Below are 50,476 nucleotides of genomic sequence, written 5' to 3'. Positions count from 1 at the left end.
AGTTCATTACTGAATGGTGAGAGTTCTTAATGCACTAAAAGTGTCAGTCATCATAACATTATTTGAAATGTCAGAGCTAGAACCACATGTGCTTAATAATTAGAGGCTCATTTCAAATTTACCCTGTCTCTCTAAAATACAGTGATCCCTTGCTATATCGCGCTTCGACTTTCGCAGCTTCATTCCATCGCGGATTTTAAATGTAAGCATATCTAAATATATATCACGGATTTTTCGCTGGTTCGCGGATTTTTGCGGACAATGGGCCTTTTAATTTACGGTACATGCTTCCTCAGTTTGTTTGCCCAGTTGATTTCATACAAGGAACGCTATTGGCAGATGGCTTAGAAGCTACCTAATCAGAGCATGTATTACGAATTAACTAAAACTTCTCAATGATATACGATATGCTTCCCGTGCGGTGCTTGATTGTTTGCTTTTCTCTGTCTCTCTCACTCTCTCTGACATTCTCTGCGCCTGACGGAGGGGGTGTGAGCAGAGGGGCTGTTTGCACAGAGTCTGTTTGCCTGGAGGATACGGACACTCCTCTAAAAAATGCAGCTTTATCGCGGTGCTTCGGCATACTTAAAAGCCCAAAAGCACGTATTGATTTTTTGATTGTTTGCTTTTCTCTCGCTCTCTCTCTCTGACATTCTCTGCTCCTGACACGCATTCCTTTGAAGAGAAGATATATTTGCATTCTTTTAATTGTGAGAAAGAACTGTCATCACTGTCTTGTCATGGAGCACAGTTTAAACTTTTGACTAAAGGGTGTCATTTCATGTCTAGAGGGCTCTAATAATGTTAACAGTGTGGGAGAGTTTATAAGGGCTTAAAATATATAAAAATAACCATACAAACATATGGTTTCTACTTCGTGGATTTTCATCTATCGCGGGGGGTTCTGGAATGCAACCCCCGCGATCAAGGAGGGATTACTGTACTTGAAAATGTAGTTACTATTCAGCTTCAGTCATGCCATATCACAGTTTATTTGAGAAATTCCAGTCTGGCTTCTGCTCTGGTCATAGTACAGAAATGGCACTAACACATGTTGAAAAACGATGTTCTGATATCCTCTGATGAAGAAATTTTCACTGAAATTATATTCTTAGGTTTAAGCACAGCGTTTGACTCCATTGACCCTTCTATTTTAGAACAAAGGCTGGAAGATTACACTGGGCACACAAGCACAGTTCTTTCCTGGCTTAGTTCTTATTTATCAAATTGATTCCAGTACATAGACAAATATGATGACAGTACCCCATCATTATACTCAGAAGTTAAATATGGTGTGCTGCAAATGTCAGTACTGGAACCTTTACAATTTTAAATTTACATACCTCCATTGGAAACTATCATTAGAAAAGATTACATAAATTTTCACTCTTATGATGATGATACCTGATTATACCTTTCTTATAGACCAAATTATGTTTTTCTGATGCTATCCTTAATTAGTTTTTGCAGTGAGTTGAAGGAGTGGATGGATAAGGACTACGTGTCTCTGAATACAGAAAAAAAAATTTATTAATTGGGAGAAGAATGTTGACTGCAACAGCATTCTGTCACTTTATAGCTCCCTTGTAATCAACCATTCATTTTACTTAATCACCATGGAGTTTAGACATTATATTTGATACTCATTACAAAACTGTCCAGAATCTGTTCTTTCCATTTTAAAGATGGCAGAAAATTAAGACTTTTTCCAAATATGGAGGATACTGAGAAAAATATCACACGCTTATTTCTATTAGGATTTACTACTGCAATGCATTATTCGTTGGTAGTTCAAAACATTATTTAGGCATTGTGGACTATGGCCGGCCAGTCATCCCGGCCAATACCCCCAGGCAACCAGGTGAAGCTCTCCCTGCAGCATGGAGGTGCCCCAAATGCCAGCAGGGAATTCTGGACATTGGAGTTTTTATTCACAGACCTGCTGGATACCACAGGGGCCCCTAGAGGACGCTGCGGGGAGGCCCAGAGAATCATATGTGCCCTATAACCCGGAAGTATGTCTTAGTCACAGCGACAGGGGAAATGACGTACCTCCGGGATGAAGAAGAGGACTTTTTATCTGACCCGGAAGTGATAGGACGTCACGGGGACTGAAGGATTGAAACACTTACGGGTCAGGGAATATAAAAAGATGATGGGAAATCCCAGACGTCGAGCTGAGCTGGGTGGAAGGGTCTGATCTGCCTTCTTATACAACAGATGGCCCTTCAGTTTCAGCTTTTACTTTAGTCTAGCATACCCTGACTAGAGCTGCTGATTACCTGTGCATACTGTTTCCCTGTTTGTTGGTCATTTGTGCTAAAATATAAGAAATGCAACATTTATAAACCATTACTAAACCTCCTCTATTCTGTTTTTCTTCTCAGTATCTGGATGTGGCACTTAGATCCACTTTTTTACTGCCAATCTGCTGGATAAGTCAACTTGGATTAAGAAACAATGAAATCATTTGATGGGAAGATGCTTTCATCAAACTGAATAGCCAGAAGAGGCTCTACTGCAGAATGCCCAGGAGATGGTGGGCGACTAGATAACAGAGGTCTCCAGGACTGCAACTGTGTCTGACTTTGTCTTTGGGCAGATATTGTTGGTTTAAAAAAATGTAATTAAAACTACTTTTAACCATGCACCCCCAATTACTGTTAATATGTTTAACTAGTTTAGAACTTTACATAATGTCTAATGACAATAAGAGGTGTTTCTAGAGTATACCATTTTTATATACAGTATGCAGACAGGTGCAAATATATTCAAATGTGTTATGAAAATGGACCTAAAAGAAAATACAGTGCTCTGTTCGATTTCTTCAGTCTGCGAATGACTGAAGAAATCTAACAGAGCACTGTCTTTTCTTTTAGGTCCATTTTCATGTACTCAAGTTTCAGCCTCACTAGGTCACATGTTTTGGGTCTGCGCCCTCTTCCCATTTGGGAGCCTCGTGAACCCGACACAGTTGATAATGTAACTGAATGAGCTGGTAGATGAGGAGAAATCACACTTGGAGCAAGGGGATGGTGTAAAAGTGTCCTGTGCTTTCATTAACAAAAAAAAAATCAAAACAAATGTGCATTGTACAAAAGAAGTCCATAAATAAATAATCCTAAAAAGCAGGCGACAATTGGAGGTTAAAACCCATGATTAAATCCTTTAAAATGAGTTTAAAACCAGTGGGCTGGAAGCTGCCCCTTTTATAAAAACTCAGTGCCTTCTTCCTTTTAGTTGGTGGCTCCCCTGCTTATCCCATCTGGGCCTTGCAGCAGGGGAGTCACCCTATTAGCAGTTACAGCTGACCTTTAATTGGTCCGGTAGCCTTCTGTCCCTTGGATATGTATGGGCTCCCTTACCGGACCAAGACTTGGATCCCCATCAACCAGGACGCTCATGCTGGGGCTCTCCCTCCCAAGCCTCCTTGAACCCTGCTGCCTTCTGCTGAGAGTCGTCCATAATTCTAGTCACTCCTGCTCCTCTGAAATGCTTAGCAGGAGTGACCCAATCCATCCTCCCCAAGTGTTGGCCATACACTCCTCCATGACTCTCCTCCCAGCTGCCTGCATTTGCTCCAGCAAGCCTGCTCTCTCTCTCTCTCACTTGCTCGCTCCTGCACAGTCTTTTATGGCCTCCTGCCTTTTTCTCTTCTTAACCTCAGTCATTGTTTTTTCTCCCGTGCCAGCCCGTACTTATACGGCTCTGTGGGTGTAGCATCTCAATCATGCACCGCATGATTCTTTAGGGTAACTGTTTGATTACACCACACCCCTTTTTTAGTGTTTTATGACTTCAAAATCAAATGTATAATGTCAGAGAGGCACACCTCATTCCATCTGATAACTATTGATCTGTAAAGGTTTATCTGATTGTATCACAGTCTTTGTTTTCAGTTGATGCTCTAAAACTAGTACTTTAACTTGACAGAAGTGTATAAGAAGATCAGTCACAATGACCAGTTTGGAAGATTCTAGGGCAGTCTACCAGAATACATGTCTGTGTACTTAGACACTATCCAGTAATATTTGTAATTGTGTTATTTCTGTTACTGTATACCGTACTTGCGCGTGTACATTTTTTCCTGAAAATTAGCATTAGAAAATCATGTGCGCATCATACACGAAGAAATGTAATTCTGTAATGTTTACTTCTTTTGCTTGGGCTCGCTCGCGCACTTGCGCTCTCTCTCTCTCTCTCACTTGCTTGTTCGTGCACTCGTGCTCTCTCTCTCTTTCTCTCGCTTGCTTGCTCGCACACTCACGCTCTCTCTCGCTCGCTTGCTCGCACACTCGCGCTCTCTCTCTCTCTGTCGCTTGCTTGCTTGCTTGCGCACTCGCGCTCTCTCTTTCGCTTGCTTGCTCACGCACTTGCGCTCTCTCTCTCACTTTTGCACTCACGCTCTCTCTTTCACTCACCTACTCGTGCTCTCTCTCTCTTGCGCACTTTCTCGCTCGCACTCTCTCTCTAAACGCTTTCTATACAATCAACGGGCGTCGTACACAGGGCAAAACGATTTTCGCAATTTTATTTGTAAAAATTAGGGGGCGCGTCTTACACAAGGGTGCGTGGTACACAAGTATATATGGTATAATTTGAGTTTTCTAATTAATAGATTATTAATTATTGTAAAAGCTTCATCTTTTATTTTACTATCATGAGTAATAATGCTGAAAAGATATAATCCTATTTTATTGCACACACTAGAAACTCTGCCTCTGAGGTTCACTGTCTGTATATTCCTAATTGGTGATTATGTCTTTATAGTTAGGCTTTGAATTAAATGTTACACTTGTTACATTAGGCTGCCTAGCATCTGAGATTTTATTCTGAAACACATATTAAGAATGTGTTAAGAATGAATTAGGAAATGTAATTTGGGCACTGGAGTCATAGTAAGAAAAATACAAGTTGAATGAAAGTAAAGAGGCATAACCCAAAAACAAATAAATAACAACAACAAAACGCAGAGTGGTGGCTCTGAGGCTAAGGATCTGCGCTGGTATCCTGAAGGTTGCTGGTTTGAATCCTCATCACTGCCAAAAGAGATCCTATTCTTCTGGGACCTTGAGCAAGGCCCTTAACCTTCAATTGCTCCAGTGGCGCTGTACAATGGCAGACCCTGCGCTCTGACCCCAAGGGGTATACGAGAAATTGTATAAGGCAAAATAAAGAACAAAAAAAAAAAAAACCTAAAAAATTCAATGAATGAAACAAAAAGCACACCACCGACAAAATACATGATGAAACAACTCAGATAGATTTTTTTTTGAACATCACCAAAATACATAACCCACTCTAATTAACATTGCAAAGCAAACATAAATGGTAGATAGACAAAGGTAGAATTATTTGGAGTAAGTGGTTTAATAGCACACAGCACATGAAAGACATAACTTGTGATGAAAGGCAAACAAAAATAGGAAGTGTATTTGAGATATAGCCCATAAACATGGATGAGAGTCTATCAGAAAGGGCCCAGTTACTGTACAGTATGTAGCTGAAATGAATATTCTTGACATCTTTTATTTGCCAGTTTGTTGAAATAATGCGGAAACCTAGCTTAGTAGCTAACCAATCATACCAAGATAATAGAATGCCCTTTCATTGGTAGATTATATGTTTGGAAAATGGGGAGGTTCCGAGGTTCTGAAAAATATCACATGCTGAGCCAGTTTTGCTTTTTGTAAATAACAGGTGATAAGTAATTAAGTATTTTGGAACAATTGATTTGTTCTCATCAAAATTTGTAAATAATATTACAGGAATATAGTATAGAAAGTGTTTTTATATTGTAATATGATATGTAAGCTGTGAGGACACTTGACTGCCTTGACACCTAATTTTCACCTCTCTGATAATCATGCCAACACTCCTCCAATACTTTTCTCCTTTCCTGTTACTATATCAATGTCCATCTTGACTCTGTCCTTTCATTTTAAGGATGCTCTGCAATTTTTCATCATCCCTTTCAGAACTCCTGTTAGTAGCTGGTTGATATACTGTATATATGTTTTCTACTTTGTACAAAGTGTCTTGTCCATTCCCAATCTTCTTTTATATCCACAGTTATACTTTTATCATATGTGTTTGTATGTCAACAAATGTAGAGTGGCTACAATGGACAGACTAAGTGTTTGTCTTCTTCTACAGCCAGGAGGTCTGCAGTCTGGAAAAGCCCTGATGATGTCACTTCCGGCTCCAGTCCCGATGTCATCACTTCCGATTCCGGGCCCATTGACCATAGACATAGAATTACTAGGCGACGCATGACCAGCAGCATCGTACGTCAACGTCGTCACCATATTTTGTGAGTGGCACTGCTGTGGAGTGAAAAAATGGATAAAGATGCCTCACACATGCGCTGCTTGGATTTGTACAAAACGCTGTAATCCCGGGGGATTACATTTCATAGGTAAGGCTGAACAATTGTTTTGGTTATATTTGGCCATTAGAAAATCCCATTTTATAATCTTAACTTTAGCTATGCCAGGATATGCTTGCAAAGCTATTCATTCATGTGCTTAAGTGAGTCTCCAAACAACGTTTTGGCTAAATATATTTAGTCACTAACTAGGAAGCAGTGGGAGGTAGCCCTTAGATGGGAATTTGAGAAAGCTGCCCTGTGATGTGTGCCATGCTAGTTTGGTAACAGATGCTGTACTGGCATCAAATGATCAAAGCTACCTCTTGCTCACATTAAAAAACAAAGGTGGTTTGATGATTACTTCTGAGGGTACCGTCAAGGTGGTCAAAGTAGCTGAGCGTGTTATCTGAAGGTCGACATTAGGGCAAGCTGTCAGTGTATCTTTGATCAATCAGTTTGTTCGGGCTGAGATTGGTTCAGATGATGTGTTTTTTCTCAAGGAGCACATCGAGGAAACACAGTTTGAAACTGACAACCATCATTTTATGCTCATGTCTTTAATTGTCTCTGTCTTCCACAAATAAAGGCTGTACTTTATTGCCAGACTGAATACTCTCAAATTACAGAGTGGCAACACACGGAAAAAGATATGTAATACAGTTCTGTTTCAAGGATTTTAGAGAGAGAGAGAGATTGAGAGAGGAATAAGTGAAATGTTTTCAGAAATTATTAAGCCAATTTGTATACAATAAAATTGTTTATTTTTGTCATCGAGTGTATCATTTCACTGTTAAAAGAAAGAAAAGACTGCCGGTTGCAGTCTTACTATTTTGACTTTCAGACATTGGTCAAGTTTTCATTTCAATAATTATTATTAATAATAATAATAATACATTTTATTTAATAGGCACCGTTTGTAGCACTCAAGGTCAACTTACAATAAAAATAAACAACATTAGTTAAATTAAAACAAGAGAATAATAAATCAAAAGCAATAATTAGCAAACAAACAAAGATAACTGGCAGTAACAGTGCAAAATTCACAATTGATATGCCAGTTTCAAAAGATAAGTTTTGAGGGCAGTTTTAAAATGTATTATTGAATCGAGCTGACGTATATGAGCGGGAAGAGAATTCCCGAGTTGAGGAGCACTATGAGAGAATGCTCGAGCTCCCATAGCACTGTTTCTAATGTGTGGTACAGAAAGTAAAGCTGCAGATGAGGATCTGAGTGAGCGAGAAGGAGTGTAAGTCTGCAGGAGATCAGCGAGGTTGTGGAGAGCTTTAAATGTTCAGAGTGGTATTTAGTATTGTATTCAGTAGTGAAAAGGGAGCCAGTGAAGTTGAGAGAGAATAGGTGTAATATGTTCAGTGGATTTAGAACAGGTTATTATCCTGTCAGCAGAATTTTGAAGAAGTTGTAAGCCATAGATAGGTTTTTGTGGGATGCCAGATAGAAAAGCATTACATTGATCTATACGTGAGGTGACTACAGTGAGGCATTAACCAATACTTCAGTACTGTGTTGCGTAAGAACAGGATGAAGTCTAGAAATGTTTCGGAGATCGAAGAAGGCAGACTGAGAAATGTTACTTATATAGGAGGAATTATTTAATAATAATAATAATAATATTATTATTATTATTATTATTTAATAATTGCCATTATTAGTGTATAAATGGATATAAATAATTGCATTTAAATGATTTGCTAAAATCTGTTGTATGTAAATTGTACTGTTTTAAATGTTATTGTTTTTTCTTCAGAAAACCCAGTTTCCACATCTACCTGTATTAGTTTAAATGGCACTTTTGCCACTCGCAATAGGGCGGACACGCTGACATATCATGTTGACTGGGCAGCACAGTGAATGCAGCGTCTACCTATATATGTCTATGCCATTGACAACATCACTTCCAGTACCGGCCCTGATGACATCACTTCCTCTGATGGCCTTTAATGCTACTATGTTTTAGCTTTGAAGTCAGTTTTGTTCTGGACTGTACACATCTGTACAATAATTATTCCTATTTTGCAGCTAGGAAATAATATATGGGTGGCTGCCCCAAACCTTTCTGTGGCTTTTTGGTTGATTTTGTGACAGTGGCATAGTTGGCAGGATAACTGACTTCCTGAAGTACCAGGACTGGTGAGAATATCCAGTAACTGGTTTGCAAAGAAATGAGATAAAGAGTCAGCATACTCTGCCACCCCCTGGTCTGGTGTGGAATTACTCTCGCTCAGGCCCTTTAGCTGCCGCCCATGTGCACGTGTGTGACAATAGATAATATCTGGTAATAGTATGTCTTATAAATCTTTTTTTTTCAATTTCAGTATATCAGTTTGGATAAAAAAGTTGCATGTAATACTACTGCAAAGTTAAAATTAACACTGTTGCAGTTACTAATGCAACAGAAATGTGAAAGGTATTTATTTTCCTGTTGAATTTTAACTAAGTAATACTTTACTGATCTTTATTCTAGCAGTCTTTGCCTTTTTCCTGAGGTTAATCACTTTGTTTACAAGGCTGTTAAAGTTTTCACTAATTAGACAAATGTTATTAGCAGTACCAAATGCTTGGTCATGCTGTAGTACATGAAATATTTATTTAACGCTTCAGGGTAAAAATAAGGTCCCTGATACTTAGATGGGCCATTTTTGAGTATGGTCGTGTTCAGTATTTTTTAAATTGTTGACTATTGTTTATATTTTTCATTACAAATTCTTAATCAGTCAGTTATTTTTGGTAGAAAGTTTTGTCTTTTGTTTTTAATGACAAAAGCATGAACTCAAACAGTTCAGAATACCTATCAGCACTGTTTAGCCTACATAAACGCTTGAAACCTGATTTATCTCCTGTTGTTCTAATTGTTCTAAATATGAATAAAGTACTGCAATTTTTTTTCTGTTTCCGCTTAAGGATGGCTTCTTTCACCTGCATGGAGAGCTCCTTTGACCGCATGTTGTCTGTTCAGAGCAAAATCTTCCACATGCAAACACCACACCTCAAATCAACTCCAGGCCTTTTATCTGCTTAATTGATAAGACATAACGACGGACTTGAACACACCTGCCCATGAAATAACCTTTGAGTCAATTGTCCAATTACTTTTGAGTGCCTGAAATGAAGGGATTGTGTTAAAAAAATGCTTTAGTTGCCTCACATTTTTATGCAATCGTTTTGTTCAACCCACTGAATTAAAGCTGAACGTCTGCACTTCAACTGCATCTGATTTGTTTCATTTAAAATTCATTTTGGTAATGTACAGAACCAAAACTAGAAAAAAGTTATCTCTGTCCAAATATTTATGGACCTAACTGTACAAATAAATCCATTAAAGGAATCTTTTCACTTTTTCAAAGTCTCGCTCTGTTATTTTTAAATACTTACTCCTTCAAAGTTTCTCCAGTTCCTCCTGTGACATTTTCAAACTATTAGAGAGTAAGTGTGCTCTGCAGTGGACCCTCACCAAGTGTTGGTACCTGCCTCATCTCTCATACTGTGAGGATGGACTCCAGCTGCACATAATAATATAAGTGGATTAGCTTGGTTTGAAAGTAAAGAGTGGACATGCAGGGCTATCAGAAAGTATCCAGACCTCTTCACTTTTTCACATTTTGTAATGTTGCAGCCTTATGCTAAAATTGTGTAAATTATATTTTTGTCATCAAACAATACTTAATACCCCAAAATGATGAAGCAAAACAAAAACGTGATTAATTTTTACATATTAGTTTAGAAATATCACATTAACACAAATATTCAGACCCTTTGCTATGACACCTAAAACTCGACTCCATCTTATTCTATTGATTATCACTGAGATGTTTCTACACCTTGTTTGGAGTCCCTCTAAGGTCAATTTAATTGATTGGATGTGATTTGGTAAGACACACACCTGTCTATATAAGGTCCCACAGTTGACAGATGTGTGTCAGAGCAAAAACCAAGATATGAAGTTGAAGGATTATGTCAAAACACCGATATGGGGAAGGCTACAAAAAATTCTGACGCATTGAAGGTTACAAACAGAACAGTGACCTTTGTAAATTTTTAAATGAAATAAGTCTGGAACAATCATGACTCACTCTGTGCTGGTTGCCTGACCAAACTGAGCAATCAGAAGAAAGGGGTCTTGGAAAGAGAGGTGAACAAGAACCTGATGGTCACTCTGTCTGAGCAAACCTGTGTGGGGATTGGAAAAACTTCCAGAAGGACAATCACTACTGCAACACTCCACTAATCTGGCCTTTATGGCGGAGTGGCCAAATGACACATGAAAGTCCACTTAGAGTTTGCTTTCAATATTAAAATCTACGGAGTCTGATATAAAATGTGCTCTCTACCATGTTGTTTAACATATCTAGATGTAAACTCCAGGGAATAGAAGATGAAACTCTAATCTCTTTCTCATATTCATCTTTTGATCTCAAACACAAATGTCTTCAGTGCACAGCAAAAAGTTAATTCATTGGCTTTGCAGTTCCAATACTTTTGGTGAGGACCAAATGAGCAGCAATCATTATACCCGTGCATAGGATACACCACAGTTCAGCTTCATTTTTTTCTAGGTAGCCCTAATGCTGCAAAGGTCATCCTAGTCAAGGCTATGGCTGGGGTGTGAGTGCAAGTCAATGCTTTTACAGTTCTTTTCCCTTGTGGGGCATTTTGATATAGTTTGGACATTTTTTAACTTTAAAGGTTTTTCTTTCCTCTTTCCTGGGCAGGCCAAAACCTACCAGTAAAGTCTGGGGTCAGACTGCTTGAGTTGAGGCCTATTTCTGGACAGGTTAGGAAAGACCCTGATGTGGTTAATGGGTCTTTTTCAAGGCTTCACACCCATTATTAATTTATTTATTTGGTGCATACAGTCAGTCAGCTCTCATTTGTGAGAACACCGAAAAGAACTCAAAAGTCAAACAATTGGACTGGTTTCCTCCTTATTACACTTTACTGCCTTTCCATAACTGTGACCAGAATAAACTAGCAGCAAATCTATAAAAGTATGAATTTCTTACCCTGACTACATAAACCTAAGGACAGTCTTTATATTCTTAATTTATTTAAAAAAATCCAATGAAATGATCTACAGCAATCTTTGCAAGGATCTTCCTTTGAGAAAATGTGTCTTGTGGAAGTTCTTAAACTTCCTTACTTGGTCTAGGGGACAAAAGAAAGCACCTGGTCGCAATGCTTAACACCAGACTTACATATGCCCAGCCTGTTTTGTAGGAAACACGAAAGTGCAGTTAATTGGGAATGGCAAGGGGAAGGCTTTCTATGTTGTGTGATTTTCAGCTGAAACAAACATGTTAAAATGCATTACACGTGTGTTTGTCTACAGCTGTATTAATTTCAACAACATCCTTCCACCAGTGCTAATGTAGAAAATGTGCATATGAAAAAAAAGACCTACAAGTTGGCCACTGTTTTGTCTTGGTAAAGTAATATATTGCTTTTCTTTCCCCGTTTGTATTATTAATAATTAGCCTTTGTCAGAATGCCTCATGTCTCCCAGACGTCCCACTGTTTATAAGGTACTAGCAAAATAACAGCGCTTCGCAGCAGCGAAGTACTGCCTTAAAATTTTTATTAAGAAAAAAAGTAAACATTTTTAAACTGAAGGAAAATATACAAATAATTATTTGTTAAGAATCTCTTTGTATACCATGTTGTCAGTTCGGCCCTCTGGTTGTAATACGACCAAGCTGTGCGCTGAGCTTACTCTTGAGCATGCAACGTACAGGTGGCCATGTGAAAAGCAATCTTGCCTCATTTTAATGCCAACCTTTTGTAGGGTTTGTCCGTTAGACTTATTAATTGTCATTGCGAAGCAAGAGCCTTACTGGAAATTGAAGGCGTTTGAATTGAAATGGGAGATCAGAGGGTATAACGGGGATGCAAGGAATAAAAACTCTTTCCCCTGAGCCACTGCCAGTAAAAATAGTTGCCTCAATTAGGTTCTTTTGCAGACACGTGACCTGAAGTCTCGTGCCGTTACAAAGTTTCTTTGGCTGTAAGTTTCTCAGTAACATTATTGGTGCCCCAACCTTTAAAATTAGATTATGCTCAGGAGTGCCTGGAGGATTCAGTGTGGAGAAACTCTACCGGATAGTGCACCACGTCTTCCACTTCTACAACTGAATCCACAGACTGATATGTTTTCAGTTGTGAAGGTAGTTCTTGAAGTAAAATGTGGTTTATAGTCGTAGTCATGTCATTTCTTGGTGTCAGGATAGCTCTCTCCCTCAACCATGATATTTTCGTGGGGATTTCGTAGATTGGGGAAAACATATTGAAGAAGGCTTTGTAAGGTATTCACGAGGAGACAGAGATTTGTAGGAATATTTATTTTACAATTTTCTTGAATGAAGGTGCCATCACCTATATTCATCAGAAGAGCAGAGAACTCCCCGGGATTTTTGTTGCCTTTCAAATGAACCCTTATGTTTATTCTTAAGGTAACAACATTGATTTGTGGCCATAGGTATGAAGACTTTGTCAGCGCGTGTTCCTCTGGGCACGACTGGTAGGGTTTGCCGGAGGTCTCCAGCCAGCAACACTGTCAAGCCTCCCATAAGTTTGTTGGTGTTTCGGATGTCTTGGAGGGTCCTGTCTAAAGCCTCAACACCTCCTCTGTGTGCCATAGTGCATTCATCCCAGACAATAAGCTGACAATGTCGCAGCACTTCAGCCATGTTGCTCTGCTTTGATATGTTACACATGGGGGATTCAGTATGGCTGAGGTTCAGAGGCAGCTTGAAAGCTGAATGAGCAGTTCTGCCACCCTCAAGAAGAGTTGCAGCAATGCCAGAAGAAGCCACAGCTATGGCAATGTTACCTTCCACTCAGATTTTCGCAAGGAGAAGGTTTATGAGGAATGTCTTACCAGTTCCTCCTGGAGCATCAAGGAAAAACCAGTGGCCGAGACAACACTCCTCATGACTTGCTTATAAACTGACTATTGGTCACTATTTAGCAACAGCTCGTTATTTGTGACTATATTGGCCAATTGCGAGGTGTTGTAAGATGTTTCTTTCAAGTACTCGGGATTTGACGTAAGTTCTGCCAGTTCTCTGAAAGGTGAAGGCAAACAGTAATGATTAAGAGATTGACCTCCAATAGCAATTACGTAGTTTTCAAGCAACTGTAGACACTTGTTATAGATCAAATTTAACCACTTGTGGACTTCTGTTCGTATATATAATCTCTTTCAGTCTGTCTCCTAACATCTTCTGCTATGCTGTCTTTATGTTTTTCCATAGGTTTAAGGGGTTTTCCATTTGGCAGAACACCAGCATGACAGCAAAGAGTTCACTGATCTTTTGAGGTGACCGAGACAGAGCAGCTTCCTGTTGAGTCTCGTCCCAGTTGATATCGTCGTGTAAAAAACCAAGTGCCCTGCGGGCTGACTTATAGGTTTAATGTAGGACACCATCAACTGTTCTGAGAGATTTGAAAGACATGGGACCTGTGATTTTGTTGAGCAGCAGTTGAAGATGGTAGCATTCAGAGTTATTCGGGTGCACAGTGTAGACCCATCCCAGCACATTATCTTTTTTCACTCCTGAATGTCCTGGTACAGGGTTGCCCTGTTTCCTCCGACGAAACATGTTGTTTGCCCACACATAATATGATGGAATTTCATTATAATGAAGTTGTTTTGCAAAATCATCGTGGTTGCAAAGGTCAAAGAACGCTAAAAGGGTCATCTGTGGTGGATTGTGTACTTTATCGGCAACATTGCCTTCTGTGAAATAAATTCTTTGTCCGTTCTCAAGATGCACAGCAAGATGAACGACCGGAGGGTAACGTTCGTGAATGGGAAAACAGAAAATGCGCCAGGCTGCTTCAGAGCTACTAATGTAATGACCAGCTTCATATCCAGATACTTCGTCATTTTGATTTTGTATTGTAAATACTGCCTGGTCACTTCCCTTGTTAACATACTTGCAGATGTATTTGATCGATTTTACTGAATTGCAAAATTCGACATTGGTGTGAGCATTGAAGAAATGGGACAGCACAGGACTATAAGGGACCTCCCATCTGTTGTTGATATCTACTCCTTTGATGTTAATTGTATGACCTCCATCACCAGGTGCGCGCCGGCGGTACTGAGGGTAACCATCTTCTCCGGTCTGAGTTTCTGAGATGAACGGACGCTGGTACTTCTTACTGCATATTCTGTTGATCATGCAGGGTGAGTTGATATTATGAGGTCCACATGGGCCGTGAATCATGGTGGATTTTACTATTTTGTGGAGGGCAGGGTCAGTCTGTGGATCAGGAATTTCTGCACGGATGACTTGATCGATGACAGCTGGTTTAATCCTATCCTTTAGCCACAACAGAATGTGTGCATGGGGAATACCTCGCTTTTGCCACTCTATGGTGTACATGTAGCAATTTGTACAGCTGAAAATGTTACTCTTCGTGAGCAAGTCTATCATTTTGCGAATCTTGAGATGAAATACACAACTGATAAGGTTGTGGCGATCGTGAGGTTTTTGACGTGGAAGGAGAACTTCAGTGATGTCAGTCCATTTAGGATTGCAAGTAAATGTGATGAATAAGTCATGGTGGCCACAATGACGTACGTATGTCATTGCATCTTGTGTACGCTCATGCATATAGCAAGGTCCTCCAGTGAACGACGATGGTAATATCACAGCTTGACCAAGTTCTCTTAAGTTAGTGTCGTTTTTGTCAATAGCATCTTTCAAATGAACGTAATTTTCAGCTCGTAGTTTTTTCTGATTTAGTCTGATATAATTTAGTCTTTGGATTCAATTTTTGCTTACATATCAACTAAAAACTGATTTAATAAAGTTCGGAAGAAAAGAATAGTATTATCATGATGTTGTCTGATCATAAGCCGGTATGAATAGAAGTTTGCTGCAGAGACGGTTTTGTTCATAGGTAACTTACTGGCAGCATGAACTTGAGGTATAGACACAGAATAGCCGTCTTCACCATAGCAGAACATGAGGGGATATTGAAGTGCATCATAGGATCTGTGGGTTTCCTTAATGCGTTGCAGTTTATTGTCTCTGGTTTTCAAGACAATATCCCTATTGTTGAACGTTTGCCCAACGATGACAACACTAACTTGACGTACTATAGGTTTATTAAACCTGCCTTTGTGTGCATGTAATGTTTTTGTCGGCGTGAATGACAACTTTGAAGTCTTTGTCTTCATCTGAAATACTGTCCATTGCGGAGTGGAAGTCCTGGATGTAAGTGTTACAATCATGCAGAATTTTTTGCAATTGTTGCACCAGGGGTATGTTAACTCCAGAAACATTAGCTCAGCGCATTTGTGCTTCCTTTTCATCGTCCCCGACGAAATAAATTTGCAAAAATTTGTGTTCCTCAGTCGGCATAGGTAAAAGACTGCCAATCAAGTGATACACTTGTCCCTGAACTTTAAATGAAGGCATAAAATTTCCCTCAACGATTTGGTTAGCACCAAATGATGTCATTTGAAATGCGCTGTTGTACTTTCGAATGTTGTTCAAGAAATGCTCACTTTGAGGATGTTTGCCATTTAACAGGCCCTCAAGAAGGTCAGGAAGCTTACATAAAGGACTGAGAGAGATTTTACCACCGTTACAGCACAAATCAGGAGACTCGCATTTCCACCTATGAGCTTGACAATAGTCACAGTGAACATCCACGGATCCAATGTGTACTGTTTTGTCAGATTCATAATGTATGTTTGGGTCGTACGCAAATCCACAATCGGCTTTTTTGAGCCAAACCTGTTGGTTTCGTATTAGCCGCTTTTCATTATTGGGATCGTACCTAGAATCAGAAGCTGTATTAACTTGTTTATTTGCCTCCAAATATTTAGCGACAGCGTCTCTATGAACTTGTGGATTTCTCTGCGAGTATTTAGCGGCAGCGTCTCTATGAACTTGTGGATTTCCCTGCGAGTATTTAGCGACAGCGTCTCTATGAACTTGTGGATTTGCTTGCGAGTATTTAGTGACAGCGTCTCTATGAACTTGCATATTTGCCTGCGAGTATTTAGCAAAAGCGTCTTTATGAACTTGTGAATTTTTCTGCGAGTATTTGGTGGCAGCTGCATGAAGTTGTTTCCATCTAGCTGCATCAGGAAATGTATCACGACGTCTGACATGCCTCCTTTTTACTGTTTTCTCACAGCTTGGATTGCTGCTGTCATAATCGGTTTGAGTTGGACTTGTGTTGAAGTGACATTCGGCATCTGTCAAGCGATGTAAGCATACAACCAGCTTCATCGATAACTTCGCATCCAGCTTTTGAGAGTTGAAACATTCATAAAGATCAAAGTGTCCACTACTCAAATCGTCACCTGTGAATCTAAGATGTTTAAGGTGCATTGACGGTTCTCCAAAGGTGTAAAATATTTGGCCATTTCGGTACACTTGAAAGCAATAACCGAACAATTCAGCGGCAGCCATCAACTCACATGCAGAACCATAGGTGAAGGGCTTAAGCATTTCACTCTTATAGTGCTCCTGTGTAGTATAATTATCTCCTGTACTGTCATCAGTCCACACCTTGAACCTGTCCCAGTCATTCAATACATATGACACAATGTCCCTCCGGATATCAAGAGTGAGCCTGATATGTTCGTGCAATATGTAGCACAGAGAATGGAAAAGGCAGGAGCCATCTCCAGGCATGGAAACCACTCGGTAAGTGATAGTTCTTTGATCGATGGTGATCACCTCAATAGACATGTTAATGATGGTACGGTTGGAACGGTAAAGGAAATGGTTACCTAAACAATGTAAAGTAAGTCTAAAATTCCTACACAATAACTATAATCGTAATAAACAAACAATAAAACAGCGGAGAAGCCGTGGATTACATAAAAAGGCTGCAGTTATCAGCAGGGAGACGAGAATTCCGTGGTGAACCAAGGAAAGGAATGAAGAGACCGCAGCGAACGACGGCCTTATATGGGCAGGCAGTCAATTACGTGGGAGGCATGGTGATGGAGAACGCAACGCTGCCTCACACGGCCACCGAGCTGCAGGGTATGGACATAACGTTCATTATGTACGTAAGTAGGATTCAGTTATGACCATTACGCATAGAATTTCGAAATGAAACCTGCTTAACTTTTGTAAGTAAACTAGCTGTAAGGAATGAGCCTGCCAAATTTCAGCCTTCTACCTACACAGGAAGTTGGAGAATTAGTGATGAGTGAGTGAGTCAGTCAGTGAGGGCTTTGCCTTTTATTAGTATAGATAGTTCATGGTGCGAGATGCTTCTTCGTCAGATGTTAGAAAGAGAGAGAGTGTTAGGTTAAGCAAGTAAATTTATAGATGTTCTGTCCAACCTCTAGAGCCAATAAGACATCATGGTACTTTAAAAGCTTTTGATACAAGCCCATTCCAAACAGCCATACTTCAGACCAATGGGAGAATTGAACATCTTAACACCTGCCACCCAAAACCATATGTTGAGCTAAAGTTTGCCAGTTAGGCAGCCTGACTTTCTTGCGGGGATTGAGAGACTTTAGCAGAGAAACACTTGCCAAGCTGGTTTAAGGCACTTATCCCAAAATCCTGTCGTAAAATTCAAAGAGACTCAGTCTATTCCCTTAAACCATCGAACCATTGCTTTTATTATCAATAATGAAACACTAATATTACATTGCTTTTCCTAAGTTACAAATAAAGACATACAAAATATTTATCAACTTATATGCAAAATCTCACATTACAACAGTCACACTAAAAAGGTTTTAAGCTAGTTAGACAAAAGCCAAGAAAATGATATCTACTCTTAAAAATAAAGGTGCCAAAAAGATTCTTTAGAGGGATGCCATAGGGGAATTATTTATGGTTACCAAAAGACCCATCCACATGAAGGTTACAGAAAGAAACTTTATTCATTTGGATCTGTAACAAGCTCTATACAGTAAATAACCATGAACAGATGGTGACAGATTTGTGATATACCAATAAGTCATTTTTTAAAGGACTCTTGCTGCATACAATAGCACAAGCTCAGTTCAGGTTTTCTTAATCTGTTAGTGTTCTGCTAGGTAGCCTACCATACATTAATGCTTTTAGGTTTCTTTCTACATATGAGGAAGTTTTTCAATATACAAAGAACAAACTTCACATGCAAAGAACCCTTCCTAGAATGAAATGGTGCTTTGTCAAGTAAGAGTTCTACAAGGAAACACACACCATAAAGAACTATAAAATGCCATTAAAGAAAAAGTATTTTTAAGAATGTACAAGTATGTATTCAGGTTACACACTGTCAACATGTCCAAGACTTGAGTGGGAACATAAAAAGAACTGATATTTTCAAAGCTGCTCTTCTTTTGCTGAGGTTTTTTTCCATCTATAGCAGTTTAATAGCCATTAACTAATTGGCTAGTCACCTCTCAAATGATCTTGCTCTACTTTCCACTTTCTTGGTCCATCTTCAGAGGTTAGGTCTACTCTTTACAATCCAACCAACACCAATGCCATGGATATGTTCTTCAACCCACTCAGGTCACCTTCATAAAGCACTTCTGCATTCTGTTACTCTTAGAACACCTCCGCTTAAAACAACATTGTTTCCCAAAAGGGAGAATGTGCTGCAGATTGAAGTACTGTCAACTCTTGCTGCTGAGGCACTGGCAGATTGTCTTGCATAAAACAAAAGATGATGTTTATGCTTATAGACATGGTGACATGGTGGTGGAATAATTTTAGTAAAGCAGAAAAGTAAAAGGGTTTTAAACAACTGGAAAAAAAATGAAGGGCAAAGGAAACAAGGTCAACTAAAATTAAGAAAATGCAGGAAATGCAGCAAAAAATGCACTAGAATCCGAAAGGGAAGAATTCAATGGATGAAAAAAATTTAAAAAAGCTTTGGCTCTCAAAGCATATGGCAAAGAAAACAAAGAAATATTGCTAGTTAAAAATGCTACAGCATTATAGAAGTCACTCCTTGGTTCATTCCTGGTTATCACTGGCAAAGCAGCTGAACATTTGTTCTTGTTGAGCCTCTTTGTACAAAGCAATAGCTGGAAGGGCTTCTTCCTTTAAGAACTTGGGGAACTTGATGTGGAAGTTTCTGAACCATTCGTCATCGTATGGGTAGGACTTAATATCTTCGCTGTCACAGAAAACAATATCTGTCTTAACCCCTTGAAATATCCACATGTGGTACTGCCATTTGAACCTGAAATCCTCACGAGGTTCTCCACTTTTAGCGAGGCAGTCTGTTTTTGAATTCTCTAGGTGAACCAGCTTGAGCGCACCTTTTGGACCAGTGTACAATATGCAGTTGTTGGCAGTTAGACATTTGTAGGTTGAGTGTTCCCATGTATCTCTGAATTGAATGTTGGATAGTATTTCTTTTTGTCTCTCCTCTTTGCTTTGATTTCCCCCAGCAGCTAGCTCAATCACTTCCTTTTCCACCCACTTTCCGAAGGCTTTCACTTTGGAGTCATATTCATGCATTTTGTCTTTAGTCATGTTTTTTTTATTGCCTGTTTTACAACTTTGCTTTTCTTCTACCATTAAAGTTGAAGCAGACATACCTTTGTACATACAGTGTCTGTGCAGAACATTACAAGCATCTTGTCCTTTTGTTTCTAAGTTTTCCATTAGATGTTCCATGTAATTCTGGGACTTGTGTTCAGTGTTGTCTTCTCGGCACACAGAAGTTGTTTTTTCCAACAGAATCTTTTCTTGACAAAGGTGAATGGAAGAACCAGAAGTCTTGAAATTGTCTTCTTCTACTTGTGGTGTTCTACATGAAAAAACATTAAGACTAACTGTGGCAGAGCTAACTTTATTTTGCTGGAACACAGCTTTTGTCTCCACTGCATCAGTGGAAAGATTCAGATGCATCAACTCATCATCTGCCCCATTGGCCTGGGTTGAGTTGGTTCGATCATAATAGTAAGAAACTTCTGAGAAACTACAGTGTTTCCCTTCTAAAGCACTTTTAATATCTTCATTTTTTTCTGACAATCTGCTCTGTTGCACTGGGGCCTTGGTCTTTCTTCTCACCATTTATCATCTTTTTTCCTAATGAGACTTGCGTATTAACGCCTTTGGTTTTATAATGCCTTTCAAAGAGCTGTTCTTCCACAAGTGACCAGTGAAATGGTTCGGATTTACTCAACTTTTTGCTAACTTCTTTGGCTTTTTTCCAGTTTAAAATCCAGCTGTCTTTCAGTTTCATTAATTTAAAGAGTTGTTTCTTTTCCAATATTTGAAAGCCTCCAATTTTCTCTTTCACTTTTAGCTTAAAGATCAGTTGCTCCCTGTTCCGGTCTGCAAATTCCTCCATCTTTGCCAGGCTGATTTCACCTAGAAATAAACACAAGGCAAACCTCATTAATCTGCATTGACACAAGGCACCTCAGTCATTGGTGGACTTCATAGGAATGAGAGGTGTTTAGTGCCAGCCTTAGTTCTCCATCAAGTGAAGGTCGCTGTTACACACAAAACTAAAATGTAGCATTTTGTAATGAACATTAATAAGGTTTGATGAAAATTATGCACATTTTTCATAAGAATTAATTGAATTTTAATGGAAAGTACGTAATTGCTCATTATTAGGGTATACAGTTTGATCTCTAATATGTTAAAATACAGGTAACTTCAATGTAACTTTTCTCATTCTTGATCTCCTGAAGTGGCATAACAACTGTAATTTGTCCCAAATTTTCTTCAATGAAATTAGTAAAGACAAAAAAATATGCATGGGGTTAGAAATAAAATAAATCACTAAACATGAAAAGCATTACTGTTACATTTAAATATCTAAAGATCTTGGTATTCCTATACTTTGCAATGTTATGAAAATTTTTTTTTGAGCTGCCTAAAATGTGAACATAACTGGAAAACTGACAGTTGGTGAAAATTATTGGAAAAGTAAAACACAACTTCCAAAGATCTAAAAGTGGTTAACTTAAAGAGATCTTGATGTTTCCATGTCACACTTTCTGTAGGAAACTAAATGTTGTGTCATTTTCCAACCCACTTAATCCAGACCAGGGTCATTGGGGGTGCTGGAGCATAGCCCAGCTAGCATAGGGCACATAACAGGAACAAACCCTGTGATAGGCTGCCAGTCTATCGCTGGGTGAACACACAGGCTCCCACGCACCACCAGCCAACTTAGCATCCCCAATTCATGTAATGTGTATGTTTTGGGACTGTAGGAGGAAACTGGAGCACATGGAAGAAATCCTCACAGATACAGGGAGAAAATGAAAATGCCACGAAGGGAATATCTGGGATGTGAACCCTGGTCTCCTTACTGTGAGGCACCACTGAGCTACTATGGCACCCAGGAAACTAAATCAAGGGGTTATATGAACATAGACCATAAAGGTCCCTACTATAGTAAGAAGGGCACAAAAGAGCCACACTGGAAAGAATTGGCAAGCTAAAAGATGTGTAGAAGTAGTAATTTTTAAACACTGTCCAACTAAGTACTAGGGTTTTGGACAAGGAAATAAGACAGTTATTCTCCAATCTCTTTAATGACAAAGAAATCCTGCTTGTGCTTGATTGTGATGGGATGCCAAAAATTCTTGCACAAAGCAGCAGTAAGTCCTAGACCTCAGTTTTAAGAAGAAGAAATTGGCGTGCTTTACAAATTACAACACTGTATATGCTAACTGGTAAAATGTAACATTTTTTAATGTTTTGTCACTAGCTTTTCCGAACGTGGCTAAATGCATTCTTATTGGTGGTGCTGCTTATTCTTCTTTTTTTCCTCATTTCCTTGCATTATTATTACCTTTCTTATGGACTGATTTTTAAATGTCTGGATTTGGTTTCTGCCTCGGCCTTGTGCCTAAAGCTGTCGTGTTTGGCTCAGGTGGATTAGATGGCTTTGATAATGAATGAATGGATACATGGAAAACATGTTAAATAATGACATACAATTCTGATTAGTAGACATTTTTGCAAGTCCAGAATGTGATGAAGTAGGCATCTCTGCTTTTTAGGTGAAGGGAGTCAAACTTACATTCTGGAGGGCTACAGTGGCTTTTTGTGCAATCATTTTGCAAATCATTAACCAGTTACCACTGGTAACAACACAAAAAAGACTTAAACCTTAAGTTTAATTCGCCTGCTTTTTAAATTCACACATCCCTTAATTGTTTTTTCTTATATTAACCAGCAGTCAAACAACATAGACATGGAAAGTGAGCAGCAGATAACCAGCTGCCATAAATCAGGTATCTAAAACTTTGTTCCTGGAGGGCCACCATTTTCACTCTATTCAATTTCTCAATAAGAAGTCAATTCTTGCTGTTTGTGAAGTGCATCATTTAATTCGCTTTTCCTCTTAGTGCTGCCAGACTGCCACACCAGACATTTCTACAACTGTTGCCATTCTGTCTTTTGAAAGCACTATCGAAATGTTTTGAAGACTAGATAGGATCAATGTTTCTCAGATCTTCAGTTTTCCTTTTAAAAAAAATAATGTTTTTCAATTTTAATTTTAATAGACTTGCTTTTTAAGGAAAAATAAGCATGTTTTATTGGTTGTACTATTCGGATACTAGTTAGGAAAGTGGCTGAAACAAAAACCTCCACATAATGTTCTCCAAGAGGATCTGAGTTTACCATCCCTGTTTTAGAGTCTAATACCAATGCAGAGTTCTGATTTGTAGCAATTCTAATCAAACTTGAATGACTGGTAACAATCTAGTGGTATGCAATGCTCTCTTTATAAAAGTTACAAGGTCAAGTTCCTAACACAATTCTTAAAGCTTCCAGTCATGACCCTAACAGCAATATCAGTTCCCCTCATCATTCATTTTATGTACTTGAATAATTTCAATTATTCCCAACCGCCAGTTGTCTGTTTGTCATTCCTTAGAATGTTTTTTCTGGTCAATGAAAATCAGTGAATTCTTGGGTCATGTTTTTCAGCAGATGTAAATATTTTTCAGATAATATTTTGAACAAAAAGATTACATTGTTCTATCATATGATGTCATTTGAGGAGTGTAAAAAGTACATAAGTTTAATATGTCATTGTGCTCTGTACAAAAAATATTTTATAAATTCACTCACATGTAAAGCTAACACAAGGCCAGATTTAGCACACAGGGGCTCATCATTTAGAACTGCTTGGCAAGCATTAGAAGACAAGAAAGGGACAACTACAAAAATGGGCATTGTACTATTTCTGTGTGACAGAGTCAGCATGACATTGGAATCTTATTTGCCTTGTTTGTAATTGTATTATTCCCCTAAGTTGGAGCCTGCACATGGAGAAAGAGTATAAAGCCTTGGAACATTGCCTGTCACACCTTTGAAGCCGACAGACGAATGGGAGATAATGTCATCCGATCCTGAAAATCCTTCCAGCGCAGCAACAAAAATGGCAGACTGTATACATCGAGCTCCCACTTCGGTTATGGTCTTATCATGGCTTCCTTGTCTGTTATGCCACGTAAGTCATCATTAAAGAAAGCTAAGTTATTTCTCCTATGTGATTTCTTACCAACATATCACTAAGGGAGGGGTATTGCCTTTTTATAGTATATCTATATAGTTTCGGGTTATGTAACATGCCGCAATTACAAAAGAACTTATTCCATCCAGGGAGCTGGCACCCCCTGCTTGATAGAAGAAGGAGGACATCAAAATCTGATAGAGACAATACTTTCCCAAGCTTTTTCACAGACCATGTCACCAAAAAGCATGAATCTTTGGGAGCAGAGATCTGCTGCTAAGAGCCTGATCATTTAAAGGCCATTTGAGAACCCACCTGTACACCTTTGCACTCCTATGTATCAGGTGTACAAGGTGTATCTACTACCAAACTCCAAAGATATTTTAAACAATTCTGTTTCTGATGCGTGTGCACTCAGTTTGTGTGAGGAACTTGTGGATATGGGTGAGACAGCCGATCCTAATGTGATGTGGGAGACCTTCTGTGACAAGACCCTGAAAGTTGCGGAGGTTTGCGGGTAAGGAAGGCTGCAGGGATCTGTGGTATCTGGTGTGAACTTATCCAGGCTGGTGGTAAGGCTGTCCTCCTGGCATTGCAAGGAATTTTTCCTTCCATTTGGGAGACTGGCATCATCCCAACTGACTGGAAAACAGGACTGGTCATCAGTAACTGGAAAGGGAAGGGTGATCACCTCGATTGTGACTACAGAGGGATAACACTGCTCTCAGTGTTGGGTAAGGTCCCTGCTAGGGTCATCCTCAATAGAATCCATGATCACTTGCTCACCTACCAGCAACTGGAGCGGTCTGGTTTTACGGCTAAGAAGCCTACCATTGAACCCATCCTGGCACTAAGGGTTCTCATGGAGTGCAAAAGCAAATATCGGCAGAGTTTCTTTGCAGCCTTTGTCGATTTTCATAAAGTGTTCAACTCATTTGATCGAGCTGCCATGTAGGACATTCTGAGACTTTGTGGGATCCCCTCAGGGTTGCTAGATATCATGGCCTGTACTCTGGTACTGTGAGTTCTGTGCAGAGTGGAGGCAGAATCTCTGTGTTTTTCCCAGTTGATTCTGGGGTTTGTCAGGGGTGTGTTCTTGCTCCTACGCTGTTCAATGCTTGCATGGACTGGGTGTTGGGCAGGGTCGTGGGGTCCAGCAGCTGTGGGGCATTTGTTGGCGAAGAAAGATTCAATGAGCTTGACTATGCCCACAATGCTGTGATCTTTGCAGAGTCAATGGAGTCTCTTATCGGGGCATTCGAGATTGCTGAGAGAGGAGTCTGAGTGTCTGGGCTTGCAAGTGTCCTGAATAAAAACTAAGATCCAGGCCTTTAATGACCTCTTAGGCACAGCCATCAGCAGTGTGTCTGTGGAGTGAGTGTCAACCTTGTTGAGAGGTTTACTTACCTTGGCAGTGACATTCATGTCTTGGTGAATATTACTATGAAGTCAGTACACAGATTGGGAGAGCGTGGGGGGTCATGAGGTCGCTGGAAAGGGGTGTGTGGAGCTCCCGATATCTGTGGAAAAGGACGAAGGTCCAAGTCTACAGAGTCCTGGTGCTTCCTGTCTTGCTATATGGTTGTGAGACATGGACACTATGTTCCCTTGCAGCTGGACCAACCCACCTTATCTATAGAATACCCACTCTATTAAGAAATCAGACTTAGAGGATTGGCACTTATGTACTTCCACTGATAAAGTATATAGGGATATCATATTTTCCACCTCTGCATTTCACAAATATTTTTTTAGCCTTCTGTCAGTCCACAATTCAAAAAGGTTAAAACCTGCTGGTTAAATAATAATCCTACATAATAAAGGCAATTTTAAGTGCATTCTGAAATGCATGAAAATCATTACATATGAATAGGTAGTTACTGTATATTGCATAATATTAATTGGCGCTCATTAGGTAATGTAATTTTGCTGATTTGAATGCATGTAACTGCTCAATCTGGTTACTTGCAACACCAAATTGGTTGGATTAGCTCATTAAGCCTTGAACTTCATAGACAAGACAGGTTTCTCAATCATAAGAAAAGGTATTTAATGTGGTCAATTACAAGTTGTGCTTCCCTTTGACTCTCCTCTGAAGAGTGACAGCATGGGATCCTCAAAGAAACTCTCAAAAGATCTGAAAATAAAGATTGTTTAGTATCATGGTTTAGGGGAAGGCTGCAAAAAGCTATCTAAGAGGTTTAAACTATCAGTTTCAACTGTAAGGAATGTAATCAGGAAATGGAAGGCCACAGACACAGTTGCTGTTAAACTCAGGTCTGGCAGGCCAAGAAAAATACAGGAACGGCATATGCACAGGATTGTGAGAATGATTACAGATAACCCACAGATTACCTCCAAAGACCTGCAAGAACATCTTGCTGCAGATGGTGTATCTGTTCATTGTTCTACAATTCAGTGCAATTTGCACAAAGAACATCTGTATCGCAGGGTGATGAGAAAGAAGCCCTTTCTGCATTCACACTACAAACAGAGTTGCTTGTTGTATGCAAATGCTCATTTGGACAAGCCAGATTAATTTTGGAACAAAGTGCTTTGGACTGATGAGACAAAAATCGAGTTATTTGGTCATAACAAAAATTGCTTTGCATGGCAGAAAAAGAACACCGCATTTCAAGAAAAACACCTGCTACCTACTGTCAAATTTGGTGGAGGTTCCATCATACTGTGGGGCTGTATGGCTCGTTGTGGGTTGGATGAATTCAACCCAATATCAACAAATTCTTCAGGATAATGTTCAAGCATCAGTCACAAAGTTGAAGTTACGCAGGAGTTGGATATTCCAACAAGACAATGACGCAAAACACAGTTCGAAATCTACAAAGGCATTCATGCAGTGAGAAGTACAATGTTCTGGAATGCCTGTCACAGTCCCCTGACTTGAATATCATTGAAAATCTATGGGATGATTTGAAGTAGGCTGTCCATGCTCGGAAGCCATGAAATTTAACTTAATTGGAGATATTTTGTATGGAAGAATGGTCCAAAATACCTCCATCCAGAATCCAGACACTCATCAAAGGCTATATGAGGCATCTAGAGGCTGTTATATTTGCAAAAGGAGGCTCAACTAAGTATTGATGTAACATCTCTGTTGGGGTGCCCAAATTGATGCATCTGTCTAATTTTGTTATGATGCATATTGCATATTTTCTGTTAATCCAATAAACTTAATGTCACTGCTGAAATACTACTGTTTCCATAAGGCATGTCATATATTAAAAGGAAGTTGCTACTTTGAAAGCTCAGCCAATGATAAACAAAAATCCAAACAATTAAGAGGGGTTCCCAAACTTTTTCTTATGACTGTAAACTTCTGCTTACTGGTATACATGAGGAAGTAGATAGCCTGACTTAACTTCCTCAAGGTCAGTAAGTTCATAAAGATGCTTGGTGTTAATAAGAGGAAGTTCAAATTGCTTGATTTGTTATTAATGTTTCTGGGAGATTTTGCTTATTACGATACTTTTTGTTTCAGAAAACCAAGGCTATGAAGCAGAAATGCAATCTCCATATGAGGAATACTTTCACTATTCTAGGTTTACTAAGAAAAGTAACATGATAGATGTGGTGGACACAGTCATAGTAAAAATGGTTTAATGTGAGAGTGAAGTCTATAGGTGCTCTTTTCTATCAGAAAATGTTTTCACTTCTTTGAGAGCTCACCTTTCCAGTCCAGCTGAAGTGAGTGTGGCAGAGGGGGGATGAAACCTGTTAAAGGCATTGTTAAAAAAAACAAAATAATGTAAGTATAAGGGAACACAGAGATGCAGTTGACACATTGATGCCAGACCCAGAATTTAAAAATTAATTAAGGAAGAGAGAAAAAAACACTAAGTCAGAAACAAGAAACTCAAGGAACAGAAGGGAATTGAAAAATAATTATTTAACTGAATGCCATACTTAAAGTAAAGCTTGTCATGCTCAAAATTAAGAGATCAGGTTTAGTTAATTGAATAATAATCTTTATTGACTGTAACAGCAGTCGGCTTATATATATCTCTAGTATATAGTTAACATCTACTACTCTATGTTGAACAACAGGAGAAAAAAGAAGTAGGTGTTATTAAAAAAGGTGTAACTCATATCAATCAATTTCTTAATACTAAAATATTCATATTAACAAAGTGCTATAAATGTGCACACACACACATACACACAAGTGAAACATCCAGCATCAAAATGGATAAACAGAACTAATTAAGCACAAAGGCAATGCTTATAGAAATAATCAAAAAAATTATTAGTCTTACGCTAGATAATATGCAAAAAATTTTATTATGACTATTTTTACTATATTGATCAATTTATCGTGATATAGCACTTAATATTACTGTTTATCACTCTGCAAGATCAAGCTGATGCTTGACCACGTCCACTTGTAAATCGCACAATGCGATATTTTGTCAAGGCCATCAAATTGACCAATGAGTCTCTCTCTCTCTGTCTTTCTAACCCCTTTTAAGGCATGTCTGCTTTTATACCAAATGATTCTTCTGCTTTAATTTCAATTGCCACTTTGCGCATTGAGGCTGTGAAGAACTGATTCAATGAGCACTGAATATATTTCATGTATTAAGCTTTACTTTAAAACAGGTCTCATTAGAAGATTCCCATTCTAAGCTGTTCTGTTGAGTTATAAATATCCAGCCGTGTAAATTGGATATTTACCATTTAAGTTAGATATTTAGCTTTTACTGTAAGTGTGATATTGAACCATTTAAGTGGGACATTTACCATTTAGTAGGGTCATTTACCATTTAAGTTAAATATTAGCCATTTGAGCAAGTGATTTCACATTTTACACATCAAAAATTAACAGATTTTAAAAATAGGGAACATTTTTACATCATGTAAATATACAGTAAATAAGGGTACAAAAAATGCACTATTTAACAAATGGCAACCCATAAGCATTTGCTATGTAAATTCTATTCTGCGTCAATGTAGTGTATAGTGAGGATTACGTATGCCTATGACGTCCAACTCAATGATAAATCTATGGTAGTGATGAAGTATTTTGGATCTTTTAGCACAGTCTAAAACTTTGCTCAGTGCTCATCATAATGCTGCAGCAGCACAATGTGAGAAAAATGTTGATACCTTGAGTAGATAAGTTCCAAAATTTTCCTGAAATCTTTTTTGACAACACTCACTGGAATCATGTCTTTCACCATTAAGTGGATGACTACATTCTTGATGTCCTGACACCTTTTTAATTCTCTCTTATATGGGGTCATGGCTGCAAACTTCAACAAAATAAACTGCTGTCTTAGTACATTCTTTCTGGAAATCTTCCTATCGAATCAGAGGGTATCTTTCAAGGTGGTGGACTAGATTTGTTGTTTTACCAGGCTTCATAGGTACTTGTTGTTTATTTGTGTTTGGTCTGATTTGTTATAATAGGACGACTTCTTAACTTTTGATGATGTGTGCCCTTTCTTTAGTATTATCTCTTTGTGAGCATCTAACATAATTTTCAGCTTGGCTACACTCACCAGGTGCATGTCTTTGTATTCCTTCTCTTCATAAACTTATGACTACATTGTTACTTATCACCGCATGTTTATTTCATGGAAACGTTTGATATGGTAAAGTGCAGCATGATTGGCTGCTGTTCTGGCATTTCACCAAAACTACAAGGCTACGTGATAGGCCACATGTCTTGTCTATTATTGCATACATAAGATGGGTGAACATGTTTAATCAAAATTTATACCCTAAGCTTATCATCATTTCCAAAAGAATATTGTTTAAATCAAATCAAAATGTATTTATAAACCAATGTGCTGTACAATAAAATCAAAAAATATCAATAATAAATCAGTAAACAAAGGACAAAAATTACATGAATACTAAAAGGAATAAGTTAAACATGTACAAAATATATCAAAATATTTCATCACATATATTGTTTTATTGTCCAGCACTTGTATTAGTCTGCAAAAATAAACAGTAAGGTACATAACCATAATAATAAAAAGGCAAATATTATCACATGCCAGGCTTCCAATAATAACACCAATATGGCCATAAGATAAATATCAGAACAATTCTTTTAATCCGCTGATAAAATAACCGGAGTCCCTGTGTATAATGTCCTGTTTGAGCTCTTCTGAAAGATCCAGAGAAACAGTCTTCATCACTGCCAGAGGCTACCATCAGGGCCCACTATCATGAATTTGTCACTCTTATAATGTTTTCTGGAAGTAGTACATTTTTATATGCATCTGTTTCAATTGTAAACTATGTGTTTTTGTGTCAGGGAACATATAAGTAGACAGAACTTGATTCTCAAAAGTCATTTTGTGAAGTCAGTAACTTTACCATCTTTATTTTAATAATTTAGCGTGATGCCATTCTGTAATTTTTTTCTGCTATCTCCATTTTGTGATGTGGTTGCTAACCAGCAACCACAAGTTGCTGTGGTTGTGTTCCCGGAAGTTATGCTGGATTACATTATTGACAAGACAGTTTAAAAGCTGGTCTGTTAAATATATTCACTGTCTAGGTTTGTGGATATTAAAGTTTCATAGTGCCATTTGAAAAGACTTATTTTCCTTTTGATTATGACTTTAATTTTGTAATTGACTTCGACTTTGCCTAGCCAGTGATCACCAGTGCTTTTTGTCCTCAAATTTACAATCTCTTTTTTGTCCATCTGCATTTACTTCCTGATTTTTGTTAAGCCTCTGTCTGTCTGCACTGGCACAACCCCCCATCAATGATTTACCAAACAAAAAAAGTAATAAAGAGCAAATTATTACTAAACCAATTAAAAATATAACATAATATTATCATATGTGCTGGTGCATAAATACTGATAGAAACAATTGAAATCACTGATGACAAAATAAACAAACAAGTACCCTGGCCAGTCACAAAAAACTATGTTACAACTGTGTGTGTTATAAAACTTACTTAGCATATTGAACAAATTTACCAGTTTTGATAATAGATGTTTTTACTTATACAAACACCAATCAGCTGCAACATTAAAGCCACATGCCTAAAATAGTGTAGATTCCCCTCATGCTACCAAAGGAGCTCTCACCTGTCAAGACATGGACACTACAAGACCTCTGAAAACAAATCTGGCACCAAAATGATCCTTTGAGGCCTTTAAGCTGTGATGTGGGTCCTCCATTGATCAAAGTTGTTTTTCTAGCACATCCCACAGATGCTTAATCAGATTGAGATTTGTGAAATTTGGAGGCCAAGTGTATGCCTGAAACTCTTTATTATGTTTCTCAAACCATTCATGAACACTTTTTGCATTGTGGCAGGATGTATTATCTTGCTAAAAGATGTCACTGTCACAAGGGAATAGCATTGCCTAATGTATGTGGTCTACAACAATCTTTAGCTAGGTGGTACATGTCAAAATAACATCTACATCAATGCTTCCAAGCAGAGCATTGTCCAGAGCATCACACTGCCTCTGACGGCATACCTTCTATCCTTAGTGCATCCTGCTGCCATCTCTTCCCCAAGTAAACAATGCACACTCTTAAACCCTTTCACATTATCTAAAATAAACCATTAATCATCAGATGAGGCTACATTCTTCAACTGTCCAGTTCTGACACCCATGTGCCAGCAGTGGACAGGTGTCAGCATAGGCACTCTGAGTGGTCTACAGCTATGCAGCTGTATACACAGTAAGCTGTGATGCATTGTGTGTTCTGACACCTCACTCTCACGAACAGCATTCGGTTTTTCAGCAGTTTGTGATACAGTAGCTTTTCTGTGGAATCGGACCAAATGAGATAACCTTCACTCCTCATGTGCATCAATGAGCCTTGGGTGCCCATGACCCTGTCACCGTTCACCAGTTGGCCTTCCTTGGACCAGTTTTGATAGGTACTAACCAAAACAAAAATGCTGTTTAGAAGATGCTCAGACCCAGTCACCTACAATCCCAATTTGGTCTTTGTCAAAGTCACTCAGACTCTAACACTTGCCCATTTGTTCTGCTTCCAACACATTGCCTTCAAGATCTGACTGTTCACCAGCTGCCTAATATATCCAACACTTTGAAAGGTGCCATTGTAATGAAATAATCAATGTTATTCACTTCACCCCTCAGTGGTGATGTTATGGCTGATCGAAATATATAGCACTTGTAATTTGATTATCTAATAATCAGAACTTTTATATACTTCCACTTCTTTTTTCTTCTGCTAACAACAGCAGTCACAATAGTCATAAATAGCAGAATGACTGACTATAAGTAAGAGCATGACCGCAGTAGCTGGTCAAGTTGCTTACTTACCAGGTAGAGGTCCATCCAATTCGTCCAGTTCAGATGAGTCATTAAAGAAGCTGTGTAATTTTGGACGTTTGCTTTCTGTGGATGGTAATTAAAACATTAGAAAATGGTTGGCGACAACAGCCAAATTCAAACCTCACCAATCCTATCCACTTAATTCCTCAAAAATAATATCAGGTCTAATTTTAAAGGTCCCTCAAGTTCTACTGCTGACCACACTACTTGGTTATTATCAAGTGTCTATGGTTCTCTGCGTGAAGAAAAACTTCCTAATATTAGTCCATGATTTACCCTTAACAAGCTTCTAACTGTGCCCCCAAATTACTGTTGAGTTTTGTTTTAAAGTAACAGTCTCAAGCAACCATACTAATTCCTTTCATAACTTTAAAAACTTTAAATATGTCATTTCTTAATCTCTATTTGCTTAAACTGAAAAGGTTCAGCTTCTTCAGTCTTTCCCCATAACGTATCCCCTGCAGTCCTGAAATCAGCCTAGCTGCTCTTCTCTGGACTTTTTTCTAACACCACTATGTCTTCATTGTAGCCTTGAGACCAACACTGCACAAGGCACTCCAGATGAGGTCTAACCAGTGTGTTATAAAGGTTGAACATATCCTTCTTGGATCTGTATTCCACACATTGTGCTGTATAATCTAACACTCCTTTTTAATGGCTTCTGAACAGTTGAAAGTGAGGAGTCCATTACAACTCCTAAATTGATTTATAAGGTGTACTTCTGGCATAGTAGAAATAATGACCACTCCATCTGAACAAATTCTGATTTCTCAGTAAACCCCTGTTCTTGCCATGTTGTTAAATCTTATCCTTAATAATTCCTTCCATTAATTTACCTGTGATTCACGTCAAGCTTACTGGCCTATAAGGTGCTGTCTATATAATGGAATAATATTTGCTATTTCACAGTCCTTAGGAATTACCAGAGTGTGCAGTGACTTTCTAACAATTTGTGCCAAGGGTGCTCTTCTTCCTCTACAATTTCCAAACTCACTCAGTATCATCTTAGTGGTCTCATTTACTGCCGGGAGGTTCTCCACTTCTACACATATTACAATTTCGAAAAATGGAAAGCATCTGTATTTTTCTGTGTATTTTAATTCCCCTTTTCTGTTCCTCATATGTTTCACTTTCTCCTTGACTGTTCCTTTATTGCTTAAATAATGAAAGCACCTCCTTGATTCATCTTTCTGCTTATCTGCAATAAATGGCTTAGCTCAAGGGCGGACTTTCAACAAATGGCAGCTAGACAGCTGCTCTGCTACATACTGCCCAGAATCAATTTGTCTACAAATGATTTAGCACAGGGCTCCCCACGATTGTGCAGTACAGAAAAAGATATATAATGTCTATATATTAATACTCAATAAATGCTTATTTTATACATACCATCACAGCAATTACCATCACAAAACAACACAAGGAAACAAAATAGATCCAATTAAACCATACAACTGTCAAGTAATTATCAGGAAGCTAACAGTCACCACTTGCAGTTTAGTTTAAAGTTGAAATTAAAAATAAAAGCTTTTGTTAAGATTCGAGTTGTAAACAGTTTCATTAGTATAATTCAATGGCCTTAGAACACTTTGTATTAAACAGAAAGAAAAAATACAGGCAATTAATGGCAGTCCTGTTGCTTCAGATTTATTGACTGAAACATAAAACCAATAAGGATTAAAACAGTAGCCTTACATAAATTCTAAAATTTCATTTTTTACTGGTTAGATAGCCTGTTAACAACATAAATGTTAAGTCAGCCCCAGATAAGGCAGCAAAGACTGTGATATACAGTAATTGGGACAGAGAGGAACTTATTAAATGAGGAAGATATTGCTTAGAAAGTTTCCCATCAAAAATAAAACCACATCTTATTATAGCTGTTTTGACTTTTAGCATAGACAACTAAATAAGAATTATTAATTTACTTCCAGGGGTTCCTTGACACAAAAGTAGATGGTACATTCTTTTTTGCCCAAAAAGAAAAGCTGCAGAAAAATATAACTCAGAAAATTCTCCGTTGACGTTTTCAGATTGTCGGGTAGAGCAATAATCATGGATTTTTTTCTTTTGTTAGCAGGATGCCTCCTTATAAGTAAGTATAGATTATAATGTACAGAATAAAAGTTATTGATTAAATCCACAATCAATCAAGTTTGTGGCTCCAGAATATTTTTAAAGATAAATTTAAGACCTGCTTGCAGCTTCAAAAGTATGGAGGCTAATGAGTGAAAAACTGATTTTAAAACCTCATCCAAATATGTTATTATGTAATCATTCTCTATTGATTGACAAATGCACAAGCATCTATTCAAGCTATTGTATATCATGGTTTTGTGATATTTTATGTTTTACATTCTAATTCACAGAGATGACATATGCATTAATAAACGTAATACTAATGCACATTAAGAAAACTGCTGAATGGTAAGTTACGGTAATATGAATTCTATCATTCATCAGTTTTCAAAGTCTGCTTATCCTGAGCATCATCATGAATATTCTTAGGTTATAAAATGTTAAAGAAAGCCTTATTATAGATAAACCTAAAGTTCCTGTAGATTTTCATTAGCCAAAACAAGTTCAGCTAAAAAGGTTTAATGAAATATTGAATTTGCAAACAATTAAACATTGAACTAAAAACTTTAGGCTTTATATAATATTACATTAATACTGAAATTTCTTTCAGTCTAGCACTCAGGTAGCTTTCAATAAATGTAAAGAATATTTTGCCAAAACATTTGTCTTATGTCACCTGACAGTTCATTATAAACTCTTAAAAATAAAGGTGCCAGAGTGATTCTTTAGAGTGATGCCATAGGGGAACCATTTTTGGTTCCCAAAAGACCCATGCACTTGAATACTCCTGAAAAAATCTTTTTTTATTTAGATGAGTAACAAGCTCCAAACAGTAAATAAACAAGGATAGATGGTAATAGATTTGTGAAATACAATGGGTCATGATTTTAAATGGACTCTTGCTGCCTACAACACAGGCTAATTCCACATTTTCTTAATCTGTCAGTGCCCTGCTAGGTAACCTACCTTACATTAAAGTTGTTGGGTTTCTTCTGCATGTTAGGAAGTTTTCAAAGCAACTTCATATGCAGGGAACCCTTCCCAGAATGAAATGTATATTTGTCAAGCAATAGATCTATGAGGAATCACACAACCCAATAAGGAACCATAAAGTGAGTTAAGAGTGTGGGGTATAGTTTAACAGAAGTGGGGAAATAAAGATCAAGAATATAAGGGGAGAACGATTCCCCAAAGGAAACCCAAGGCCGCAGAAAAAATGGAGGGAATTTAAAGAACAAGTAATTCACCATCCAAAAGTGGTGGTTGATTCAGCAAAAAGAAACAAATTCAGTTACCATAACCTCAGATATTCAGGACTAGTGTTACTGAGGCATTCCTCCTATATGAGTTCCTTAGGGGACACATTCTTCTCATTTCATGTTCACCTTTATATTCTTGTGCCATATTACCCCAACTTCTGTTGAACCCAAACCCAGGCACCCAATGCTGCCTTTGTATCAGTAGCTTTGGTGATACTGGACATTGATTTTTAAGGCCAGAAATATTTCCTGGTGTCAAGTTCTTTAAGCTGTCCTTAGCAGCAAAACTAAAAAACAAATCCAAATAGTGACCATATTCAATCACTAGAATACTGTAACCCGACATTTGCGCGATAGACATATGAGCGCCGACAAAATAGCGCCGATTAAAACGCGGCGTCAAAATTGTCGCAGACAAAATCGCGAAAGTTTCATCAAATATGAATTACTAGTTTAAAGCATATGTAATAATGTTTATTTTAGAAGTCAACATTATGAGATGCGGCATGCCATCAGCACGGCACGCAGATAGTCCTTAAGGTCACGCCCTGCATATGTAGGAAGAATTGCAGCAAGACATCTTGATAGTTGAGCATATTTAGACTTGCTGGCTGCCTGACTGCTGGTAATTCCGCTTTGTATACGACCCGTTATGCCAACCCTCGACTGAGTTATTTGTTTGCGGCATGCCACCAGCAGTTATAACCTAGCACATAATGTGTACATAATGCGCACGTATGCGTCCCACTCTCTTGGCCTCTCTCGCGATTTTGTCTTGACGATTTTGCGTGCAAAACCATCGCGGTTTTGTCAGGGCACATATGTCTATCGCGCTTTGTCAGGGTGTATCCTCTTTAATAAAACCCTTGTGTGCGTCCAGTGTCTGTGTGTGTGTCTTCTGGTGAAGTCATGCACGGGAGCACACAGCACGTGTTCAGTCTCTTCCTGTGCATTCCCTGTGCAGAGAGAGAGACAGATACACACACAGGCGCGCTGAGTCACACACACACACAGGCGCGCACAAGTCACGCACACACACAGGCGCGCGTCACACACACGAGTCACGCACGCACACACGAGACACATACACACACAGGCACGAGTGACAGACAGACACACACACACACAGGCGTGCGCTTAAGAGACGCACACGCAAGAGACACACATGCAGGCTCGCGAGAGAGACAAACACACACAGGGGCACGTGTGCATTGTTGCAATGTTACTTTTCTTGGTCGTTTATTAAATTACAGATTTTTCAAATGTTCATTTTTTCCCCTGTGCTTAAAACTCATTAAAAAAAAGAGTTTTTAGTGAGCGGGTCATAAGGCTATAGCGCAAATTCTTGCAGTGTTAGTTTTCTCCGTTGTTCAAGGTTTTCTTAGTGTTATTCAATGTTTTTACATTTAGTTTACTATTACGCTGTGCTTTCTATGGTATAGTTAACTAAACTGCTCAAAAAAATTAAAGGAACACTTTGAAAACACATCAGATCTCAATGGGAAAAAGAAATCCTCCTGGATATCTATACTGATATAGACTGGGTAATGTGTTAGGAACGAAAGGATGCCACATCGTTTGATGGAAATGAAAATGATCAACATACAGAGCCCTGAATTCAAAGACGCCCCAAAAATCAGAGTGAAAAATTATGTGGCAGGCTAGTCCATTTTGCCAAAATTTAATTGCAGCAACTCAAAATTGTACGCAGCACTTTGTATGGCCCCTGTGTTCTTGTATACATGCCTGACAACATCGGTGCATGCTTCTAATGAGATGACAGATGGTGTTGTGGGGATCTCCTCCCAGATCTGGACCAGGGCATCACTGAGCTCCTGGACAGTCTGAGGTGCAACCTGGTGGCATTGGATGGACCAAAACATAATGTCCCAGAGGTGTTCTATTGGATTTAGGTCAGGAAAGTGTGGTGGCCAGTCAATGGTATCAGTTCCTTCATCCTCCAGGAACTGCCTGCATACTCTCACCACATGAGGCCAGGAATTGTCGTGCACCAGGAGCCACTGTACCAGCATAGGGTCTGACAATGGGTCCAAGGATTTCATCCTGATACCTAATGGCAGCCAAGGTGCCTTTGTCAAGCCTGTAGCGGTCTGTGTGACCCTCCATGGATATGCCTCCCCAGACAATCATTAACCCACCACCAAACTGCTCATGCTGAATGATGTTACAGGCAGCATAATGTTCTCCATGGCTTCTCCAGACCCTTTCACTTCTGTCACGTGCTCAGGGTGAACCTGCTCTCATCTGTAAAAAGCATAGGGCACCAGTGGTGCATCTGCCAATTCTGGTATTCTATGGCGAATGCCAATCGAGCTGCATGCTGCTGGGCAGTGAGCTCAGGGCCCATTAGAGGACATGGGGCCCTTGGGTCACCCTCATGAAGTCTTTCTGGTTGTTTGGTCAGATACATTCACACCAGTGGCCTGCTGGAGGTCATTTTGTAGGGCTCTGGCAGTGCTCATCCTGTTCCTCCTTGCCCAAAGGAGCAGATACTGGTCCTGCTGATGGGTTATGGACCTTCTATGGCCCTCTCCAGCTCTCCTAGAGTAACTGCTTGTCTCCTAGAATCTCCTCCATGCTCTTGAGACTGTGCAGGGAGACACAGCAAACCTTCTGGCAATGACACGTATTTATGTGCCATCCTGGCGAAGTTGGACTACCTGTGCAACCTCTGTAGGGTCCAGGTATCTCCTCATGCTACCAGCAGTGACACTGACTGTAGCCAAATGCAAAACTAGTGAAAAAAAAGTCAGAAAAGATGAGGAGGGAAAAATGTCAGTGGCCTCCACCTGTTAAACCATTCCTGTTTTGGGGGTCATCTCATTGTTGCCCCTCTAGTGCATCTGTTGTTAATTTCATTAACACCACAGCAGCTGAAACTGATTAACAACCCCCTCTGCTACTTAACTGACCAGATTAATATCCCATAAGTTTCATTGACTTTATGCTATACTCTGATTAAAAAGTGTTCCTTTAATTCTTTTGAACAGTATATATTTGTGCTTAAAAACTTAAAAAAATATATATTTACATACAGTTCATACGGTCTGGAACGGATTCATTGTATTTAAATACAATCCTATGGGGGAAATTACTTCGGTTCACGACCAAATCAGGTTACAACCAGAGTTTTGGAACGAATTATGGTCGTGAACCGAGGTTCCACTGTATTACTGTCAGACAAAATTACAGGCATTTCACGGAGATACAAACCAGTATTACTGAGAGAGAAAATTAAAGGCACACAATATAGTGACACATATTACAGCCACATACAAGGTCCCTTGCCATTTAATATAGACTTCATACAAATGTTTATGCACTAGTGTTTTAGCGCCCGTTATTTTAACGGGCTTAATGTCTAGTTATTAATAAAGAAAAATGCAGTCGTGGTCAGAAGTTTACATACACTCATCATGGACATGAATGTCATGGTAATTGTGGACTTTCAATGATTTCTTTGAACTGTTCCATTTCTGGGATGGAATGATTGTACAACATACATGGTTAATGACTCTAAAAATAAGAATTTGGTGCACAAATTTGAATTTATTTTGAATTTTCTAAAATCCATACAGGGGTCAAAATTATACATACAGGTTGAAATATATACATACACCCCAACTAACATTTGGTTTAATGTCCCTCGACCAGATGATTTTGGTAGCTATCAACAAGCCTTATCATTTTTAAACCTTTTTTTTACCATTGGATTTACCAAATCTATTTGTACTGCTTCAAAGTCACTTACCTTGTATCACACTATACTCTAAGTCAACTGTTCTCTTCTGCCCTGTGAAAAATAATTATGAATGTAATTTTATTTACAAAAATTCTTATGTCACCATTTTCTTAGTAGTTATGAATGCCACATAAAGTCTGTTGCTTATGAAGCTGCCAAATGTAGAAACCTTATGGGACCAGCAAGGGTTTCTGATGGAATTTAACACATTTGGGTATTAAGAACAGAGCACATATAGAACAGATGATCAAATCACATCCAGAAAATCTTAAAAATAAAGGAAAAAGTTATTCCCTTTTAAATATTAAATAAAATCCTTTACAGTTTTAATCCCATCTTTCATTTATTCCACTTTCATTATTGATATTTTTGAAATTCTATGACCTAGAATCACACAGAAACATTTATGGCATCTTACCTTCTTTCTTCGCACTTAGTTCACTGGCATATCCTCTCAGTTTGATTTTCTCTAACACCATCACAGTAACGTCAAATGCTTTCTTACCATAAACACTCACTAAATGTTTCTTTGTATCTATTTTATCAGCACTCTCCAAATCAGAGGAGGATATATTTTGGAATCCTTCGAAGTTAATTTTAAGCAATCGGTCTTTGAATCGTTTAAATTGTTCACTTTCAAGGTTCTCCAGGCAACTAAGAATTTCTTCCTCTTCATCAATCATTTTTGTATGATTTTCTAAAAGCTGAAAAAACAAAACAAACAAAAAAAAAAACTAGAACACTGCAAGCAACTTTGATCCGTGGTCTTACAGCTGAAAAATTAACCTACACAAGATAAATAGAGATACAAAAATAATAAATATGAAAATAAATATTATGCACAAACAAAATGCATACATTCTATTGTTCAATTTTATGTACACATGTAAAGCTCACGCTTCCAAAAGCAGAATTATTATTTAACTAATCATTTATACAATGTCCCATACTTTACTAAGAACTCTGCCTTATGCTGAAGTGTACATTTCTCATAAAACACAAAGGCACCTCCATATTTAGCAACTAGTGATTAAATATAACAAATGCAGTAGTAGTACTTTATTTCATGCATTCTTTATATTTAAATATAACTTCTGAAAACTTTTTTAGTTATCTAATTTCATGATAATTTATAGTTATTACATAATGTATTTTTTATTTATGTTACTAAAATTGTTTTTAGTTATGTTTGTTTTAAATTTTCTAGGTAGTCTAAAAATGATATGTATTTTTGAAAAAAAGAAACTAACTCGTTAATTAGAAGATGTTTACAGTGTATTTAAAAAGTTTTGTACATTGTACTGAATTGTACAATGGATTTTGGATGATCTTCTCCAAATTTTTGTCTTCATGTAAACTGTTACTTGTCAGATTGTGGACCTTTACATCATTATTTAGCAATGTAGTCTAAAAGTATCAGATAATGTTCCAAAAGTACCCACAGGTACAAAAGCGGAAATGTGTGTACGCACAGAAAAATCCAGATGCAGGAATCTGTGCATATGCAAACTCCCACTTTCTTCTGCTACATAAATCCCGATCAGTGTGAAAAGTACGACAGGGTATGAAGTACCGTGGAAATGTGCGTGGCTTTATGCCAAGTTTAGGTTTAATACATCGTGATTTGAACGTGGAAACGTTCTTATCCATTCACGCACCGTTTACATCCCCCAGAACTTTATCCATGGACCGTGTTGTGCTATTAGATCAGGGACTTCAAACTCAAGACCCACAGGCTGGATTTGGCCCTTGGACCTTTTTAATGTGGCCTGCTTCATCAGTATTCAAAACATGTTGTTACGTTATCACAATTTTTCTCTGAAAAAGCATTTAATGTGCATTTGATATAGATTCTCCCCATATATAGTTTCCATTTGCAACTGACATTAAAATGTATTTCCAGTATCCACTTACATTTTGTTTGCCCATCACAGCTACTAACCTGTAGTTAGAATGCAAACTGACCCAACAAGAAAAAGTGAGAGGATGGTGACATGTCACACTGCTATAAATAACTTTAGTGTGTTAGCATGATGCCAAATATGTGGCAGTCTTATGAAGGAGACGGTAGCTCAACTTTACACAAGCCACACAGTTTTTAATGCTGCACAGGACTAGGGTTTCTTCTGCTACTTACCTGACTGCTATAACTGCTCTCCGTAATTCTTCTGTCTTTTCCACTGTCTTGATTGTTGTATGTGGATAAAAAACACATTTACATTTCCACTTGTATTACATGTGACTGGAATTTATTTCTGGCCAACACCGAATATGGCCTGTAAGCTCCATTATCAATGCTTTTACTTCTGTTTTTACTTTCTTTATATGAAGTATAGGGAAAGTATTGTTATCGTCCAAAGATTTAATGTCGAGATTTTGATGAATCTCACTGTTTTAGACCTCACCGAGTCCGAAAATACCATTTTTGGAATTATGCCTTTGTGTCTGCTTGTGTGTGTTTGTATGTGCGCATGTAAACACAATAACCCGAGTACACATTCACTTAGGTCAACCAAATTTTGCATACAAGTATTAGGTACAAAATGTAGATTTCTATCTTTTATTCAACTTTACTTTTATAATAATTGTTCAATATACTATTCATCGAATTTGATTTGTTGTTGATGGTTCTTTAATGTACATAATATAAAAATATAATCATTATCTTGCAGTTTACTTCTCAAATATTCACCCCATATTTGAGTATACAAGAAAGTCTAAGTGAGACTGATTGTGAGAAAAATTAAATGTGTGCGTACATGGATGTACTTTCCTTTAACACTAAATTCTTGCCTGTGTCCAGACCATTCTTACTTAGCTTAATGTGCTGACCAAGGCACATTTTACTAGTGGCCTTCCAAATACCAGAGTGCAATGTTTCAAGGATCACATGAATGCTCTTCAAACCAAACACCTTTCTTTCTTTATTTTTTTCAGGTGTAAATTCATAGTTTTTCCTTTGGTTTAGTCCCATTTCTTGTTTAGTAAGTTTCTTCTTTATCTTATCTCCTGTCTTCATATTGACATTGGCTTTTCCTTCAGTTTCTTCCTTGATTTTGCAAGCACCGTCATTACAAGCCAATTTAGAAGGATTATTAATGCGCCTGTTATAAATTCACACAATACACCATACCATACCATGAGGAATAAAAATACACCCAGGCTGGATTTATGTCTAATCGCTGAACTGGTCAACATACTTTTGACCCTTAGCCTTTTTTGAATTGCGTATTTAAAGTAAAATTACAGTACATATATTATGCAATTTCCAAGAAAAGAAAAGCTGATAAAGCGGGAAGGCAGTTTCAGGAAATGAGCGGAGGATAACTGGTGTTTGAAAATGTGACTGTAGCTGTCTGCTGATATATTCTGGTCCACGTTGGGTGTATAAAGTGTTATTTTTGGCCCTCAATAAAATTTAGTTTGACACTGCTACATTAGATAAACTGAATACTAAGGAAGTACTGGAACGTTTTATTAAACAAACAATTAAGACTGAGTTCAACAATTGACCTACAACGTTACTCTTTCAGTGACAACATAGAGCTTGTAACCATGGATGATGACAGAATGTATACAGGCTGGCAAACTGAAAGCTTTTTCCAGGACTTTCACTCTCATTCTATTAAAATGGACTGGTTTAAGTTTGGTGAATTTATTATTAGTGATTTACTGATTTATTTTTTTAACCCACCTAATACAGCTTTAGTGCTCGTATTTATCAAGCATCTCAGAAGTACATCTAGGAATTGCACTAAAAGTCTGACTAGGATAAAAAGTTGTCTTTCCCCAGAGTAGGGCATGAGAAGTATTTATGATGTATTCCTACACCTGCTCCCAACGAAAAGTATTTAAGAATTAATAACATTACAATTATATAGCACCCTGAGCTGCAAACTCACACTCAGGAATTTGTTTTATAGCTTCCTTGGAAATCATAATACTTGTATGTGTATATTGTGAATGTGATTATCCTCTTTAATAAAACCCCTGTGTGCGTCCAGGTGTCCGTGTGTGTGTCTTTTGGTGAAGTGCGCGAGGCTCGGTGCGACACGCACAAATGGCATCGTGGACGCACACACACTGGAAGCTGAGCACACAGTGAATGGCGTAGCCTTGGCCGCGCATGATAAGCAAATAAAGGACAGCATTGCTGGGGAGAGTGCTGATAAGGTAGTCGCGGCCGCGCACATAAAATCCATTGCTGGGGAGATGCCACGCATACTGCCCCGTGCATGTTTACTAACTAACTATCTACTAACAACATGCCACCCAAAAAAAAGGACACGTCAAGTAGGACAAAAGACACAGACACTCAAATCGTATATAAGCAACATCTCCTGGAAGAACGAACGGTCAGCTCAGCAAGTAAACATCAACAAAAGAAAGGCTGAAAGACAAAGAAAAATACGAGCAAATAGATCGATTGTAAAAAAGAAAATGAGCATCAGAATATTCCCCGTATTGATTTGGCTCTATCCTCTACTAATTTACCCTTTACCATAAGAAGGCGACAATTTCCAGTTACATTAGCCTTTGCCATAACAATTAATAAAGCTCAAGGGCAAACCTTAGAAAAAGTTGCCATTTACTTTCCAGAACCAGTATTCAGCCACGGCCAGTTATATGTTGCATTATCAAGAGTTAGAAGTTTTACAGATGTTGTTGTCAACGTTGTAGATGGTCCTGAACAAGAGTGTTTACAAAAATGTTGTCTATAATGACATTTTATTGAAAAATTTCCTGAGGTAAAAAAAATAAATACATTTTCCCAAATATCTTCTTCAGATATTGTGTATTACAGGTTGTTATAAAGTTTAACACTAAGGCAATATTAATTATACTTACTGTATTGTCATATACGTTTCTATTTTATTTTTAATATTATTTTACTTTAGGCTTCTTGCAAAAATAATTTTAACATAAAAATTAAGACAACAAACAGAATGAGGTCAAGGTCCCTTGCCATTTAATATAGACTGTCCCTAATAATGTTTATGCAATACTGTTCTAGTTTACTGTTTCTTTAACATTACCTCATGTGGAAGTGTTGGAGAAATGCCTGTAATGCACAATTTGGTGCAAAATTCAACAAATGGTTGGTTGTGACATACCCAAATAATTGCTGTTGCAATGCTGTATTATCCCTGTGGTCAAAAACACATAATGATACCAACAGTTTCATTTAAGCTGATAGTGCAAGGATTCTTCATGTATCTGGAGCAATCACTTGATGATATACTGTGAATAGTATTCCATCTCTGTCAAATCAATATCTTTTTAAAAGTTCATTGTTTTTCAGCATTTACAAAACATTCTGCCTTCCTCAAAAAGTGTGTGCCAATTTTCTGGCAGCTTCTTGCAAGTTAGGACCACTCATGAGCTCTCCTAATTCCCAGCGGAGTTAAGAGTAGTTTCCAAAATTAGGAAAATTTCTAAAATGCGTTTACTCCTACTCCTAAGAGTAGGACCATATTTGCATCACTCTGAGATTTGTGAGCCAGGATCATTTTCCTACTCAGAGATGCTTGATAAATGCAGGCACAGGTTTGTGGGCAGCCACAGCCTTCCTGCCAACACTGGGCTCAGGGTAGGAACATCATGGCAGTTATTAAAAAGTATATATTTATTTCAAAAATCATCATTTTACATACATAAAGATAATATTGCTATAATATAGAAACTATAAAATAACTGAATCTAATATAACTATTGATTACATACATAGTGGTTTTTAACAGTGCTTATTATTACGAATGCTACATAAAACAAAGAATTACAATATTGACTCAATGACAAATACCACAGTATATAAATCTTCAATTTAATTTTCTTCATTTTTACAACACTTTACATTGTAATATTATTCATAATACTATATAAGTTTTGTTTTTTTTGCACTAGTCAGTATGAAATATTCTATAGAAAACAATATTGTCTCTTTTGCTGGTGCTTCCAATGAAGGTAAGTGTACAATATGAATCTTATTTGTAATTTGTTTAATATATTTTTTATAAAACTTTATTTTATAGTGCCTTTCATATTACTCATTTTCATAAAGATTTATTTATTATTAATTTTGACTGTTTACTTTTTGCCATATGTTATATATTGTATGTTAAACATCAGCCATTTTTCAATACCTGCATGTGGAGGTTGTCCATCCCAGGACCCAAATTAGAAACATCAAGCAACACTAACATGGAATGTGGGGACAATGGGTGTATTTGGGGAAAAAAATCTACAAACACCACACAGACCATCATGGCACCCTTATATGGTTCATTACTGATTAATGTTTTTTGATAGCATTTGATTAAACTGTGCAGCACCTCTTTTTTACCAAAGCCACTTTTTCATTGTGCTGTTTTATTTTTAATCCCCTCACTGTGTGCAGTTTGTATGTTTTTCACATGCTTGCATGGTTGTCCTGGGGAAACTTTTCCCAATTACTTGCTCAATGTAAATTTGCCATATTTGAATGAGTCTTGATGTGTGTGTGTGTGAATGTGCCCTGTGACGGCTCCCATTCCCTGTGATGCTGTGTTGTATTCAATGGGTTTGGAAAATTAATAAATGAAGAAGATAATGTGGGTAGTGCTGCTGCCTGTTGGAACCAGTGTTCAGGGTTTAAATTCCATGTTGTATGCTTGGGTCTTCTAGAGGTATGCAGGTTTTCCCCCACACCCTTAATGATGCATGTTTTAAGTTAAGTTAGTGATTCTAAATCAGTTTCTTTGTGAGTCTTCCTGCTAGTATGTGTACGTATGTGCGACTGGGACTGACATCCTCTCTAGGACTCTCTCATGTTCCAAGTGCTGCCAAACTAGGCACCCACACCTTATGACCACAAATTGAGTTAAGCAGGATGGAGGATGTCATGTTATAAATAACATACATAACATAATACACAGCAAATAAATCAAAACTAATAATACAGTAAATCTCTGTTGCATATTGTGTCTTTAATTATGCACATTATAACAAAAGCATTAAAGAACAAAATTACAATCAAACCTTACATATGACTTTAAAAGAAAGAATTGCCTGAAGGTCTTTAGAAATAAATCATGACTGGGCTTAGAATATTAACTGGTTGATTAATTAATCAATCAAGCCATTATTAATTAGTTACATTTACGACATACAAATGCAGACTTGTAAGCTTTAACATTGATGCCAACTTCTAATTTCATTTCTAATGTTATCTAACCACATGCACACATCCTGTATGAGATCAGACCTTCGATGACCACTAATTACTCTCATCTCAGAATATAGGACAAGTACCTTTATCAAATGTATTGTTTGAACTTTGAAATGTATTAAAAGGCTGATGACTGTGCCCTAACACAATGTGAGATATCTCTAGTAATTGCACTAACTTACATTGTAAAACTTCAGATTACAGAAAACTTCTAATATTCATTGAATTGTAGTGAACTGTTAAAAGAGTGGGCAATTCTATTCAAATTTCTTGCTGTCATGACTCAGTAAAAACCACCAAAGTGAACATACGGCAAAAACACCACTACAAGGTGACAGTGGTAGTCGAGCAGCAGAAAGCATCAAAAGAACAGTTTTGATGAGAGCAGGCCATTCAGCCCAACTGACTTTAAAAGCCCAAATTCACTCAAAATGAAGATTTGAAAATCCTCAATGTCACTAATACCTAATTCTGCCTAATAGTTTTTACTAACTGAAATACCCAACATTCCCCTGGAGGAAAATAAAGTGTTTTTCTTTTTTTTTATTTGTTTGAGAAAAATATAATAAAAAAACACAAATATAAAAATAAAAATAAATTAACAAACAATGAAGACTCACTAATTTGCTTGTCTTCCGGTCTCGTATGTATGTTATCATCCAGCTGACGCTCGGAACCGGCCAACTCTATTTAATTTCAAAAGCAACAGGGGCGCGGTGGTGCTCAAGCATAAAGAATGCTGGCAGTCGCCTCCAGTTCACCCTCTAGTGGTCGTTCTGAGTGTCAACTGGATGATAACATGCATACAAGACCGTAAGATCACCCCCCACCCTACCCAGAAGGGGGTGGGTTAGGGCTGATTTCACCCTACAGTATTTTTAGTCAACCAATGAGAAACATGTGCAAAGTTTCATGAAAATCGCTCCAGCCGTTCGGAAGTGATGCTGGAACATACATACCTACATACATACATACATCCAACCATCCATTTTCTAACCCGCTGAATCCGAATACAGGGTCACGGGGGTCTGCTGGAGCCAATCCCAGCCAACACAGGGCACAAGGCAGGAACCAATCCTGGGCAGGGTGCCAACCCACCGCAGTACATACATACATAGACTTTTAAATATACTGTATATAGATTTGTCTGTGTGAAGAAACACCTTTTAACATTTGTGTAAAATTTACCATTACCAACTTCCATCTGTACTTCTGCGTTTTTATTTTTAAGTGACCTTTTAGAGGATTGCATGTCTGAAAACAGATACACAAAAGCGGAAAGCTGGATTTTCTGAGCAATTCAGGCATTATAACTGGGAGTGGGGGCGGGGGGTTTAGATTGTGGAGAGTATCTGGCAAAACTGAACCAGTGCTCAACAAGTGACACATGGTGAGTTTAAGAAGACCTCACAATGTAAATCATCTTACAAACTAAGCAAGGATCAAAGACATTCAGGTTTTTAAAAAAAAATTCTATGATTTTATTGATTTTATTGAAATCACACAACATTCCATACAAATTTACAAGAATAGGATTGAAAACAAATCAACCCAGAACTTCCCCCCCTTGAATACAGACAACCACCAAACCTCAAACAACTGATTGTCCGAAACTCTACGTGTGGCTCGGCAGCAAATGGCACATCTCTCTGCCTACAGAACAAGTGTGGCACCTGTGCACATATCTACACAACAGATCAGGTAGTTATACCACATGGCCAGCAGGAGCATAAAATAAAGGATTCGTTCATATGAAAACCTGCTAATGTGGTCTACCTAAGACTCGCTGTGTGAGAAAGGCCAAAAACATTCTCAAGGACAAAACTCATCCTGGAAATTCTTTGCGCTCCTCCCATCAGTAAGACGCTTTAGGTCAATCCGTGTACGCACAAACAGACTAAAAAATATCTTTTTCCCATCTGCCATAAACTTTCTGAACTCTGAATCTCCTTAGTCTGAGATCAATTTTAATTGAACATGTGCAATAAGCTATATTGGTAATGTGCAATATACTTATGTATTACAATAAAGAATATGTAATGTACTATTCATTAACAGGTACAATAACAATTTATGCTGCTGTACTTTGAGCAATAATAATTTGCTCTGGTTACTTGATCACTTAACATTGTATTCGACATATTCAGAATTATTTGACTTTTCCTTAAATGCACCTTGGGGCTGTCACAAAAAGTGATTTCATTGTGTTACACAATGACAATAAAGTGCTTGTACTTGAACTAATCATGTGCATAACGTGCCCCAACACTGGACTGTATGTAGGGGATACTGGTCAGACACTGTGTCAGCGAATTAATCTGCATAGATTTCGTATTAATCAGAGCAGTATTGATCTTCTGGTAGCAGCACACTTTAACAGTAATGGTCACAGCATAAAGGATCTGAGGGTCACTGTGCTTATGGGTAATTTCAAGGCCCAACAGGAGCGGAGAGAATGGGAATACAAACTTATGCTTAAATTCAACACTCTAAAAAATGGTCTGAATAGAGACAAGAGTTTTATGACCAGATATGTGGACTAACAGACTGATTTACCAGCTGACTACATCAGAGGCCTATCTTACAGACAATGCATTTCAAAAAAACCTTACAGGACTTTCTCTAGTGATGGAAATCTTATCTCTACATTTTATTAGTTCATTGTTCTCTTCTTTCAGGGGTAATTCATATTAGGTGTATTCATGTTGCTAACATTTGAACAAAAAGGTTGTTAAGATGAAAGAAAAAAATCACTTTGCTGTCCCAATATAAGCTGGAGTATTTTTCATTTTATTTGTTACACCTTGCCTGATAAAGGGGCCTTAGCTGCCTCGAAAGCTTACATTTGTAATCTATTTAGTTATAAACAGTGTCATTTCACCCTACTTTCTCCTGTACCTCCGTAAAAGTGACTGTTTGGACAGAGACAATGCTGTGATTGAAGGCTGTGATCTGGAAAGTAAAAGCAGATGAGCAGCAATAAATAGCACAAATTAAATCAGTAAGCAGAAAGAAGAGAGCACATGTCAATGTCAAAGTGATTTCATATAGATAAGCAAACATCTCATCTGCAGTAAATAACTCATCTAGAAACATCCAGATTGAAGCTACAGTACATTAAGAATATGTCCTAGGTCCTGGAGGATAAAAAGCCAGAAGTAATAGCATGATATAATATAATATAATGAGACGGAGGTAAGTTACTGTAGCTACACTGAATCCATTTTCGAACACTCTTAAATCAATTGAAGTTTGTAGAGGTCAAAGCTTATTCAAATGAACAAATCAAAGTAAGGACTCTCAGTTGAAAGTCTTAAAGCCTAAAGAATTTTGTTCGGCTTGTTTTTACCTGCTGTGACTGGTGAAAAAAGAATTGGTGACTGCATCAATGACACTGTGCTGTCAGGCACAATTCCACAATAATGTTTTTATTTTGGAGGACAGACAAGACTGGGGTTCTGCATGACATGACTGATGTAGTCTGGTGCTAGATCTATAGATTTAAAGGTTAAAAATGGAGTTTTATATTCAATACCATATGACACAGGGAACCATGCATTCTGTGCTCATTATTGTGGGTTTGAGTGAGGACTCCTGCAACAGAGTCTTAAACTAGTTGAGAAAACATATTAAGAGTGGCACCTGCCAATGGAGAGTTAAAGTAGTCACTGTAAGATGTGATAAAAGCAGAAACAAGCTTATTGGGATCAGAAAATCATAGGAATGAGTGAATATGGGATACAGGATAAGTTTCTTAATGTGGTTTAAGTAAGGAATCAAAAATGACACCAAGATTCCTTGCAGAAGATGAAATGATAAAATTATCAAATCATTACCAGGATCACCATTTCTTAAGCTGGACTTATGTTTGTTGCAGTTTAATTTTAAAGAGTTATGTTCCTTCCAGGATTTAATTCCTCCACAGTAAGTTGTGAGCCTAGTGATCTCTGATGAATATCCACTTTCAACATTGACATAGATTGGAGTATCATCTGCATGAAACTAATGACCCAGTCTAAAGCTATGAACATTACAGCAAAGCGGAAGCAA

General features: G+C 37.9%; 1 protein-coding gene across 2 annotated transcripts; it reads right to left on the bottom strand.

Annotated features, from left to right (window-relative positions):
* Positions 1-18,835: 18,835 nt before the first annotated feature.
* On the bottom strand, positions 18,836-40,002 carry LOC120525275. 2 transcript variants are annotated; one of them, XM_039747417.1, is made up of 5 exons: positions 39,638-40,001; positions 39,229-39,270; positions 32,107-32,181; positions 27,498-27,542; positions 18,836-20,695 (listed from the first exon to the last, which is right to left on the bottom strand). In XM_039747417.1, exons 1-5 carry the CDS (start codon positions 39,900-39,902, stop codon positions 20,337-20,339), a joined length of 786 nt encoding a protein of 261 aa, XP_039603351.1. In that variant the 5' UTR covers positions 39,903-40,001; the 3' UTR covers positions 18,836-20,336. The 2 variants fall into 2 exon arrangements, with proteins under 2 accessions (XP_039603351.1, XP_039603352.1); XM_039747418.1 differs by lacking the exon at positions 27,498-27,542 and having other exon boundaries at positions 39,638-40,002.
* Between the last annotated feature and the right edge of the window lie 10,474 nt (positions 40,003-50,476).

Source organism: Polypterus senegalus, chromosome 3 (genome assembly GCF_016835505.1).
Source record: "Polypterus senegalus isolate Bchr_013 chromosome 3, ASM1683550v1, whole genome shotgun sequence".
Classification (NCBI taxonomy): Eukaryota; Metazoa; Chordata; class Cladistia; order Polypteriformes; family Polypteridae; genus Polypterus; species Polypterus senegalus.
This window is presented reverse-complemented; position numbering and strand designations above follow the sequence as displayed.

Bases quoted from the DNA above. Each gene is read 5' to 3' on its own strand.
- LOC120525275 (XM_039747417.1), bottom strand. From the start codon at position 39,902: ATGATTGATGAAGAGGAAGAAATTCTTAGTTGCCTGGAGAACCTTGAA. The intron at 39,271-39,637 runs GTAAGATGCCAT...TATTTTTCACAG, and splicing joins ACTAAGTGCGAAGAAAGAAG to GGCAGAAGAGAACAGTTGAC. The intron at 27,543-32,106 runs GTAAGTAAGCAA...TGCCTTTAACAG, and splicing joins ATTGGATGGACCTCTACCTG to GTTTCATCCCCCCTCTGCCA.